Here is a 58,061-nt window from a genome sequence, read left to right on the forward strand (position 1 = left end):
TTCAAGATCTTCTACTTTCTTTTTATTTTTTATTTTGCGAAAAAAAAAATTGATTGTCCTCCTTTATTAGTTTCAGAAATATTCACTTTGAAAAATTATTAATAGTATCATTTTATGAATTACGTGCCTTCACATTTAGGGAACATCATAAAATTATAATGTAGGTTGATAAATAAAATAAAATTTATATAAATATGAAATGACATATATGTATTTAAACATGATTTTTTATTAATAGTTTCCATAATAATAATGAATCCAAAGTGGTTCATTTCTGTTTTTGACTAAAATGACCAGTACTGGTCAAACAATACAATGAATGCAGACAACATTATTAACATGGTACTGCTCCGCTTCGAAGTTTGAAGTCTTCAACGCATTCACAATCACATTTGGGTCAAGTGGTTAGTTTTGTGGTCCCTTAAAGCAGGATGAACTTGCTTTGAATTTATTAGGGGAATCTGTGCCCGCCTAAATTCGAAGGCTATATACATACATTTTTATGACTCAAAATATTATATAGAAATGCTATTTTAAGATTCTCGAGAATAATTAAATTATTTATTCAGTTCCCAATGCATATTTTAGAAATATATGTTAGAATTTTATTTTTTTTTGGTAAATATATGTTAGAATTTTTAAAATGCTCCTGTTATATAAGATATTATTTAAATAGTATTTTCAATCTAACTAATAAAAAAGAAATAAAAAAATTAAATTGATTAGAATACCTATACTATAAAATGATTATTTTTACAGAGAAATATTTCTGCAGTTACTACAGATAAGTTATCTGCATTTATTTCTAAAACAACGTCGTTTTGGATTTAAATATAAAAATTATAATTATAAAGACTATAATAATCCTGAAATAAATTAAAATTATAAAAACACCATAATTTTCGTCCCAAAACGACGTCGTATTGAACTTACTGCAGATAACTTATTTACAGCTGCAGTAACTACTGCAGAAAAAGCGAACCCTTATTTTTATAACCTTATTGATACAAATTATTACATTTTATAATAATTATCATATTCAAATCATATAACTACACATTAAATATTTGCTAAGACATTATCAAAACTCAACTTCATAAGCAATGTAATAAAGGATATATGACTTGGGACTTCTAATTAAAAGATGAAGTCTAAGTAAAAAGAAAAAATGACAACTAAGCTTTAGAACTTACGCAAAACATAAAGTCTAAAACCGGAGCGAGCAGTAATAACTTTGGAATGAGGGATTAAGAATTGATGAAGGAATATTTTTATACTTTTATACAATATATAATAAAATTGATGGTGCCATGCATGTCATGGAAAATATAAGATATCCACCCTCTCTCGTGAGAATGGAAGTGGAGCAAAACATTGGCATTTCACTTTCCTTTGGAAAAATTAGTTCTTAATTAATTTGGAATTAAATGTCTTCTGATTCTCAAGAATAACTAAACAACGCTTAAACAAATTTGCATATGACATATAAAGGTGCAAATAAGCCAGACGACTTATAAAGAGCCTATAACTTGGTCTACCTTAGGCTTGACCTGACCTGCTCTATTTTATAAATATAGCAAGTTTCGTCTTTTAAAAAAGTCCATTTAAAATTAGGCCATAGACTTACTTTAAAAAGACTGGCTTAAAAGTCTGCAAGCTAGCCTTTTGATTTTTGTAATAATATAATATATTTATGAAAGATATTGTTCACTCAAAGACATATTCTGAGATCATGATTTGTAACACTAATTTTCAAAATAATAAGATTAATGTTATTTTAACAAATCATAAATATTTATTTAAAATTTAAAATATAATATCAAATTAAATTAGTAAAGAAAGTGAAAATTTTATATATATATATATACGTGTGTGTGTGTGTGTGTGTCAAATTTTCATGTGATCTTTGTGATCATTGTTTTATGTGTTGTTAATGAAAATATTATTTCATGTGATCTTTGTGAATAACAAATTTTATATTTTATATTTAAGTTTAGTTTGGGCCTGTAAACTTTAGTTTGCAACTTGGTAGACCTTTAAGGTTATGATAGGCTAATAGGCCAGTATAAGCTCTAAATATTTTATATAGGCTAAGGCTATCAAAGCCAAAGCCTAACTTAATCTGGCCCATTTACCCCCCTAATAGCATATATTCACTCATAATTTCAATGGTAAGCTTTGCTCATGAATTTAACTAATATTTTTACGTGGAAATTAGACTAGGGATTTAAGATAAGATTACAACAAGGATTTAATTTTCATACATGGTAAAAAATTTCTTTACACGATATATCTAATTTTGTGTTGTTGAAATGAGATGGATTATAATAAGTTTTTTTAAGTGTTATTGGAATGAGACTTCTCTTACTCAATATAAATGAATACATATTATCTCAAGTGTGGTGGTTCAATTAGTAGCATGAGGACTGAGTGGTGAGAAAGGACCTCGGTTCGAATCCCACCAACACCATCTGGGGAGGGGCATAAGTACCGTAATTCTTGGACTCGCACCTGAACTCTGGATTAGTCTCATAGGCGGCTCAAAGAGTCGAACCCGTAAGAATACCGGGAGTTCTGATTCGCCTCAAAGAGGTAATTAGGATCAGTTTCTAAAAAAAAAAATTATAGAATTGAAAATTCAGTTAATGTGGAAATAATAGTCCACATGTTACACTGCATAAAGGTTCCACTCGTACATGTAAATACCTTAAGAGGTTGGAGGACGATGCAGCTTAAAGCATATGTTAGTGAGTGGACAATTGTATGGTTGGTTTCCATGTAGGATAGCTTGTTTGGTTACTATTCACGTGGACAATTTATTAGTTAGTTAGTATGTTAGAGCATGGGTAGAGGAATGTACATACTTAAAGACCTCTGTGTAACTGAGTTTCATCATCTGAATAATAAGAAAAACCCATATTTTTTTTTTGTCCGTCTTCTACTCCCACTTTTAGGGATCCATCCCTAACACCACATAACCTATATGTTATGCACATTCAATTCTTTTGATTTTTTTTTGGGAGAACTTGTTGCCCTTACAATTCTTGTTTGGGTTGAAGAATGGACGTAGGGTTAGGAGTATCAATGCAAATACAGCTCCACTTACTTTGATGATTACTTGGCTATTTTTTGTTTTTTCTGTTGTTTTTACTTTATTGTTAAAAAAATCAATTTTTTTGTTTTTCATTTTTTTTAAATTTCAAATTTCGAATTTTGCATGCCGTGTCGACCCGTGACATGCAGCGGGTCGTGTCAGGGTTCGAGTTTTTTGACCCGTTAACAATATATGTCGTGTACGGGTCTTGTCGTTTCGTGTACATGTCGAACGCATGTCGTGTCGTGTCGTGTCGGGTTGACTCGTATTGCTACCTCTACCTCTAGGTGCAGTTACATCTGAAGCTGCGTGATTAGTCTACAGGCATGCCTGATGTCATGATTGGAGATGACATATTGTTTCATAAAATGAGGTATTTGTTGAGTACAACTTCGCCTCTCATTCTTAACTTAATCACTAAGGCTCATTGTTCTTTGAGTGGTGGCCATGCTAGAGTTTTAAGGGCATACCTACACTTATTTTCCAAATTTTATTGGAGTTCTATGCGTAGGACTGTTCAAGACTTCGTCAGTAAATGTTTAACGTGCCAACAGGTTAAGTATGAGGCTTCGAAGTCAACTGGGTTATTGCAGCCATTGCCCACACCAGATGGTATCTTTGAAGACCTTTCCATGAACTTCATTGTTGGTCTACCGCTTTTAAAAGGATACATCACGATAGTTGTTATCATTGATAGGTTATCTAAGTATGCCTACTTTGGCCATTTATCATCTTCTTATACTACTGTTTCGGTGGCCAACTTGTTTTGTGAGTTGGTAATCAGGAACCATGGTTTTCCTCGCTCTATACTCACTAACAGGGATCTTATTTTTGTTAGCAAATTTTGGTCCCAACTTTTTAAGTTGAGTGTAACAACATTGAGGACATCTTCTGCTTATCATTCTCAATCATATGGGCTTACGGAGGTTACCAATAACTATTGAGCAGTACTTGCGTTGTTTCTGTTATGAGCAACCAGAGAGATGGTCTGAGTGTTTGTGATGGGCATAATACCATTATAACTCTTCTAATGATGAATAAATATATTACTGGGTGACAGTAAAAAATACTGTCACTGAATAATTTAAACTATTTTAATAAATACTTTAGTAAAATTTATTTATTTTATGATCCTTGTTGTATGTGTGATATAGTGAATATTTAGTTGCTATTGCAATACTCAACCGATAACTGTGAATTTTAGTTGTAGTTATTTTTTTATTTATTTTCGGGCAAAGCCCATCGCCGGATCTCTTTTTTTTTTGGTGTGGATCGCCGGATCTCTTTATTCGGGTATTAGCTGTCAGTCTTTAGGCCTAGCTTTTAATATTCCTTGCACATGTTGGGCTATGGATTTGGGTAAGGGTGGTAAACAGAACACATTGGGCCAAAGGACTACAATCAGTTCCAGTTATATATTCTCAAAATTCGATGTGTAATGTTTTTTCCTTTCAATTATTATCAATCAAGAAAATAAAGGATAAGTAACATAAGTGGCGGACCCGTGTATGTTTTAGTGTGTGCAAGAGCACACACTAATTTTTTGGAGAAAAATAAAATAAAATATATTTTGGGTCATCAACAAAAATTACAAGATCTAATTTAATCTCTTAAAAAAAAGTCCACTATATGGTATTATTAACAATTACACCCAACTCTTATCGATTTCCTATCTTAAGGCGTTGAGTGAAGGCTTTTTTAATGATTTATATTATTCTCTAACACACCCCCTCCCGCAAGAGCTCTTTGGGCTTGAAGCGTAGATATTGCACATGCCCAAATTTTGGTTTAATCCACTTGAAAGTGGGGGGCGGTGAGGATCGAACTCGTGACCTTGTGGTCACTAAAGCTATGATACCATGTAAAGAACCACTTCAACCCAAAACCTTAAGGCGTTGAGTGAAGGCCTTTCTAATGATTTATATTATTCTCTAACAAAAACTTCAAAAGTCTTGAATTTTTCATTTAAAACTAACTCTTATTATTTCAATAATAATATAATTGACTCTTTCAATAAAAAAAAACATATCACCCAAAAGTGAACCAAAACATAATTAAAATTCATTATTGTAATCTACATTTTAGACCGTGGATTTTTTTAATTTTTTTCTTGAATGTTATGACATTTTTCCTTATAAGTTCGTCTTAGCGAGTTGAAATCATTCCCATTGGGAGAACTCCAACCTCATTAGCACTATTCGCCAGATGGCTAATTCTATGATATCAATCAAGAAGTGTGATTCCCCTCGGAGCAACATATATCAGATGAGGAATGTTGTCTTGCGTGGTTCACAGGTCACGTGGGGATTTACAACAAAATTCCATGTAAAGCTCATAGCTATGCTCTAGATCTGCAGTTAGTGTCTAACTTGATGCCGGTTCAAGCCTTTGAAATTTGAGCACGAATATTAATAATATATTTTTCCTTATCAACGCAAACGCAAGTAGTTGCAACCATAAACACCAGTACATTAGGCTAGTAAATGACTTCAGTCAAAAAGTTAACCGAATCAACTCCTTGTTTAGCCAAAAATAGTTTGCAGAATATTTGGCTACACAATTATTATTTCCCTTGCGTACGTGATAGCACATATGTTTGAATTAAGAGACAATGATCAACGATATTATGGAACCCATCTTCTGATATTTTCAGTAATAGCTCCTTACGTGTAGAACGAATCTATCTCCATGCTTGATCAAATACATAGCATAGTATCCAGATCCAGAATCTAATCCGCAAATAATATTAATGGAACGGAGCTAATGTACATTTTATTTTCTATAGAATTAATAGTTTTCCAAAAATACATATAATCTATATATCTATGTATATATTCTATAAAAGTTATTTCACTACTACTATTCTTACATAGTAATATTTTCAATTTCAATTTTTTTTAGTATAAAACTATATTTATTTTTTATTTATATCTTTTTAATTTTTAATTTTTCAATTTTACATATAAAAAATATTTTTTATTAAATGAAAAACTCATAATTATATATATTGGATTTAATAATCAGTGATATAAACGAGTAGGATAACTAATTTTATGTCACGTATTTTTTTTTTTTTATCTTTGTCATTTATATCTTTGTCTAAATATTCAACATTCTATGGTGCACGACTAAGATAACTAGTTTTACATTAAAAAAACTTCATTTATTTTATCTTTACTAATTTTTATTTCTCTCATTTATATCATTTTTTGTATTTACATATTTCTAACCTTTCAAACTTATTTTTTTACAGTTATTTTTCCAAAGTTCAAAAATAAATATTAATCAAAATTATATTAATTTTTAATAAATTATATATAAAGATGCGTAGTTGATTATACATATTTATCTAAAAAAGAAGAAGTAAAAATACATTAATGTAATATTAACAATTCATTACTTTTTGACGTTATTCATAAATTCTATCGATATCTTATTTAATTAATTTTCAAATACATGAATAATTTTTCTTTTATTTTATTTTTATGTGTTATTGATAATTTAATTTTATTCATACTAATATTATTAGAATATGATATGTTAAAGTTTTTATAAATATGTCTATAAGAAAAAAAATTAAATAAAATTTCTATGTGATACATGAAGAGATAAAAAAATTTAATTTTAAATTTTCAATAGATTTTGAATTATTTTATTAGATAAAATAATTAATTTTCTTAATAAAACGATTAAAAAAATAGTGAAACCTGAGTGTTAGAAGTTAATTAAACTAATAACGGTCGTACATGCTTAAAGTTTGAAAGCGATTATAATTTCCATAATGCTGATAAATTGAAATCGATTAAAATATAATTTCTAAAAAAGTCAAAAGATTATTCCACAAAAAGAATCGACTGATACGAAATCTGTGCATCTTCTTAGGAGCTAGGTAAAAATAATCGACTGATAACGTTAATAAATGCAGATTTTAGGAGAATATTGTATTAATTTAATATTTTCAAGAATTTTTTGGAACATAAAAAGTTATGATGTATTAATTTAATATTGTATCAATTTTTTTCTTGATAAATTTGAAATTAAAAAAAAATAGAGGAAGAAAATATTGTTTCTGTTAACATAATTTTAGTTAAAAGTCTAAGAGAAAAGTTATCAAAATATAATTAAGATTGACTAGATAATTATATTAAAAAAATTAAAAATTATAAAAAAGTTACATTCTAAAAAAAATGATTAACATAAGGTGAATCAATTAATATAAGGAAATAAATAAACAAAACAACGTAATTTTGAGATAACCGGAGATAAATATATCTCAAGCAGCTTGAGAAATATTTTTCTCATATATATATGGGAAAAAAGTTTCCGATGTTACTTTAGATAACTTTATCTAATGTTCTTCAAAACGACGTCGTTTTAGGGTTGAAAAATTAAAAAATCAGAGTGATAAAGACTATTATAACCCTGAAATAAATTAAAATTACAAAAATACTATGATTTTCGTCCCAAAACGACGTTGTTTTGATGAACATTAGATAATGTTATCTAAAGTAACATCAGAAAAAAAAAACGCTATATATATATAGGGATAGGATCTTTTGACACTGGTGTCAAATTTTAAAATTTGACATCAAATCCTAACCTTTGATTTTCGCCAACAACCAGTAATCATTTACTGGGAATCAAAATTATTAATTCCCAATAAACTGCCATATATATATACGGGGTAGGATCAACTTATACCAGTGTAAGAATAATAAGTCTTACACTAAAACTAAACTGTTGATTTTTCGTATATCTAGTGGTTATAATTTATTGGATTGCACACATTAATTAATTATTAATAATTTCAACCGATAGATATTCGAAAATCAACGGTTAAAATTTGATTCAAAAGTTATTATTCTTACGATTCTGCCAATATATATATGAGATAGGATCCTCTAACACTGGTGTCAAATTTTAAAATTTGACACCAAATCCTAACCTTTGACTTCCGCCAATCAATGTTTGTCATTTATTACGAATAAAATTATTAATTACTATAAATTCCCAATAAATAATAACTGTTGAATGGCGGAAATTCCGTTTGCTAATTTAGAATTGATTCTTCTTATCAATAGATAGAATTTGATGTCAAATTTCAAAATTTGACACCGGTGTCAAATGATCCTGCCCTTATATATATAGGGTTCGTATTTTCTATAATTACTTTAGATAACTTTATCTAATGTTCACCGAAATGACGTCGTCTTGGGGCGGAAATCATATGGTGTATTTATAATTTTAATTTATTTTAGAATTATAATAGTCTTTATCATTCTAATTATTTAAATTTTCAACCCCAGAACGTCGTCGTTTCGGTAAATATTAGACAAAGTTATATAAAATAACATTATATATTTTTTTCTATTCATACATATATATATATATATATATATATATATATATATATATATATTAGAATTAAGCAACTTGTATCTATATAAGAATAATATGTCTTATATCAAATTCTAAATGTTATCTATTTATATCAAATGAGATTAATGACTAAGGAAAAGGGTATATGTTATGCGGATCTAAAATAATATAAGACATATTATTCTTTTTAATGTTTTCACCTGTTGTATGGTTATAATTTTCTACATTAATTGTTGTACATATAGCAGTAGTATAAATATATATATATATATATATATATATATATATATATATATATATATATATATATATATATATATATATATATAGGGCATGATCCTTTGGCACTGGTGTCAAACTTTTTAGTTTGACACCAAATCCTAACTGTTGATTTCCGTTAATCTGAAGGTTATAATTTATTGGGTCACGTTTATTAATTAATTAGTAATTTTCAATAAATTATAACCGTCAATTGAGAGAAATCAATGGTTAGAGTTTGGTGTCAAAAAATTTTGTTTGACGCTGATATCAAAAGATCATTTCGCCATGTAGACCCTATATATGTAGGGGGAAATGTCTCTCGTGCTATTGGATAGACATTTTTTCTCTTGCACATCCTTAGAAATTTGTGCCTTCTCTTTTTTTCTAAAATTGCGGTAAGGCCCACAATGACTTTGTATTTGCAATAGAAGACAAAATTTATCTCCAGTTGCAGGAGAAATTTGATATATATATATATATATATATATATATATATATATATATATATATATATATATGAGGTAGGATCCTTTAACACTTCATCTGAGAGCCGTTAGATAAAAAAATATCAATGGCGTCACATGCTTACAAATGAGAGTCGTTGATATTTTTTGATCTAATGGCTCTTAGATGAGATGTCAAATTTTCAATTTGACATCAGTGGTAAAGAATCCTACTTCTCTCCCTATATATATATATATATATATATATATATATATATATATATATATATATATATATAGGATGTCATCAACTTACATATGTGTAAGAAGCATAACTTTACACCAAATATTAACCGTTGATTTTTGTGCATCTCATGGTTGAAATTTATTGAGAATTGATAATTAATTAATGAGTGAGATCCAATACATCTTAACCGTTAGATGCACGAAAATTAATGTTTAAGATTTGATGTAAGATGATCTTGCTGCTATATATATATATATATATATATATATATATATATATATATATATATATATAAGTTTATCTAAATATTATTACAACCAAGTAATAAAAATTTAATCATACAATTATCACATTATAAATAAGAGTATTTAATTTATAAAATTATAAATTGTTTTTATATTAATTTATTCTGTACCAAATTTTTTACTTTCAATAATTTAATATAACTTTTTCTTGAAACTACTGATCATGATTACAGTATATACTAAATATTTATTTATTAATTAAACAGTCATTTTATAAATATTAAATTTAAAAAGCCCATGAGATCGATGCGCGGATAACCTAATTCGTAAAATTACTGTAATGCTAATACATTTTATGTAATAAATTTTAATTATTGGTTTAATAAAATGAAAAAGATATTTGAACCAAGATATCGTTGTATAATAATCAATCATAATTTATTATCTTATTTCTTCAATGTTTATACGTAAAAAATAACATTTTGATGTAAATACTAACTCTCATATTTATATTGACTATAAAATATTTAGGTTCAGAATAACAACCAACATTGATTCGTGTTGAAATATGAAACAATTAATTAAAGTGTAACCATGTGAGCGTTATGTGAGAAGAAGGTGACCGGTTCATGGTCCACCGAAATCAATGTTATTTATTAGATTAGATTAAAAGAGCTACGAGTGCGAATGCATGTGATGAGTTTGAAAGGACAAGACAAAACAAACACATGAATATAATGTATGGGAAAATATTATCTTATGTTGTAGGAGAGTATTTTTCTCTCCTATACATACATCGACTTCCGTGTTGCTTTTTTTTCTTTTTTTCTTTTTCTTTAAGTGAGTGAGTCTCACTCATAACTATCTCTATGACATAAGAAAGCTTCTCTTATGTCACATGAGATTAATAAAGCCCATAATGTATATAAGCAAATGGAAGCATCTTCATTTCAATATTAGACAATGACAAACTTCATTGGATACCTTGTTCGTTAGACTTGTTCCTCTTCTAAATTATTAGCATTTTAAAAATCACCAATTCCTCATCTATCTTGTTGATTAGAGGCTCACGTCTCTCTGATAATGAGTTAGTGAGACTATGATGTGTGGCCTACCACTAGGCACTAGAGGTGACCAAGCAGGTCCTATATATTCTTTCATACATAGGATGCTTATCCGTGACGCAAGAATATGGACGTCAAACCCGCCACATATATTCCACTTTGGGTTTCACTTGTTCGCATATGGAATTAACGTGTCCTACCAAAAGAGTTTTAGATTTACATTTTACCACTGGGTGGACTGTGGCGGTGGTAGCTTACCAAAGATTTTTAAAGGGGTTGTTTGTGGATGTCAACGAGAGTTTAAAATGAGTCAAAAACAAGAAGGCTTTCCTATGGAGCTTTCCATGATTTCAGAAGAAAAATGAAGAAGGCATCATTGCCTTATAATGATTATTCTACCCATGCATAATTAATCATCAATTATAAAGTTCGCTTTTTATATTTTTTTTCTTCATATTATATTTCAGTTTCCCTTTTGAGGATATTTTATTTTATTCAATTTGAAGATCTATGTAAAAAGCAGTGTCGGAAAGCTAACACCTATATATATACACGACCTAAACTTATTAAACTTTCTTTAAGGAGAACTATATAATCTTGAATCTAGATTTTTCAAGCTGGTCAATTTTATTTTATTTTTGTTGTGTGGAGATTATCAAAATAAATTTTATCGATGATTAAGTTCAATATTTAGGGAGAAAATTACTCTCGATTGAGATTAACCAGTAGTACTAGCTAAGAGTGTTTATCAACTGATTCAAATCGCGATTACTTAACTGAAAAATTGAAAACCGAAAAAAAAAATCGCATATTTTAAATGGATTGGATCATTTTTCAGTTTGGTCAGTGAAAACTGATCCAAACCGATCCAAACTTACTCTCTATCTACTTGGGACCTATTCCCAAATATGGGTCGAAAGAATTCAGTTTAATATTTTAAGTTTACTTTCGTTATGTTATGGAATTTCTTTCTAGGGTATTTATTCAATTTGTGATCAAGTATTTTTTTTAGTAGAACAATGATCAAGTATTTTTTTTTATTAGTGATTTTGGAAAACTTACTACTTCGGCATTGCCAAAATTTTCTGCTGGTATCGGTACAAAGGATCAATGACAAATAATGCTCATTTTGGTAAAAATAATTCCCATAAGTTCTATTTTTAAGTTTTTAAAAAAATTGAAAATCATTTCAATTCAAACCGAATAAAATTGAATTGGATTTGAAAAAAAATCTAAACCAAATGAATGATTAAATAATCAAACCGAAGAGATTGGATCAGATGATTTTTTATTTCAAAATAAATCCTGTCCAAACCGCAAAGATCCTTGTACCAGCGCTCCCCTCGTCACATATTTTTCAATCCTTTGACTACATTTTCCTTAAGCATTTGTAAGCCGAACCCTGTGTTGGCCCTTCCTAATTTCAATGAGCCTTTTGAGTTGACTACTGATGCTTCTGGCATTGGCATAGGGGCTGTCCTAAGTCAGAACAATAAGCCCATAGCTTATTTCAGCCGCAAGTTATCCCCTACGATGCAACAGACCTCCACTTATGTAAGAGAACTATTTGCCATCACTGAAGGAGTTGCCAAATTTCGGCAATACCTGTTAGGGGCCAAATTCACCATCAGGACTGATCAGAAGAGCATAAAAGAAATGATGGCACAAATCATTCAGACACCGGAACAACAACGATTCTTAGTTAAACTGTTGGGTTTTGACTATACCATTGAGTATTACCCCGGAGCAATGAATAAGGTTGCTGATGCTTTGTCCAGGAAGCAAGAGGTAGAGGCAAGTAGGGAGGTCGACCATGCTCTGTTGACTTTATCCAAAATCAGCAATCCCTTGTATGCAGCAATCAGAGAGGAGGTAAACACAAAAGCTGAGTTAATAGCTGTAGTCAAGAAGCTGGAAAATAATGAAGAGGGTATGGAAAATTACCAGCTGCGAGATGGTATCATCTACTTCAGGGGCCGCATACTACTAGCCAGCAATTCTGCCCTGAAGTCACAGGTTTTGCATGAGTTCCATTCTATGGTTGTGAGTGGCCATGGTGGTATAAAGAAGACCCTGCATCGTGTGTCTAGTCACTATTACTGGCCACTGCTAAAAAATGATGTCCAAGAGTTTGTCCGGACTTGCCCAATCTGCCAAGTCACCAAGTATCAACCCTTAAGTCTCGCAGGATTGCTTCAACCGCTTGCAACACCAAAGGCTGTGTGGGAGGATGTCTCAATGGATTTTATCATTGGTCTTCCTAATTCAGAAGGCAGGACATCGATTATGGTGGTGGTAGACCGCCTCTCAAAGTATGCTCATTTTTCTGCCCTGCCAAGCAATTTTACTGCAACAAAGGTTGCCTCTTTATTCATCTCCGATATTTGCCGTCATCATGGTGTCCCTCATTCCATTGTCTCGGACCGTGACCGAATTTTCATTAGTAAATTCTGGACTGAATTGTCACGCTTAAGTAACACTCGGCTTCATTTTAGTACGACAAATCATCCTGAAAGTGACGGGCAAACAGAGGTTACCAACAGAGGCTTGGAGCAATACCTCAGATGTTATACAATGGAAAATCCCAAGGAATGGGTTCGGTTTTTTCCTTGGGCGGAATTTTCATATAATTCCTCTTTTCATTCTGCAATTGGCTTGTCCCCTTTCCAGGTTTTGTATGGGCGTCAGCCACCTCCCCTGCAACCGTACCAGGGGGAGTCTTCTCCAATTGAAGCTGTCGATGCCCTATTGACCAAGAGGGATCAGATTTTAAGACACCTACGCGAAACATTGCACTGCACAAAGCAACAGATGAAGCATCAAGATGATAGGCGAGATGTTCAGTTCAAGGTTGGAGAGGAAGTTTTGGTGAAATTGCAACCTTACCGTCAGCAGTCGCTGCGTAATCAGAGCTTCTCCAAGTTGCGACGGCGCTACTATGGCCCCTTTCCGATTCTGGATCGTGTTGGCACGGTGGCTTACCGGTTGGAGTTGCCCGCTCATTCCTGCATACATCCAGTGTTTCATGTCTCGTTACTGAAGTCGTTTCATAAAAAGTCCAATTTTTCACCCAAGCCCTTTACCTACGATCGATTGGGGAAGCCACCCAATTGTTTCTCCGGTGGCTGTGCTCCGGTCTCGCACGGTGGCTACGGGAAAGGATTCAGACATGCAGGTCTTGGTCCAATGGGGTGGATTGCCTTTGGAAGATGCTTCGTGGGTTTCCCTTTCTGATTTCAAGCAAGCGTTCCCGGCCTTCGATCTTGAGGGCAAGATCGATATTCTAAGGGAAAGGGGAAATGATACGAACATAGGTCAGACTATGGAAGAAGAGATGGAGACAGAGATGAATGAGGATCAAGCTGATGGAGTGTAGTACTTTATACCCAGAGGAGGAAGTAGAATCAAGATCAAGTCAAGCAAGTTGAAGGATTACCTGGTACCCACACATGGCTAGGAGGCTCGAAGTGGTGGAGACATAAGCTGGGCTGAAGGAATAAACATGGCCCAGCATGGAAGTGGTCTTGGAACGTGGCCTTGACGTGGCCCATTGTGAATTGTTGCTTTCATTTATTTTCATTCGGTTATTTAGGGGCTGAGAATGCTCTAGAATTAGTCACGCATTTGTATAAGCAAAACTTCTCTTCTCTCTCCTTAACAAACTTCTGGAGTTGACGACAGCCTCGAATTGCCGCCGGTGTTGTCGCCGGAGATATTATCTTTCCTTTTCAGTGAATTTTAATACAGAATACTATAGATACTTGTAGTGTCTATCATATTCTCCCTTTTCTCTGTCATATGACATGTTACATGCAAATGCATGAAATGACAAAGTCTTAAATGGTAAATGAGGAATTGAAAAGGAGAGGATGTTGATTTTCAAGATTATAGCTCAATTATATGTATGGTGGCTTCCACGTTTAATGGAGACCTCTCGCGTCCTCACTGACACAACAGGCTTCAGTGTTTCAGTTTTGTAGAAGCTTGAAATGCTTAAAATATGTTTGTGGCTATCCTTGGTAGGTGTCTGTCTCGTTTTGTACTGACCAAGGAGTTGATTAAATTTAACGAAACAAAGAATATTCCACGCTTATCCTCTAATTGCATGCTTTAGCCTATAATTAAACGTTCCTTGTCAATCACAAGTATATAGTTTTTCTAGCCCCGTTTTCGGTCTTAAAATTATCTCCATGTACCGTGCTAAGTAATTGAGACTAAAAAGTTTACAAATTAACCCATCTACATTCAAGGAAGCACGGACACTTGTAAAAACAGGAAGAGTCGGGTCCGACATGCTCCGACACGGCGACACGCTCCGACACGGTGTCGGACACGCGGTTGACTTTTTCCGACACGTTGACCATTCCGACACGCGAATTTGACCGTGTCCGACACGGTCAAATGGCATTTTCGTAATTTTTTTTAATTTTTTTTTAATTTTTTTTTTTAAAAATTTATATTTTTTTTAAAAGTTAAAATATATTAATAAAGCTTCCACCTGATCATATCAATTTTATTTTTTTGTCTTTTTTCCCCTTAACTAGATAAGAGATCATCTCAGCATCATTGTTGTCAATTCCTATCACGCTCTTGTTGTATCTTCTTCTCTCTGATCTCTCTCTAATATGATTTGATCTCTCTATCTGATATTATATCCCTCTCTCATCCCAGTTCTTATTTTTTTTTATTAAAGCTTTCATCTTTATAACGTGTTGATGGGTATTATTAATTTAGTTTCATTTTTTTGTTAAATTATTAAATATTAAATGAAATATACACTATATAAATTAAAAATATTATTTAATATTAAAACGTGTCCCAACGTGTCGAAATCCATAATTTTTTAGGATTGACGTGTCGGAGTGTCGTGTCGTGTCATGTCACGTGTCGCGTGTCGTATCGGTGCTACATAGACTACATTACATTAAATATTCTACCACATAACATAATAAAGGTTATTTTGAGAATGAAGTCTTTAAGTAATGGTAAAAGCATATTAAAGAAATATAATTGAATTGGTTACTGTATAAAATTACTTTCCTTTTATATCATATATTTTACTTAAATGTTCTGTATTATTTTCTCAAAATTTTAAAGTGACGTAATTTTGGGATTGTATTTAGAGAAACGGTAATCATATTTCCAAAAAAAAAGAGAAACGGTAATCACTTAATTGATTAAATATTAATCGATATTATATGTAGTGCAAACTGAACACAATATTATGCAAAGAATAACCCAAACAAAAAATTGCAAGCACATTAACAGACAAAAACCAAGAAGATTGAAGGGCAACAACATGTAGTCTTTGAAATTAAAAAGAAGAAGAAAAGAAGGTGATTGGATGAAGGAGGAACAACGAAGCAAAGGCAAATGCCAAATGGGATGAGATGAGGGTGTGAGTGTGAGGCCAAAGAAAAGGAGGAGGAGGTTTGAAGGGAGTGCCGAGAGTGTTGTTTGTGGGGGCGACCGCATCAACAGTACCTAATTATATGCCTTTGTGTCAGATGTAGGCTGTGCTTCTTCTGCATGTCTTTTTAACTTTGTAACACTCACTTTCACGCACGTACAACAACATCTTTTCCTTTTGCTATTACTGTAGCTTTCTACTACTCTTTTTACTCTTAAATTCCTTACTCTTGTCCTTTATCGAAACTCTTTAGAGCAGTTTTTAGGGAAAATTGTTTGTTTCATTATCATCCATTTACATTTATTTATTTTTACGGAAAAATTGTTTGTGTTTCATTATCATCTATTTATTTATTTTTATGTGAACGTGACAAAAAAATATATATAGAAAAGTTAGAAATATTAAATCTTTGGTTTTAACCTTAAAACAATTGTTTATATTAATCAAATTTTTTTCAAAATAAAGGTTATACTTATTATCTTTTTTTCTTACTACCTCTTATTACCAAATTTCAACTGTTATTTTTTGCCAATCTAACGGTTATAATTTATTGAAAATTAATAATTAATTAATAAATATGACCCAATAAATTACAACCGTTAGATTGACAAAAATCAACGATTAAGATTTAGTAATAAGAGATACTAAAAAAAAGAGATAGTAGTTATAACCTCCCCAAATAATATTGCTTTAGTATCTAAAATTAAATAGTGGTATCAATTTACTTGTAAACAATTAACAAATTAACTTAGAGGAAGAATTTTTGGAGCGTTAAGTTGTTGCTTTGTGATCAAAAGATATTCAAATTTCAAATCAAGAAGTACGCTCTTTTAAATATATATATAAGGATAATTAATTCATATACCATTGAACCTCATGATCACGTCGCAAAGCCGAAAAATCTTGTACAATGAGATTGGTCATCTTGATTTTGATTTTGAAAGAATTTAGGAATAATTTAAGTTATTAATAAAAAGTAATATTCATTCAAACATCCTTACAAATAAAATATTAGTAAAAGATGGAAAACAAAATTATCTTATATAATTCCAAAATGATGTTATTTTAAGATTAAAAAAAAAAAATACAAGATATATTCAAAAATCTTAATAACATCCTATTTTTTCCCAGTCCCAACATGATGTTATAGGAGATAACTTTAATTTCAATTTAATCCATCATCATCTATTGACGAGAAATTAAATGAATAGCTCTTATCTTAATAACAGCAAATTAATGACAAGTCCACTTTTGAATAAAACAGAAGATTTATTATTATTATTATTTTTTCTTTACCGGTTTCCCTGTTTACCATTACTATTATTGTTGGTCATTATCATTCCCATCTGTACCCCACCTTCACTTTCTCTCTTCTCTCTCATATATCTGTCTCTCTTTCAGCACCTCCCATCATTACTCTCTCTATTTTTTTCTCTGCACGCCTTCCATCTCCTTCTCTCTCCCTCTCCCTCTCCCTCCCTCTAGTGGGAAATATTATTCCCACACACACAAAAAGCCATTTATACTATTATTATCATAGCCCTGTGGAACGAAACGAAGTGAATTAATTCACTCTAAATTTTTTGCAAGAGAATGGGTCTCGAAATCTCAGACGAATTTCGACCAATCATGCCTATACGAACTGTTCCAACCGTTAGAACCTTCAACCAACGGCCAGAGCTATCGGATCTAGAGACAACAAAGGAATTAAACGAGGAACAAGAAGAGTGCCACACACCCACATCACAAGCTCAAACATTGAAGACCCCATTGGTTTGTCCACCACCTCCTAAGAAACCACGAGTAGCAGCAACGAGGACCAATTTCACTTCACCACCTCCTCAAGGCTTCTTTCAAGTACCTCACGATCTGGCTTCTGTCTTTGTGCTTCGCTCCAAACCTTCCGCACTTTGCTAGACACATTCTATTCTTGAGCAAGAGGCAGTGGTATATAACTATATATTATACTATTTTAATTAATTAAGCTCTAGCTAGCTACATCAGATATAGATATAGATATAGATATAGATATTGTTTTTTTTTTTTTTTTTTTTTCTCTCTCTCTTGTTCGTAGCATTACTATTTTGAATATTTCAAGTGTAGAAATTAATTAAGTAGTTAATTATAGATGGTGCATGATCCATTATTTGTTTAATATATCATGAATGAATGTATGTACTTTAAGTCTCAATTGTAAGGGTGCGGTAGATGGATCTGGAGCAATATATAGGGAGAGGTGTTAGAATCATGTGTGTATAATAGAAGCTTTAATTAGTTATGAAATTTGAGAATATATGTACAATTAAGTTGAAGGTTTTGCCATTTAAGGAGCGGTGGATGGGTCCTGGTAGTGAGTAACAGATCCATGGTCTCTATTTTTGTCCATTTAAGAAACTTCATTATATATGGTGAATTAAGTGAACGGGACCTACACTAATCACTCCAAAAGGCTGTGCTTTGGTCGTTTGCTCTATATATCCTCTCTACCTTACCAGTTACCTTACAACCTTTATAACCGTTTTTAATTTCCCAGTTAGCCTTTCGTTGATCATTAGAAAAAACATGGTCGCAAAAGGAAGTTAATTTAATTTCCCAGTTGGCTTGTTCAGAAAACCAGAAAATTAATGGCATCCCTTTATAATAACATTTTCAATGTCTTGGAATATTTAAGGAATGCAAAGCTCACCAATGATGTGTGTTAGTGTGTGTGTGTGTCTCTCTCTCTCTCTCTCTGTATATATTGCCGTGGACAAGTAGTTGGTTAGGTAATATTAGTTAATGTGGTGGTTTTAAGTTTGCAGAAGGAACTGATCACACATTCACTCTTGAAAGATTTTCTTCTTCTTTTTAATAATAAAAAAAAGGAACTTAACTTTATTTGTCGTTAATTTTGAAGGAAAATGATAGTTGCTTAAAAATGTAAATGTATTGTGTAAACTCTGACTCATTCAGTTATTAGAATGAATGAATAGAGCACATTGAAAAAGGAGGATAAATAGATATAAAAAAAAATCCTACAAACCAAACAGCGATAGAGATACTGGGTGAGCAGAGAAGAGGGTCCAGGCACTTTGCACATTGTAGTGTAAACCTCCTACATTCCTTTTTTTCCTGCAAAAGGGTTATCAATTATTGGAGGATATCTATTAAAAAGGTCAAACCGGAGTAATGATAAAAGGGTTATCAACTATGCAAGGATAAATCTGCTTAGAAGGATTTCATCCACCCTACACTCGCTAGTCGAGTTTAACGTGGAGTGATTTTTATCTATTAAATATTTGCACAGAAACTCGAAATTTATATGTATACATATGCTGATCAATCTTAATTCTTAGCTATGTTTCTCTCTCTTAAAGGTGTGTTTATTGTGCCCTATTTGGGCCCATCTGGATAGAAAATACAGTCCAATGATCCAATTTTTGTCAGGCTGATTTGGCCCGAAATGAAAACATAGCTTCATGATTGATTATCCAAAATCCGCTCTCTTTGAAAGTTTTAATTTGGGATTGAGCTGTCTGTGTTTAACATGCACAAATATTTGTGGGCCAAAAAAGTGTTCCCCCTTTGAGACCGGATAGACCCATTTGACCTCTCGTGTCCTTTTGAAATTTGTGCTTTTACGTATGGGAAAATAAAATGTTTGATTTTATTGTAATCTTCAGTCTATGGATCACTTGAATACCAGAAGAGTCTTGTATGCTTGTTGCCTCTGAAAGTGGAAAAAGATCATTAAAAAATACTTCAAAATTATGCTAAAATTTCGGATCTTATATATACGTATATAAAACAAATATCATGACTAATAAATGAATTCGGTGAATAATTTGGAGACACATTAATTATTACATTACTGGTCGCTAATAGAAATTTCTAAATCAACTAGATAGGCAATAAAGGTAGCTAAAGAAAGCGAGATGGGAAGGTGAGTAGTTGAAAAATCGAGCCGTGAGACACTTTGATACATTATAGTCCAGATGGAACGAAACTTACATTAACAATTAACAAGGGACCTGCTTGCTTATGAATGCCAGCTGAGGGCCTAGTTTTAGGGTGCACATAAAGCCAAGTGTCACAGGCTCACCCTTAGGCAGATAACCTCAAGGCCTCCAATAAATCTTAGGTGCATATGTAGCACAATCCCACCAACTCGAGTATTACATGTCAGAGGAGAGAGAGAGAGAAATTGGCAGAGGAGAGAGAATTTTGACTACTATGTAATATTTTCATTGATAGGATGCACTTAATCTTTGATGCAACAGTAGCACCAAAGATTTATTTCAAGGCCTCATCCCAAATCCAAATATGTTCCCAGGTCTTTTTGGCATATATTTATGTACATTATAAAAGCTCAACCCCACAAGGCCACTAGGACAGGCACCTTTAGCTATAAAATGGATGGTGTTGATGGGGTTCAATTAACCACCATCTGGAGGGCCATGTTGTCGAATTAACCGGGAATTAGAGGCCCTCTTTCTGTTATCAGCTGGTTTCTCATTGGCTGCTTCAATCTGTTCCAATGTTTCAACAACTTCTTTCATTGATGGCCTCACTTTGGGGTCTACTTGGATGCATTTGAGAGTAAGTTGAGCTACTTGTAAAGCCAAGTTTTGTGGATACTTGCCTTCCAACCTTGCATCCATTGTGCTTCTCATTTTCCCTCTATTTAATAGATTCGATTTGAGCCAATCCAGCAAGGACTTTTGCTGACACAAGCGCATTATTTCACCTATCCTCTTGCCAGTCAGCATCTCCACCAAAACAATCCCAAATCCATACACATCACTTTTAACGTACAAATGACCTATTTGATTGACATGAGAAGGTTTAGTGTCTGTCTTTTCACAACAGGTTTAAGAGGAAATTTGTTGACATTACTACCTGTGGCGATGTACTCAGGAGCAGCATAGCCATGTGTTCCCACAACCTGGGTTGATACGTGAGACTGATCAGCAGAAGGAACAGATTTGGCCAACCCAAAGTCTGATAACTTGGCTGTATATGCCTGTGGCAAAACCAAAAATCACACTGACTATTTTTTTTCTTGTATTCCTATGAATTCTTTAATATAATAGCAAGCATGCTGTAAGTTTAGAAACGATTTTTTGTCTTTCACTTTTTCAAGATGAGAAAAATGTGACCATGGGATATTCAATGCCTCAATGAAAAAAAAATGAAACTTACCTTGTCAAGAAGTATATTCGAGGGCTTAAAATCTCTATATATAATTTTCTTCTCCAAGGAATGAAGGAAATTTAGTCCCCTAGCTGCTCCAATCATAACCTTTAGCCTTGTGTCCCATGAAAGTGGCCGAACACTTGCACCTCCTGCAGAAGCAAAATCATGTAGCACATATTTAACAATGTGAATATTTTATTTTGGATATCCTAGGACTCAACAAAGTGATCAACCCTTACTTCCAAATAGGTGATTATCCAAGCTGCCCCGATGCAAAAACTCATACACCAAGAATAGCTCACTTTCCTCTCGCCCGAATCCCAATAACTTTACAAGGTTGGGATGAGAAAGCCTTCCTAAGAAACTCACCTCTGACTGCACCAAAAAAAAAACATCAATATAAACAAAAGCCACAAACCAATAAAAGTGTGTGATACTAATTTTGAAGTACTACTATGTCAATATATACCTGCCATTCCGCAACTCCTTGCCTGCTTTCAGAATTCAATTTCTTGATGGCAATAGTCAATCCTTCACCTCTATTAGATGCTGCTCTTCCCTTAATCCAACCCTTGTATACTCTACCAAACCCCCCCTCTCCTAACACAGTGTCAGCTCCGAAATTTTTGGTGGCTGCCCTCAGTTCTGCCAAAGTAAATACTCTCAAGTTTGCAGAATCCAAGATCTGCCCATAAGGAAATTCCTCTTCATCTCTTACTCGAGAGGATTGGCTATTCTCAGAGCCCCAAAGGGATTTACTAGTATTATTTCCCGTTGAGTTATTATTACTACTACTTGGCCCAAAGAACCGAGTGATTCCTCCAGAGTGACCAAGAGAAGTAGAATTGCCATTCTGTATTAATCTCGTATTGCTGAGAACAGTAGAAAACTGAATGCTCCCTGAGAAGTTGCAACAGAAACACACACTTTTATCATGTTAAGCAACAAATGAAGCAAATATATTAAAAATTGTAAACTTGATCTTGCATCTGCAAACAATTCTGCTTGCTTCTCTGCTTGACTTGTTGAATTATATTAAAAATTGATGAAAATGAAACTTCCATAACATGAAGATGGTAGAAATCACAAAAACAATGACTACTTGTCTCTATAATACAAGGCAGATCAAGAAGTAAGAAGAAAGGGGGCAAAAAAAAAAAAAAAAAAAAAAAAAAACCATAAATTGGTTATCCACTTATGCATAGCAAACAAAGCAACAACCCACCCATGAAAACTAGAAAACCACCAAGGCCAAAAAACATGTTGTCTTTTCTTCCTAGAAAATATTTGATTTCAAATGGATGACACAACATTTCAGCATGAAGTGTTGTTAACATGTTGGTTTACCTGATTGATTGTTGGGGTCAGGGGCAGTATTGGAGTTGGGAGGACCACCTGGAGAACCTGATGCATGACTCCAACAATTCCCCATTGAGTTGTTTCAGCTCCTTCTGCCTTAGGCAACGGAGAAAGGTTGAGAGGCCTATCTGACTTTGTTTTATTATGACAGTGAAAAGAGTACCCAAAAAAAAAAAAATGATTTGTCACTTGTCCATTGAAGGGTGCTTATCTCATGCCACAATAAGAAAATTCAAAATAATGGTTGTATTGTACACTTGTACTTAGAAAGAAGCATATCTAAACATGTGTGTGTGGAGACAAAGGAAGCTTCCAAGAATTCTCCTAGTAAATGCAATGCAAATCTTTTTGTTGGGTTGGGAGATCTGGTCTGTTTACTTTCTGATGTCGGCCAATGACATCGGTAGCTTCTTGATTACAATTCTCAACAAGGGCCCCCCAAATATTGAATACCAGAACTTAACAATTAGGGAAATAATACTCTTATGCTACATAAGAGTACATCATTTTCCTACACTAATTCGTTTTTCGTGCCAATTAATTTTTCTTTTCTTTTTTAATATAAAATATGGGACCCACATTTAATTTCTCTCTACTTTTTTTATCTCCTACAATCCTACAACATAAGAAAACTTAAACCCTAACAATTATCTCAAAAGCTTTATAGCAGCATTGTTGCTACCGTTTAATTATTTTTGAGTAAATTTAACGCTTTGTTTTTTCTAAAGTTATAACTTTATCTAATGTTCATCGAAACGATGTTGTTTTGGGACGGAAATCATAGTGTTTTTGTAATTTTAATTTATTTTAGGGTTATAATAGTCTTTATCATTCTAATTTTTTAATTTTTCAACCTCAAAACGACGTCGTTTCGATGAACATTAGACAAAGTTGTCTAAAGTAACCTCAGAAACTTTTTCCCCTAAATTTAAATAGAAAACCTAATGATAAAAATGCAGAAACACCAAAAGAATTGGAATAATTAAAAAGCCTACTATTTTATATATAAGTTGTGATCCAAAAAGTGTGTAAAAAGAGACATGTCATGACATGCTGCTGACTGATGAGTTGATTATGATGCGGATCAATTCAGCAAGTTTCAGAGAAAATGAATGGAATTAATATTTGGCAAAAGAAAAAATGTAAAAGTATTTGAGTTGCATTACGTCAGACCTTACGGTAGCCGTAGGTTGGTCCAATTTGTCAAAACATATTTGCCGTAAGGAAAATATTACTCTCCTTTTGCATAAGATTACTTCTCTCCTACTCTCTCACTTCGATTTCCGCACCTCACATTTTTCTTTTTTTTCTTTTTTCCTGTAATGGTGGGACTCACTCATTTTATCTCTACAACATAAGATACCTATCTTATGTTGAAGGAGAATAATAAAACCCTTTTATTAATGCATCGTTCTTCTAGATAAACTAAATTCAACTCATCTGCCATCAGCAATCTATTGTCAATCCTAGCAACACAAGTCAGTAAAACATAAATAAAACAAAGCAAACAATCAGCTAAAAATTATAAAGTGATACGATATTGAGCATGATTTATTTTTATCAAATCAATAATAAAGTGAGTGAGCCAGCCAGCTAAGTATATTATATATAAGGATCTGAGACCTGTATGCCTTAATGTACTTTTATCTCATTTTACGTGTCTGATTTATTTTATGTACAATTTTTAAAAGACTCTGATTTTATTATGAAGTGAAACACATTTCTATAGCAAATTTTGCAGTTAATTAATCTCAAGGTATGTGTTACATTATAAAATAATCCATCAAAATTTAGAATTTGAAAGGGAAAGTTGTTAAAAAATTATATATCACGTTTTTAAAGCTGTAAAAAGAATTGGTTGAACCATTTTACGGAACTACAATAATTCTATACTAGTGAATGTCGAAAAAGGCTAAAGGCATAAACTCTACAAATTACTAACATTCTCCGGATCGATTAGAAAGCTACATAACTTTTCCTGTCTCTCTTTACTTTGTTTTACGTTCTGCTTTTAAAATCATAAAAATTTGGGAATTAATTTAGTTTATTAATAAAATTCTTTATTTCGTCGGATTTAAATGAATTCAATTTCTAAATTAAACTAAATTTATCTTTTAATTGTTCCAAATACTGTGATACGATGCGCAGTATAATATCACAGTTCTTTAATTGTGAAGGTATGTATAAAATGTAACTATCTGAATAGAAGGACAATTTACATTATGGGTAAAAGCTAAAATAGAGGTCATTTTTATACCTAGTGAAATGTGATCTACACTCTATGTGACACGGATTAGAAGAACAACCATGATAAATACACATGTCATCACAAATATCACGAGCCAGGTTAAGCAAGAAGTCTTGGAACTCTCGGAGTATACAGCCGTTGCTCGCACATTAGCTCGACCTGTACTTGCCAAGCTATGCTCAATGGCCTTCTCGGTAGAATCAAGTATCTGCAAGCCAGTCAATTCATTAGGTTAACATCTCATCACTCAAAGTCGCAAATGTGAGATAATGATCAAGAAAAATAATGTTATGATTAATGAATCACCACTACAACATGCATTCAGTGCTCCCATCCCACCTGCCTAAGCAAGATAGTAAGAAAGAGTGCAAGCAATTGCATTCACCGCAGATGTAAAAGTAATATGACAGCACCTCTAAAGCTATTGGCTTCACTGTGCAAATAAATTTGTAATATGAGAAACTTTCAAGAAGATAATCGCTAGATCAATGTAATACTATAACAACCGTAGGAAGAATTATCAATCCTAAAGAATAATTGGACTGCCTTACTTTTGTTGGTTTCGGCATACACCTCTCGTTTCCTTGTTATTTAACATAGTATCATAGCCATAATTTCGAGAGCCTAATGAAACATCCGGATTTAAGCATATACCTCTCATTTCTCGTTATTAAACAGGGGGATGAAAGGCCAAGAGCATATGGAACAGTGCATCTTTATCATAACTCACTCCCATCAAGATCACAATAGAGGGGATATTTCATGTGGATTATTTTTATTAAAATAAAAAAAATAAAGCTTTCATTTGAGATAACAGAGGAATTTATTGTAAGAAACTTTGCTCTGGATGAGATCTGAATTGACAACTAGACCCCTATCACAATGTATTAACACTCACCTTACCTCACACACATTCTAAAACGAGATACATTTAGCATTACCATCTCATACAACCGTTTAGCAGTTAGACAAGCAAGACTGAATGAAAATATGAAATCAGACCTTTTCAGTATTTTGCAGAGACTGATTCATCACGAGACTACTTTCTTTGAGTTGTTTAGCCAACACCACCATCTCATCAGTCAAATCGTCTTGAAGCTTTCTGTAGAGCAAATAATTGAGAGAACAAAGAAAAACAAGTGATATGCAATAAATTCAAAGTATTGAGAAAGCAAACATTACTGACAATAACAATTATTGATCTAATACATTTGCAAACATAATTAATAGTTGTGTGAATATTGGTATCATAAAAATAGTGAACCAGAAACACCCTGAAGACTAGTCAATGAAGACCAAATAAACTCCGAATTATAAGACCATAATAGTCCAGTCCACCATATTAAATTATTAAGTCAGTAACATATGGTATATCCCAATGATTGACTTAAAAGATGAGTGCTTTCCCTGAATAAATATATACTTTTTGTTCTGAACAAATTGACATAGGAACGTAAGATTTGTAGGTTATGGCCTGTTCCCTGCAGTAGTACTGACCCACCATTACATAAACTTCAAATAACAACTCAAGTAAACAGTACCTGTGCTTTTCAATGTGTGCATGTGCTGCAGCATCCAGTTTAACAGGTGATAAGTGATCAGTCTCAGCCGGCTCATGTGCTCTATCTTCAGTACTTGAGGCAGGTCTGTCCAATGGAACAGATGAGTAACAGTAAAACAGCCTAAAAAAAAAAATAGCAGTAAGAAAGGCTAACTATAGCTTACATAGGCCTTCTTCTCAATCCAGAAGAAAGGGGTATCTGCTTTTTTTCCTCGATTTCAGAAGGATTTTCTTTAACAAAATTCCTTTCAAAGTCCTTTTCAGATTCAGATACTTGTATGTCAGGCTGTATTAGAAAAATGAAGTGGTTAAATGACAAGCATAAAGTTTGCCTATTTGGTCAAAACTAAAATAGAATACATGAGTTTACCAAATAAAAAAATAGAATATATGAAAAGGGAAAACTGAAAATGAGTAAATTTACCGCCTCATGAGTCATGATGCATTCCAACAAAGTCAAAAAATTCAATCCATGAAATATTTATACTTTATATACACTTTTCACATATAGTAAATGTATTATGATATTCTCCATTGTGTAATAAATCCTTAAGGTTTGTTTGGTTGAGTAGGTGGCAAAAAGAGGATGGAGTCAAAAACTTCAAATGATTTTGAAACAAAGTTATGCTCCAAAGTGAAAATGAGTATATTTATATTTTCATCTCTTCATATTTTTGTTACACCAAGCAAGTGAAAAGTGATTTTCATCATAAAATTTCCACCTTACAACTATCCATCTACTTAACCAACTCCAAGCAGACCCTCAGTCTTAAGTTTATGCTACCAGGCACCAGCATACCTTTGCAAATCAAATTTAGTACAATGTTTTTAATATTATAAAGTATGTAATTTGAATTTCATATATTGAATTAACATAAAACAAATACTGTCAACCTTGACTTAAAGCAACTTTGGTGGCTTATGGGCACATGCTGGCAATAGAATTTGCTTCCTACTTCTTGTAAAGCAATTATCTACCCAGAGCAAGCTATAATAGGGGATGCAGCAGTCAGGCTGTGAACTAAATATTAGTTGAGTTGTTAAATGATGAAAATGGGGGCTTCTTTGTTTGGTTTCGGTTGGGTTCCATTTGCAAGGTATGGGACTTGGAGTCCCACATTGGTTGTTTGTAAGGCTTTGGGCACTCTCACCCTTTGAGCTAGCTTTTGGGGTGATGCATCCCAAGGTCTCATCAGTTTCCCATAAAAAAAATAACTCTTTTCCATTTTAGATCTCCCTTTCCCCTCTTTCTTTGCCCAATGCCCGCCAAACAATCTTAGTTCTATCCCACATGGTAACTGCACTGATGTGTTGTTCTTTAAGAAACAGATATAAACAAGTAAAGTATTTTCTATTTTACCAGTTCCTTTAGAAATCTCAAAGGTAAATTATACTCCCCTTTCCTGAGAGATGCTTAAATTACACTGCCCTCAACTGTGTTTTTTAAAGTTACACTCCTTGTGAGAGATAAAATGTACTACACTTTAGTCCATTTTAATGTAAATGAACTTTTTAGCGGTGGTGAAGAACTATGAACGAGCTTCTCGTGGACATTTTACCTCTCTAGGCAACTCTCAGTGTTAGAAGAACCTAATTCGAACACCTTACTATTGACTATAGGACTTTAGAGATGAAATCAAATTTTGAAAAACCCTACTATCAGATTTGGAACTTCACAAAAAAAATTATTTCATCTTCTAAAGTCCCGAAGTTGATAATTAGGATTCAAAACTAACTGCAAATGCAGCCGAGAGTCACAGAGAAAGGGAAAAACTACCCCTAAAAGGCTCATTCACATTAAAATAGATTGAAGTGTTGCACATATTAACCTTTCAGGTGAAGGGAGTGTAATTTTTCAAAATAGAGGGGAGGGCTGTATAATTTAAGCATCTAGTAATTTACCCAAATTTTAAACACAAATTGCATCCTTTTGTTAATGAAATTGTCTTTTATTTTAGATTGGTGCAGAAAAAGGAACTTTAAATGTTTAGTCATTTGGATCTTTTTGCATTTCAATACCTCAGATACAATAGTTGATAAATACATACCACAGAGTTAATCAATTTGGAAGCAATGGCTTCAATCTTCTCTGAATAATCATTCAACATAGCCTTTGAAATCCTGCATGACCAGAGCAAGTAAACACAACAAATGAATGCAAACATATTCAGTAGAGAAACACAACAAAAGTAGCAGGAATATAACAGTTTTAACTAATGAGTTATAAAGGAAAGAGAAGATCATAGATTACCAATGATGGAGGAAAGTAGAAGAAGAAACAAATTATCAAGTCTGTTTACTTCAAAGGAATATAGTCATTTCTACAAGCCCAAGATCTTATCAAAGAGCTTAAGGGGGTAAAGTACAGCTTATGTTAATTTTGAGTCATATTTTGAAGAGAACCCACTGTAAAACAAAAATAAGTCTATTCTTTTAACCCACGGTCTGCTGAACCTTTAAGTATTGTTTCAATATGAGGATTATTATTGTGGTATGAGTCTTATTATGTTAGGCATGTAATTTGGCTGGGCTTATACTAATTGCTCTATATTGGTTCTTGACATAGAATATTAGTATAAATAGAAGTATTAGATTAGTATTTTATAATACAACATCACAATTATTCAAAATCCTATATTCCTATTAGTGAAATCATTTCTCTTATCTCCTATCCATCTAATCCCTAAAATTTCAGCAAGTATTAATTTCTAATATTTATATTTTCAAACCCAAAAGAAGAACATTCAGAAAGATAACCTTACCCGACTTAACAGTGGCGAATGTTGAGGAAAAAATTGGACTGGCCATATGATGTTTTGATAATGTTTAGGGAAAGTATGTCTAACTTTTTTAAGTATTTATATTCTATGTAATTTTCAAAACTTTCAGGGAGGCCATGCCCGCCCCAACCCCATGAAGATCCGCCACTGCTACTTAAGGTATATTAAAATTGAGGGTAAGATTTGCAAACTCTAAAATTAGCAGATGATTGCGTTGTGATTTAAAAAAAAACAATGAAATTCTGTAATCTCTCTTATAATTCCTTGATATCTATGTATATGAGATTGTAGATAGAGAGACACACATACCTTGGTAAGCCTTCTGGTGTCCTCTCTTCAGCCAATTGTTCCAATTGTTCACGCAAAGTAGCAACATACTGCAAAGTCAACAAATGATTAAGCTTTTATTTTCCAGAGTTAACAAATGACTAAATAATGAAACATATATCTCAAGAAAACTAAAAATATTATAAGCTAACTGAGATTAATATAACCCTGATAACTCTAAAATAAATAGTCAAGACTTATCTTGAGACTTACATGAACAAGTTTTGCCTGGTTTTGCTGCTGAGTAGCAGATGCAAGCAACCTCCTCAAGTTTACTTCGGTTTTACTGATTCCCATTCCTGCAGTGTTTAGTAATTTTACAAATTATTTAACATCAAACATCATCAGCCAGTGAAACAAATACTTACCAAGCTGAAAATAAAAATCTAATACATTAGCAGTAAAACTTATTAGTATATCTACCAAGATTTAGAACACAATCAAACACCAAAAACATTGACGAAACAGCTTCAACATGCGTAAAATTGAAGAATTAATATTTGCTTCCAAGCATGGACATACTTGTACATTTTATTACAGCAGTAAACTATACATTTTCAAGGATGCAGATTACAGGAATTATATAAATTGATGAATAGTACCAATAAACCAATTTCTTAAGAGATATTTAAAGATATAAATTAAAATTAAAATTTTATTTAAAAACATAATCGACAAATCTGACAAACATACCATTACAGAACAATTCCACTTCACCATCTTCTTAAAGCAAATATTATTAGGCTACAAGATTGCTGACAAAGCTAAAATTAGAGATGTTAGTATTTGAAGGCTTGAATTGAAATAGCCAAAGGATCCTAGACCCATAAAACTAAAATGTCCGGAGCTTAACAAAGACCAACGTTTCGATGAAAAAAGGGAAAATCCCGGTTAATAAGCTCCTCACTTCCGAAAGTAGGGGCAAAGGTCGATTGTACAATGCCTTACCCTTACCCTTACAATTTTTTTGAAAGAGACAGTTTCTCCGATCACAAGGACTAGCCTTGTTGCTGATCCAAGACTAGCCCTCACCAAGTTTCCATGAGACTAGGGAAAATCAAAAAGGAAAAGTATAAAGGAAGATTAGTCACAGTCCCAAAAATTAAAAAGGCATGTGAGAAGTCCATTACCCGTAACACCCAAGAGAGCAACCTGATCAATTTCGATTTGATTTAATAGTTAACAAAATGAAATCCAAACCGCTCAACATTTCAGCCATAAATCTTAATACAACACTCGTGTCACGCATAAATGTTTAAATCAAGAAACTATAAATACAACAAGGCAAGATCAAATTCTAGGATCAAAATGAAATAATATGCCGTTGAATCCTTGAAGGAACACACACACACACACACACACATAGAGAGAGAGAGAGAGATTACTCGTCCTTTGCAGAGAGAGAAAGTGAAGTGAGGTGGATCGCAATCTACAGTGGATTCACCGTGATGTTCACATCAGAGTCCGGCGAAGTTTTTCGAAGCTTGAGGAGAGAGACAAAAAAATCATGCAAACCGGAATTAATTTCACACCAGAAAATAGGGCAATCAATCAAATGTTATTACCAAACAATTTCATAGATGATTATGTTAATCTAAATGGATATATTTATTTATTTCTTATATTTAATATTTTATATTTATTTTTATTTTTGTATTGTTATGATCTATGATGCACGGACACGGACACGGGACACGACACGACTACACGTTAATTCTAAAAAATGCTAAATTCCGACACACTCGGACACGTTTTGATATTAAATAAAATTTTTAATATATATAATATAGTTAACAATAAGATCTTACCCTAAAAATTATTTTAAAAAAAAGAAGGGGGTTAATCAAATCAATTCCATTCACAAAGAGAAAGAATGTAATACAAGCTAAGATGATGACATATTCTCCCTCCTAAATGATCATAACAGAACTATAGAAATACAAAAGACACAAGGTATCGAGATGCATGTCATAAGTTTGATCCATGGGCAAGGCCTCCTAGGTAACCAAATGAAAAAATCCATTCAGTAAGGGTCTCCAATGATGAAAGTCCAACACAAAACCTCCTTGAAAATGTTGGAGGTATCCATCAGCCTAATCCACAGCCACCAACCCAACCATATGCTCCAAACAATGCTAAGATGCTTTCAAAATGCCTTTCCCTTATTCAATAGGCCACTCACTATTCCTGGCAATGCAGCTCAAGGTAACAAAAATGTTAACACCAATTCCAGTGACAGTGTTAGCATAAGAGATTGTGCTAAGGAAGGCAACAAATTCCATACAAATGAAAACTGGAATGCACCTGCTGCTGTTCATTTGGACAACTTTTTGCTTAACAATGAAATTGGAGGAAGTTGCAATGAATTTGAAAGTTCTAATGTAAGAGGAACCAATCTAATGAACGAGACGAGAATGGCTATGAACATTTAACACTGATTTAGGTTGGATAGACATGGTTGAGCACTTTGCTGGAGCTTGGAGGGAGAACCATTTTGTGCAACTTTATTATTTGTTCTTTGGGTACACTAGTAACAGGTTCCTGTGCAAATAAAATGAACCCACCAAACCAATCTAATGCTCTATTGCATTGTGAACTATGGCAAAGAAAATAAGCAAGTGCAAATATATAAGATAGAGAGAGCAGTTTCAGTTACGCTCCAAAAAAGTTAGCAACTAGGCATAGCAAATGAAGAAAAGTTCATATTTTAGTTTTTCCTTTTTCCAACCAATATGTATAGACTTCAATTTGACAAGTGCTTTATAACCAAATTAGTTTAGAAGAACTTCTTAATCGCCAAAATTTTTACAAATACGTTAATAGGTATATTGCACATAATTAGATTAGGTGGGGCAAGACACTGATAATGACTCAGCAAGATGATGATGCATTTGATTAGTGATGCTGGCACACCAATTCTCTAACCAGAACAACTCAACTCATACACCATCCTCATTTCTCTATCATTCTTAGTTTATTTATGGTTTTCGGATTCAAATTAAAAATAAACAAATAGAGGGTACACATAGGTTGATTTTTGATAAACTACAACTAATTTGATTTATTTTACTAAACACTAAAGAGAAATAAATCCCAAATCAAAGACACAAATAACTAAAATTAATTAAACAAGGAAACCCCAAAATGCCTAAACAGAAATCAAAACTTGACAAGAATAGAAGAAACAAAAGCATTGTCAAAGCCACACTAACCGTGATGAAACCGTAACTGCGAAGCGAAACGGGAGCAGAACCACGAGCTGCAGCTCTGTTGAAAGCCCAAAATCAGTGTTAAATATTCAACCTATATGAAAGCCCTAAAGCTAAGGAAGTTTCTGATTCGAAAGAGACCGGAGATGTAGAGGACGACCGTAGGAAGAAGAGACGAGAAGCAGAGATCCGACGACGAAAAGAGGTGAGGGAGCGTCCAGTGAACGAGATAGGATTCTCTTTTGTTTACTTTTTAATTTTTATTAAATTTTTTAATTTTTTTTAATTGTAATTTTATTTTATTTTTACAAAAAAAAATGCCAACACGTGTCACATTGACTTGCGTGTTGAATTCGGTCAAAATCACGTGTCCCTTAAGTCAACGTGTCTTAAAAAGTTGACCGCGTGTCAGACGCGTGTCGAACACGTGTCCGGTGTTGAATTCGGTCAAAATCACGTGTCCCTTAAGTCAACGTGTCTTAAAAAGTTGACCGCGTGTCAGACGCGTGTCGAACACGTGTCCGACATGCATTTTTTCTCAACAATCCAGTGTCCGTGCTTTACAGGTTATAATTTCTCATATTTAATACTTGCACATTCAATATAAATAATTATAATCATATAAAAATGAAAATAAATATAACTATCGCGATAAAATTGGTAATAATATTAATAGTAACACTAATTGATTTGTTACAATATCCTACCATTTACAATAATTATAATTTGTGGTTAATTAATGGAAAAAGTGTGTGTCATTTTAAAGATGTAAAGTTATGTTATTTTAAGAGATAGATAAAGAAGAAGAGAAAGTTGATAAAAAAAATAAAAGTGTGAGTCTCATCTCTTTGTGAGAGAATGAAATATATAAATTGTATTATCTAAAAGAATAAATATTTTTTCTTTAATTAATTGGGTGATAAATATCTCCGAAAACTTGAAGAATATTGAGAAGGTGTGGTTTTGAAAGGTGGAACTTGAAAAGCAAGCAAAGCAGAAATCAATGAACAGAAGCAGCTCATGTTTATTTCATCAATCCCCGAAAACCACAGCTAAATCTGAATCTTGAAGAGAGAGAGAGAGAGAGAGAGAGAGAGTAATGGCGTACGTAGATCACGCGTTCTCGATTTCGGACGAGGACATAATGATGGAGACATCGTACACGGTGAGCAACAAGCCCCCCATTAAGGAGATTGGACTTGCCGTTTCTCTTCTCGTCTTCGGAACCCTAGGCATCATCATCGGATCCCTCATGGCCTATAACCATGTCGGCGGCGACATAGCTCACGGTAACCTTATTATTATCATTAATTTAACAACACCCGCCTTTTCTTTTCTTTTTTCTTCTTAATTTCAACATTTCTCTTCTCCTTCATCCCCCTTAAGATTTCCCCTTTGATTATTCTTAAAAAAAGAGCGTAAGTTTATTTTGAGAATTTCAGGAAAATTTTAAATCGTGGGTTGTTATTTATTGGAAATAAAACGGACCCTGAAGTCTGAAATTGTGTGTTTTTTGTTCTTCAAAGTTGTAATATGTAATAGGGTTTTATAAGAGTTACGTTGTAGGAGAAGTGATCGTGTAATGTTATAGAAATTCGTTTTGGCCGCTGTAATTTAGTTTTTTTTTTTTTTTTCAAAAAGTATAGGATCCTCAAGATGTTGTGTGTGGCCCACAAAATGTTGTGTTTAGGAAAATTTGTTCTGACAAATGCAAACGTGTATTTGGATATTGGTTTGCTTGGTGGCTGGAAATCCGAGAGTTCTAGTGTAATAAGCAGCCAAAATTGTTTGAGCTAATAAACAAGATGGAATTGAAATGATTCTGATTTCTCACGCAGAGAATGGTGTTATTATGTTTTCCAACTGACCTTTGGTCAACAAAATCATTCAATTACGAGGAAAATGTAAAAGATAATTGCCGCAGAAGAAAAGAGGGTAGAGAAAATTCAGAGAGGAAAAATACAGAGAGAGAATGAGATACCAAACTGCATCCTCAATACCCCCTCTCGTGTGATTTCCCTCACTAAAAGCCACTGTCTCTCCTCAGGTCTCAATATCCTTCATCATGCTGTCGGAACATTTCTTCCTCATGCCTTTTCTTGCCTCCCACGCTTTACTTTATATATTTGTTTCCATCTCAGCATTGGCTCTAATTATCTTGTTTGAGTCAACTATTTTCCCCTGGTCTTCCTTATCCATCCTCCTCATGTCACCGGATGACTTGGGAATTTTGTTTCATTACAACTAGTTGTCCAACTAAGAGGCAAGCCTCGAGCGGTGGTCGAATATGGGAAACAACATCTTTACAAATATGTAAGGATAAGGCTGTGTACAAAGATTGTTCTTATTCCACCATCTTTAGTAAGGATTTAACAGGGAGTGGTTTTGTACAACTAGTTTTACAACTGGACAAGTTCAAAACTTGGCTGGATATTTTAAAATCATCTTACATTCTGAAATTTAGCCACCACCAGACTAGAGTATATAACTAATTAATTAATTTGAGCTCTGTTTTTGTTTTTAATTTTTTTTGGATAGGTCTCTTCTTTGCTGTACTGGGAACAATCTTGTTCATACCGGGTTTCTACTATACGCGGATTGCATATTATGCTTACAAGGGATACCAAGGGTTCTCTTTTTCTAACATACCTCCCGTATAGCTAGCTGTCTCAAATAGCATCCTTTTGTATAGATATTCCTTGTTTATACTTTTTTTGCCCTTTGTTTTCTTTTTGTTTTGCCTGACAACTAATGTGTATTTATATTGTATGCAGTTGCTCTGAACGATTAATGTTACTAGTGCTAAGATTTTGTTTTGTTATACGGAATCAATCTTCCTGCTGTGATATCTTTTTACTGTTTCCATTATTGGATTGTGATAGTTTAATTTGAAATTGGGTCTAAAGCGTAGTGCATTTTCTCCCATTTGATAAAAGGGCATGATTGGGACCTGTATATACCACATGTCTAAATACATATGCATCTCTGTTATTTAACAATCCGTGGCTCATGCAATATATATATATATATATATATATATATATACAATGGCTCATGCAATATTTGATTTCGCTCTAATTGAATCAAAGGCTATGTGCATTCGGCCACTTATTGGGAAAGGATTTGATTACTTGCATTTAGATTGAAATGTTGAGACATGAAAACAATTACATTAGTTTCCAGTACTGAAAGTGGCCTTTTGCATCTTGGATTGGTATCGGTTCCAAAACACTTGCTCCAGTTTGATGATACCCGTTTCTATTTTGTTGAAAATGTTGAGGCAACAGAAAGAAATCTTCATAAGGTGAATGATGTCAAAGTACTTTTTATAGCTTGAAAGCAAATGGTGATGGAATATTTTCACGATTGTACTCTATTAATAATATGATACGTTTCCTATTATATTGAGGACAACACAAGTAAATCTGCGTAAGATGAATGATGTCAAAGAAGCTGTATAGGCTGATAGCTTGAAAAACAAGTGGTAAAGGGGTATGCTCGCTCTGTACTGTTTTAAAAGGAGTACACCGTACATCACATTCTTTAAACACAATTGTTCTTGTACTTTATTTGATGCATTATCTTTTATGTCAAAATTTTAAGGTTGAAACATAAATAACAATAATAAAAAAAATGAGGTTGAAACTTTAGGACAACTGGACAAGTACTAGGTTAATATGTAAAGGAATTGAACCCAATCCCGTACAAAGATTTAGATTATGTAAAATTAGGCCTAAAATGATGTGCAATATTAGAGAGCGTTTGATAGAAGAAAAAAAATTTAATTCGGAAATCATGATTGTCGAAAATATGTTGAGATCATTAGTTTTTTGATAATATTAAAAAAAAATTATTTGATAGGTTAAAATATTATTAGAAATACTGATTAAAGTTTATGAGTCTATGTTTCGGGTGACATTTTTCATTTTCTCAACAATCGATGGATAGTATTCTTCCATGGTATTTTCATCCAACAATTACACACCAAAAAGAATTCCGAGAAAATCATTTTTCCAGAAAAATTGTATCCAATATGCTACCAAACATGATATTCATAGAAATCTACCCTCACTTTCCAGTCATCTGAAAATATATCTCCTACCTACCACCCCGTCGATTCTTGGTAATCTTATATGCTTGTAAGGGCTATATCCGTTTCATACATAGCAACAGAGCATATGCTTTACTGTAGACGCATCACTATGCCAATAAATATGGGCAAAAAAATTAATTTATTGTTTTTTTAATAAAAAATTATGAATAAGTAATCGTTTTGAAATTAATTACGAAAATATAGCAGTTAAACACACCCCATAGGGGCGTGACCGGTTGGAGAGAGACACGCCCAATGTTGGGCGTGACCGAGGAGAGAGACACGCTGTGACCGGTTGGAGAGAGACACGCCCAATGTTGGGCGTGACCGAGGAGAGAGACACGCCCAATGTTGGGCGTGTTTCACCAGGTGCTGCCACGTGGCACAAAAGTCAACAGTTTGACCGTAAAACTTTGGAAGTCCATAACTTTTGACTCGGGTATCCGAATTAGGTAATTTTTTTTTGAATGCACATAACTTTTCGAGATCTACGTAATGACACCTCATTTGGCATATTTTGTCTCTCACAAAAAAAAATTGAATTTACAATAATGATACCATAAGAACGTTTAAACAAAAATGAACAGAAAACCACTCTTATGATTAGAAACATTCATAATAAAGATCCTTATGATTATGGTAAGTTATGATAAGGTTAATTATGTATGTTATTGAGATATATTTTAAAATTTTGAATGAAGAATTTTATGAAATTTATAATTAATAAAAGTTAACATCTGTCGGTGACAGAATATCGAATAATTTATATTAAAAAGTTAAGTGAGTGCTTTTCGTTTTATTTTGATTTTTAAGTTTTTGTTCATGATTATAAAAATGTTAGATTATTTTTAGTAATAATTATAAGGTAACAAAGTCATGTCATTTTTAATAATTATGGTATCATTGTTGTAAATTCAAATTTTTTTGTGAGAGACAAAATAGGTCAAATTAAGTGTCATTACGTAGATCTCGAAAGGTTATGTGGAATCAAAAAAAATTACCTAATTCGGATACCCGAGTCAAAAGTTATGGACTTCTAAAGTTTTACGGTCAAATTATTGACTTTTGTGACACGTGGCAGCACTTGGTGAAACACGCCCAACATTGGGCGTGTCTCTCTCCTCGGTCACGCCCAACGTTGGGCGTGTCTCTCTCCAACTTGGTCACGCCCCATGTGGGTGTGAGTCACGCTTAGGTCACGCCCAACATTGAGCGTGTCTCTCTCCAACCGGTCACGCCCCATAGAGGCGTGTTTGACTGCTATATTTTCGTAATTAATTTTAAAATGACTACTTATTCGTACTTTTTTATTAAAAAAGCAATAAATTAATTTTTTTGCCAATAAATATGATGTCCCAATCAATTAAGCCAAATTTACGTTAGTCCTTTTCTTGCTTGCGCGGGGGAAATCTTGATTTTGTCTTTTTAAATACGAGTTTGTTTGGGTTAGAATGCAAATGACAACGCGATTAAGTTGGTTGATTATGAATTACGGGCTTGGGCCTTCGAGGCCCGCTCCGTGGATCGTCGTCAACATATGAAAGCTGGTAAGGTGCCAAATAGAGAATAGAGAAAGAATGGAGAAGAAGAAGAAGAAGCATGGAGTTGCAGCTCGCGATAAGAGGAAAAGGAAATCGAAACCGAAACCCTCATCGTGTGAGCTTCATGTTCAAGTGTCGAATGCCAATGCCATCTTCTCTTTGATACTCGCATCCCTCTCCAATCTCCACCAACACCACTCTCTTCCCTTCATCACCAAATGCTTATTCAAAATTCGCCCTTCCCTTCTTCTCTCCCAAACCTCCCTGAGACCCATTCTCTCTTTGCTTCCAACTCTCCTCCGCTCCACGCATTCCAAAATCGCGTGCCGTGCGGCAGATATCATTGGCGCGGCTTCGCTCGTTTCGTTGGACATGAACGAGGAGATTGCTTCGGATTCTGAAACTGTGAAGGGATTAATCTCACTGTTGAATAATCCGAATCGAAAGGTTATGTTTTCTGCCTGCAACGCCGTATTGGACTTGTCCACTACCACCTTTGGTCAACAACAACTTCTCAAGTTTTCTGCCTTGGAGAAGCTAATGTAAGTAACCATTAACCCCTGAATTAGTGATGCTTTTATTTCTAACATGGCCTTTGCAATATGCGCATCTTAATTTTAAGTGTTTCTAACATCCTTTAGGTTTGTATTTCTTCATATTTTTAAGTGTTTAAAGTCCGTCTGTTTATGGACTGAGGGCGATGAAAGCTTTCACTCTCTTAAGATTGGGATCAAGGAAGATGAACTCTCATTGGCATTTCTCAGTGCAACCGTTATTCTTATCAATGCCTGTGAGGTTGAGCAACTGCAGAATATCCCAAGTAGTCTTTCTGAAGCATTCCTGAGCCTTTTAAAAGAGATAAGGGCACACGTAAGTGATCATGGGGTAGTCAAAGGTGCTATGAAATCTAACCAAGGAGGACATATTTGTAAAAGCAACATTGGAGTTTGTAATCTTGCAGAAAGCATCTTTAGGCTTTCCATTAATGCCTCTCGACTTAGGGTCTCTGCCCCTTTTGAAGTGGTCAAAAGAGGTCTTTTTGGTACAAGTGATTCTAGTTTTGAAGATTTTATATCAAATTACTGGGAAGTTTCACCTTTTCTTCTAACAAGGACATTAAAGGATCACGATATGCATGATATGTTTTGCCCATTTATACAATCTTTGAGCTGGAATGGGAGCGTTCCTTCCCTTCTTTCCTCAATTCTTCAAGGTTTAGTGTCTTGTTTTCCTATTGCCTCAGATGAGCAAGACATCCTCAATTTTCTGAATGAGGTGAAAGATAGATTGGGTTGTCCTATAACCTATCAGCAGGATATTCGAGTTGTAAAAACCGAGAGTCAATCAGGAAAAGAGATGCATTACTTTCGGGACCTTCATCCAGGCTTTATTAAGGAACCTCTGTATTTTACTATTGGTGATGTCTTAAATTGTGGTCAAGCATATAAAGAGGGTTATACTGTTGCCCTACGTGGTCTGGAGTTTCGCTATCAGAGCATTGCTGCTATTGCAGATACATTAGCACTTATGTTTGGCCAACCTTCAGTAGGTGCCAATTTGTACTTAACACCACCTAATTCTCAGGGGTTGGCTTGCCACTTTGATGATCACTGCGTATTTGTATGCCAGATTTTTGGTTCCAAGCATTGGACGGTATTTTCTCGACCCAGTCCACTGTTACCTCGATTATATGATAATCTACATGGTTCTGATATTGATTGTACAAAAGCTGGTAGAAGAGAGTTCTTTCTCAATGAGGGTGATGTATTATATATTCCCAGAGGTTTTCCTCATGAAGCTCATACAAACTCTGGTGTTGGTGATGGTTCTCCTGGGTTTTCATTGCACCTTACACTTAGTATTGAAGTTGAACCTCCTTTCGAGTAAGTTAAGGTTAACTTAAACTATTTTTTTATTGGTTCAAATGCAATAAGCTTTGGTTATGATGATTTGGGTTATAAAGGTTCCTTTATTATCTTATAGTTACAACTTCATTGATTTTATCATTACCCTTTTTCTTTTCTTTTCTTTTCTTTGCTCTATGATTTAAGATTGTGGTTGTAAACTCTATTAATTCTTCTTTTCGGCATGTAAAGAAAATGACAATGTTTGACTAGATGATGGCCAGATGATATGTGGTAAGGTCAAATCTGAACCTGCCTTTTCTCTCTTATTCTATTACAGGAATGCACTCATGGAAGGAAGAAACATAATTGAAAAAAAAGAAAAAGGAATATACATCATTTTATGTTTCATAAGGAAATTGTGCCATAATTGCATGGTGTTGTATGCTCTATTTGTAAGTAGAACAGAAATTTAAAGTGTATATTTACAATAACAAATGAGCTATGGGTGCACAAACAGTCAGTTATATTATATGTATGTATTATGCAAATCTCAGCCGCTCTTAGGATGTTGGGTGCAAGTATGCAAAATGAAGTTGTATAGAACTTTGGTTGGGTATTATGGGCCTTCCTCCCTTTTCATTGTTGGATAGCTATAATAATAGTTATCGAAATGTAAGGACTGTGTAAAGTTAAAAGAAAAAGGCAAATAATTTGTAATTGTGAAACGATTTAAGTAGAGTCTGAAATATACAAGAAGGAAGAATTCCTTCATAGAGAATAATGGAGAAAAACCCAAGAGAATAAATTTGTAAAAGCTCAGTTCACAATTTGGTGCCGAAGATATTTGGGGGTTATTTTGTATTATGTTAGAGCAAAATGCTTTTAATAGCAACTGTATTTCTGAATTTTGATTTGTGCACAAACTTTGTCATATTTGGTGTGCAAACAGGCTTGTACAGGTATTGAGAATAATAAATTAGGTGATGTCTGTCTAGGCAGTCAAGCACTTATGTGTAGATCCACCGGAGGAAGGAGGCCTGTGCCAGCAATTGGTGATTGGATTAGGTGACCGGTGACCAATGTGTGTCTTCCATTGGCAGTGAATGGCAAATAAACATGTGGTTATTGGCTGACTATAAAAACGAGGATAATGTTGCTAAGGATTATGAAGTTGGTGGAATGCTTGAATTTCTTCAAAAATACTGCTTTTCAAAATAGAAAATCATGAAAGAGAATCACACCAGACATAGGATGGGAAAAATATGGAGAAAATCTTTCAGAAGTATTTGCTGCGAAATAAATAAATTTTAGTCTTGGAGTTTCCTTTTATGCCTGTGGCAGTTACCCCTATTTAGTGTGATTTTCTTTCTCTCTGCCACTGCATTGTACTTTTTTCACTATAAGAGTGTTATTACTACATTGGAGCTTAGAGGCTAGTAGGTTTGATGCTAGGAAGAAAATGAGTCATATACATGTCCATGGACGAAGTTTGTCTCTATACTGTCAAATACAATGTATCTATCGTATGCGTATATGGATGCAGTTAATTGATATTGTTAATGCTTAGAGTGATCAATTTTATGAATCAGCGTAAGATCTCACATATACTTGATAGTATCTTCATCAATTTCTTTTGCTTCCCCTCAATGGAAAATTAAAAGCTCTGTTCTGAAAAAGAAAAGTATTATCTACAGTAAACTGTCAACATGCTTGTTTTCAAAATTCCAAATCAATAAACCGCCATACTAATGGTTAGGTCTTAATGTTCTTGTCCCTATCCAGGCAAAGTCGGTCCATCTTTGATTAATTGGGACTAGTAGGTCCTTCAGTCCATGACAAATGGCCATAAGCATGGATGGACCTACATTCATGGGGACGGGGGCAGCTGCACCCCCCTGAATGATTTTTTTTTTTTTTTTTTTTGTAGTTTTAGTTAATTAAATCTACAGTAAAAGATCATAAATATTATATCTTCATACTGTTTGTACTGTGTACCCTCAGATAAGTATTTCTGTTCCGTCCCTGACCGTTAGTTTGATTGGTTGGTTATCAAATAAACATCGGAGTACAGGACAGCCTATTGATTGAACCACTAATACTGCCAGAGTTTGGTTTGTTGTAGCATCATAAAATATTGCCTGCGGAAGCATCTTCTTACACCTCTTATTCCTTAGCATAATTCTAAGATTTTATTGATGCCATTAATTATGAATACATTCTTTTCATTTTCGTAATTTAGTCATTTTCTTTCCTTCAAGTTGAGCATGTATAATGCTCTATACTGACTGATAAAAAATTATTTGATAGATGTTGTTTTTGAAGCAGAAAACAGAAACAATGCATGTGGAGTGACCCACACTAAAATCAATTATTAAAATTGGACAAGTGTGTCTGCAGAACACAGGGGCTAGCTTTCAGACCTATGCCTTTGGAAAGCTGATTCATGGACCAGTTTTTTAGTATATGTAATAATGATGCCTACGTCTATTATTACCCCTATGATAAGGATGAGTATAAGTTATAAACCTTTCATCATCTGTTAGTTTGTCCCCAAGCCCATATGAAGAGTGTAAAGCTGGGATTTTACCATGTTTGGTTACTGAGTAGATAGGTTATAACTGGGTATCTTTTATTTGGGAAGATTATTTAATCATTAGGTGTTCTTATTAATTTATGAATTTTGTTTTTCTATTTTATTTAGAATTTCCTTTTCCTTTGATTGTATGTGACTGCTAGTTTGTAAGTTATATTTGGACCTCGTATTGATTGCGCCTGCAAATAAGTGATGTGATTGAAGAGACTTTGAGCACTATAGCGGCGTGCACTGTGTTAATAGAGCAAATGCATCACTGCAAATAAAAGATTGTACTTACTACTTAATAGTTCACACAATATTCTCGCCATGTTTAAAAAGACTCGTTATCTGTGATGATTTAATTGTCTTAGTTTCACTCATTATGTGTCTACCATTAAACATAGGTGGGAAGGAGTAGCTCATTTTGCACTTCACTGCTGGAGTGAAAACCGGAAAAGACCATGCTGTGATGGCTTGAACTCTTTGTCTCAAAAACTTGATCTTGTGTCTGTAAATCTGTTACATGTTGCCATTGGGATCATTGGCAATTTTGATCCTAGCTTTCGCAAAGCATGCTTGACTGCTGCAGTTTCCTTGCCACCAGGTGTTTATAATAGGCTTGTTCAGAGTCAGAGAAACACTTTTGTCCACTTACTTGATAAAATTCGTTCTGAATCTAGGTTCTTGGAAGTGCTGAGTTGCATAGAGGTTGCAATTCAGAAAAGTGAAGATCCATTCCAGCAAATCCGATGGCTTAGGGTTCTTCATATGGAAAAAGACACCAGCAGTGGATACAACACAAATAAATCATTCATGATTGAAGATATACTCTCCATGTGTACCCGACACAAGGACAAATTAGAAGCTGCTTTTTTGAATGTGAAGTCTAGGTTTTGTAGTGAGGTGGTATTTGAGGATGTAGTAACAAGTCACAGGATGCTACTTCAGAAGTATACAAAGACTAGAAAGCAATATGTTAATGGAATGGTTTCACTTCATGATAAATTGTAGTACCACTATTTTATTTTTATTTTTATTTTCACTGCTTGGCATCATTAGTGTCTTAGCCGCCGACTCATCAGGTTTTGTTTGTTTTTGTAAGCTATAGCTTACAAGTTATGTATGGAAGTATTGAGCAAACTACATAAGCAATGAAAATGTATCATGTAATCAGCTTAAGTATATAAACAAAACCTCTTTTCTCTCCACATAATGCCTTACATTTATATATTCATAATAAGTAGAATACATGTCTGCATAAATCTCTCGCCAAGCAAAATTAAAGCTGCAGCCTACGGTATGGGATGTTTAGGAATTGGATGAGTTGTTACTCCATGGTAATCTGTATGATAGACAAGATCATGAGGACTGTAACTGTTACTTGTATATTCTAGTCTCATGGAATCTTCCTTGGCAGGTATACTTTCCATTGCTTCATCTTCTACCTGCATTTTATATTGTCATGTTCCAAGAATCAATGGAAAAAAAAAAGGAAAGAGGTGCTTGGGCAAATTTAGGAATAGTGGCACAGGGAAAAGAGAAAGAGCTTGTAGATTATATTTGGTTTATGCTTTCTACGAATATGTTGCATCTTATTCTGATCTTACCTTTCTGGTATTAACTGTCTTAGATAATTAATTGGGGAAACATTAAACATACCTGGGTTTTGTGATACTCATGATCGTGGGTAGGGGCTGACATGCTCAACTTCCGTATTGGGGCAACATCTAGAGAATAGCTTGTTTGGAGAGAGAGGGAATATAAAGAGAATGTGATAAGGCAGTATAGAAGGGAGACCGAAGAACTCATCATGTAATCAATCTAAAAAATGAAAATAAGTTTTGCTGCTACCAATAGGGCAAGTTGTTAGATTACTTAAAAACATTATATAGAAGGAGATGGAAGTGCATGTCAGAAGGAAGTGATGGGGGGGCAGAGAGAAAGATAAAGTGTATGCAATTATTGATTAAGGAGCTGGGGAAACATGTTTCAACCTACGTGCCCACGGTTCCAGTGCTTATGTTGGACTAGCCTCACTACTGTTTCTTCGTACTTCTTCTCTCTCATGATATGGTAATAGTGAAAGAGGTCTATTCTCTTCGTGTTAGTACAAAGCAGGTGAACAAAGAAAAGAAAATAGTTCACGTGTATGTCTCATGCCAAATGAAACCGCACTGCTACATCATCGACTCATGTTTTGTCCTCAACAATAAAGACTGGTTGTGATATGTCATCCTTTGGCTGCTATATTTCTGTGATATCTTATCCTCTCACAATATCTTACAGATTTTGTTGGCATCCTAAGACACTTTGTTGATTGCTGTCATTTAGTCAAGGCGCACCCTCTAAACTCGGAATCTACCATCCTTTCATCTATTGCATTTCTCTTTGTACTTTCAATTCATTTTCAATAGGATCGAGTGTCCAGCAACCTACATATCCGTTCTACACTTGCTGACTAAAATCTGTTTTTGTGTAGAAAGTATAAACGAAAAGGATTGTGCAAGCTAATAAATGATTTATAAACTTTTAAGGTATTCAACTTTACCATTTCAAATATAGCATATTCTTAGATTGGATCATATTTTGTCATGAATGCTGTGTATTTGTACATGTGTTCCATTTAAACACCGAGAGGGACTGGGGATGATGGGATGGGAGTGACATCTTTGTTAGTTATTTGTTAACAACATGAACCAAGGACATGGGAACCCTTCCCCTAATTAATGACATTCAGTGACCCATTTGAGAGATATAACCCACAATCTAAGCAACATACATACTCCTTTCCACGCCAATTTCACGATTGGAAGTTGAAAATCCAGACATCATTTTTAAAGTTTGGGTCTACACCACATGGACCAAATTAAGAGTAGCTTACCTAACAAGGTCAATGAGTGGCAACGTATAACAATGCACGAACCCTCGTGGCCCAAAGTGTACTAATCAACAAGTAAAGTATCACACACTTTGAGATTGATATTTTTGAAGTGCTATGCATTAATAGCACCATTACTTTTGGCCTTTTGGGTGCGAATAATAATAATAACAATAATTGTTGAGTATTATAGACTTAACAGTAATTGCCATTGAACTTTTCATTCTCGCCGTTATCTTCAGAAACCCAAACAAACCCTTGGTTTTTTTTTTTATTTTTTCTTCTTCTTCTTCTTCACTATACTATTTATTTGCACAAATTTCATAATCTCCCATATTTATTGGATTGCTGAGAAATTCAGTAGTTAATGGCACTCGGTAAATGCAGAACTTTTCAATATATCTGACCTTAATCCATCATATACAACATGTGGGTGAGAGTTATTTCCACATATTTCGCAGTCACCTAGTTCTCCTTTATATGTCAACAAGACAACAATCTTTTTCCTTTGTGTTCCTCATCTCAACCCATTGGAAAATTACCGAGTGATATATGAATTTTAAGGGGGTGTATTAGATTAGGATTTTAAAAGACTTTTTTGAACTAAAAAATCTTATAGATTTTAAAAGATTATTTAGAATTGGAGAGACTTTAAAGACTTTTTCAAAAGACTTTTTTTACCATCAAGATTTCATAAGATTGGATTTTAAAGGATTTTAATAGAATTTGTAAGATTTGAAAGGACAATATGGATCTATAAGATTTTAAAAAATCATATGAAATTTTAACAAACATTCAAAATTACAAGAGCCAATAAAAAAAGGAAAGGTTATACTTACAACTTATTTTTGTTTAGAATATTTTACAACCATATCTTAACCGTTGATTTCCGTCAATCAACGGTTATCATTTATTGTAAATTAAATATTAATAAATGAGTTTGATTTGCGAAAATAATAACCATTGATTGACGGAAATCAACGGTTAAGATATGATTGTAAAAAGTTGTAAGTATAATCTTTCCCATAAAAAAAATAACAAAGAAATGCAATGAAATTAATAAAAAAAAGTAAAACCTAATATAATTTTCTCATTCAGTAAAACATAATATAATTTTTAACAAACATTCAAAATTACTAAACAACAACTTTTCACATATCTAATGGGTTGAAAATTATCTTCTTCATTTGGTATCAAAGCTATGCATATATGATTATAAGATCCAATTTTGTTAGTTATAAAAATAATTTTAAATTTGCATATAGAACCTAAAGTTCATGATAAAATTTCGTTTGGAATTTTTTGCAATTGATCTTGAATATTTAGAATTTTCTAATCATATATCATATGCATATTTTCATTGAATATTCTAAGAAAATTTCGAATCTGAAATTTTGGGTTTAATTACATGAAAATTTCTCAAATTTTTTTCAATCGATACATTGAAATCTTAAATTGCTTTAAGGCTTTTGAGAAACAAGCTTTTAGTTATCTATTGACACAAAAATTGTTCAAAATTGTTTCCTATAGTGAAGGAATTTCGTTCATGAATGTATTGTTACGAAATATAGGGTTCATATTATGAAAGTTTCAATCTTTCTTTAAATTGATATTGTTTCATTGATATAAAACGAAAATTGGTTTGAGCGTTTTAGTTTCCCTGTTATTTTTTCACTATTTTATGTTGTTTTTAATACAAAAATCACATATTCTTGTGCCAAGAAAAACCGCGACCCATAGCTTGAAAAATCACTTTTTAAACTTCCAAAATTTCTCAAAAATATGTTATTTTTGAGTTGTTTCTGGGTTGTTTTGTGATGAAAATCGCTCAAAATATTCTTTTTTTAGTTTTAACGAAGCTCCCATGGCGAAACCCAATTTCGAGTAGTCAACCTGCCAAAGGAAGAAGAAAACACTGCAATAGAAGAATCTCAAGAAATCTTAGGGGTTAAGGTGAGATTGTGAGAGGCATCCTATTTATATTTTTCACTAAAAAGTCTCACGAAATCCACATCAATATAAATTCCATTAAAATCGTCATATTTTTGAATACCACGAGAGTGTGATTCCAATGTTTAAAATTCGGATTGAATACCAACGGATTTGAACGGATTCTAAAATAATCCTTTAAAATCCTAATCGAATACCACGTGACTTTTTTTGTCCAAAAACAATCCATTAAAATCCTTTAAAATCTCAATCCAATACACCCCTAAAAGTGCTTGCAATGGAAATGACAATATTATGCACATTTTTTAAATAGACTAGTGATGAGAGGCTATGATGCACGGACACGGACACAGGCACGGGAAACGACACGACACGACACGCCGACACGTAAATTCTAAAAAATGTCATATTTGGACACGTTGGGACACGTTTTGATATTAAATAAAATTTTTAGTATATATAATATAATTTATATTTGATACATATAAGAGTCCATAATAAGTCATATAACCAATCAAATTTTTAAATTTCATAACATAAATATAAATTAAATAATTTTTCGTACTTTGTTAATTTTTCATGTCAAATTTCATAACAGAAATAAATTAATTTATAAATTATTTCTTTTATATTTAGTTAACAAAATAAAATTAAGATTTATTTAAAAAAAAAGTGTCCGAGCATTGACCGCGTGTCAAAAAAACGTGTCGGAACGTGTCAGAGAGTTGACCACGTGTCTCCAAATGTTGACCACATATTGGACGCGTGTCCGAACGTGTCGATGTCGGATACGTGTCCAATATGCAAATTTTTTTTCACGGAGCGTGTCCATGCTTTGTAGATGGTAGGGTACAGGGACTGAAAAGCTTGTTTTTTTTTTTAATATAATTATAGCACCGAGATTTGAATTTATCCAAATTATACAAATCCCATAATCTAATTTTTCATATCCTATAATATTTCCACAAAAATGGTATCATTCATTTCTAGATCTGCAGTATTTTAGCCGCCACCCTTTGCTGCCTACAAGAAAGGATTACAACTTTAGGTAGTAGTGCTGCCAGCTGCAATGAATAATGTTCTGCTAAAAGTCAGCTAAAAAATATATATTAAATATTAGGGTTGATATATATAAAAGAATTAAATATTATAATTTTAATAAATAATTACAGAATTAATTTCGTTAAGAAAATATATATGAAATTAATACAATTAGTTATACACAGAATTAAGCGAACTAGTTACGCACGAAATTAGATGTAACAGATAAGTAATTGGGCCTGTTCGTATGATTATACCAGTATTTGGACACATTGATTGCGTTTTCGAATTCTCATTTTTCCTTACTATCATTTTATATACTCTATTCATTAAAAGATATAAATCATTTAAGATTTTTTTATAAAAAAATAAAAAAAAAACTAACTCAATTTTAAGTAAATAAAAATTCATTTGATTATATTATCTTTTTATTTCATTAATGTTCACTCATTTTACTTGGTAGAAATAGTAAAAGATGAAAACAAAATTTAAAAAAATAACACTAATTGTTCAAAATAATAAATAAATAAAATTTCATAAATTCGTAATTATTTAGAAAACAAACTAGTAATTCCTATAGTGAAAGCAATGGTGCATCCCTTGGTCTGCTTTTGACGTAACACAAAGGAATACACAGTTTCGGATACTTGAGCTGAGCGTATATGAATGTTATGTTATGTTGTTGCAAGTTACAAGGGCCAAGCAGTATATGATTAATTAAGGCAGCAAAGAGAACAAATAAATATATAATTGCCTTTTAATGTTATCAGCAGCAGTTTGCACTTGCCTTGGGTAATGGGCTAACAACACCATTCATCACCCTTGCAGTTTCTTGAATGTTCAGCAATTGACTATGGAATTGGAAACGCTTTCAATCTCTTTGGTCCAACCTCAATAATTAACAGCGCCTAATTAATTAGCCCTCACAATTCACACACATGCTAAAACTGCATTATGTACTCGGGGAAGAAATTTTTGCATCTTTTTTATTACAATTAATTAATGCATGTTCTAGAAAAATATTTATTTATTTTTAATTAAAAATCTCAAATTTAAGTCCTAATAAGGAAAAAAAATTTGTTTTTGAAAGTGTCACCCCTATATAGATTCAACAAAACTCATAATATTTGTCATTTATTTTAATAAACTTGATTATATTTTAGAACAAGAACTTAAAATCAATGGTATTTTTCTTTTTCTGAAACATACATTAATTATGGTCTAAAAGCGTGTAATAAATATTTTTTTGCATGGGTCTATGTTAAACGGAGAAGATTATATTTATAAACTTTTTGTTTACAAACTCTTACAAATTATATTATGTATTTCTGAAAGTATACTAAGTTATACTAGGTAGTTCCCACGATAAATAATCAGTTGCCACACCATTAACTCAAAACTAATGCAAGTTTATTTTACTAAAATGCCCCTCATAGTGCCAACAAATTACACAAGTAACGATGCCTTCCAATATGGGGAATATTGTCAGCGTGGTCATTTTGCAGATGAACAGTTATACATGTTGTTCATTTACTTTGGTTGAATACTTTTGGTTACGATTATAACAGTATTAAGACATGATGAGCTGAATCTTGGAACCCACCTAACCTGACAACACATTATCATAGGAAAGTCATGGGAAAGATAGGTCTGCTGACTCGAACAGGCTTGAAATTTAAATAAAGAAAATGACAATGTCAAATATTGTATGTCATTAAAGATAAATTTTGGTTTCCTAAAGAGAGTCACAATTCTAACGCATGCTTTTACTTCTCCACCATTTTTCATTATTTCATTTAATATAGGAGTCGTCATTAATTAGTATTGTGATTACTCTTTTTTTTGTTTATGTTGAAAACAAGTAGCCCAATAATAACTGATTGAAATTGAAACTCTAAGACCAAGACCAAACCCAACAATAAAATCTGTATTAAATCCACCTCTTTCATAAAAACCCAACTTACCCATTTGACTATCTATATACATAAAACTTTGATCCCTTCTTTCTACCATTTTCTCTCTTTCTCTCTTTCTCTCTTTCTCTGCCATGGAACATGATGATGAATGCATAACGGGGCTATGTCTTGGACTGGGAATGGGAGGGCATGTGCCAAAAAAGGAGAAGCAGAAAGTGAATAAGCCTATGGCTCCCCTAGCGTTTGAGCTTTGTCCAAAAAGGGAAGCCATGAACGTGAATAATAACGAGGAAGACAGATTCAATTTGGAGAGAATCCATGAGGGACACCACTACCTCAATGCAAACAGCACTGATTCTGATAACACCAACAATATTAACGGTTGCAGAAAGAAACTGAGGCTTACAAAGGAACAATCAGCCATGCTTGAAAACAGCTTCAAGTTCCATAGCACTCTTAATCAAGTATTCATTCATGCGAAGCCTTCTATCCCTTTTCTCATTTTATATATTTTTCTATAACTTTTCTTTCTTTCTTTCTTTTTTTATTTTGATATTCTAGAACTATATTCTTAATAAATTAATTTTATATAGTTGCTTGCCTATATCATTCGTATTATGCTTATTTATCAATCACGATCTTTAGTTTTCTACCATATGGTAAAAGGAGTTTATGCGTTTGTTTTGGTTTCACGTGCAGACCCAGAAACAAACACTTGCTAACCAATTGAATTTAAAGACTCGACAAATTGAAGTTTGGTTTCAAAACAGAAGAGCAAGGTACGATGTGGGATTGTTGCAAAGTTTTTCATTTTATTAAGATCTTATTGCTACCTTTGTTTATTCTTCATCAATTTACATTATCTGAGTTCTTTTCCTAACTCAATCTAGAAGGGTGAGATAAGAAAGAAAACATAACTCTTACGGTTTTATTTATTTATTTATTTGTTGATTGTGTTGACTATATTGATCTGGGGTATGTAATTGAGTTCAGAAATGTTAAATATATTTTATTTTCAGGACCAAGCTGAAGCAAACAGAGGTGGATTGCGAGTTGTTGAAAAAACACTGTAAAAATCTAAGCGATGAGAACAGAGGGTTGAAGAAGGAATTGCAGGAACTACGTGCACTTAAAGTTGGAACATCGCCCTTATACATTCAACTTTCCAAAACGGCAACTATGACTATATGTTCTTCATGCGAGAAACTAAAGAAGCTCAATTAAGGAAAGAACAATGTTGGCATCTCAGATGTTATCCGAAACAACAGCCACAAATTACAGAGCAGCATAGAGTTAATTAGAGGGTCGGAATTGATAATAAGGATATTAGATTTCAGTATAAAACACCAATTGCTACGTATCTCTGTAACACAAAACTAGCTTATTAATTAGAAGAAAAGAAAGCACATATCCCACAGTCCTCACATCAAAATACGTAGTTAATTACGTGCCTCTGTTATTGATTCAATTTACTAATTAATCAAAATTAACTCACCATTTTATTTAAAGTTTTTGTGCTTTTGCCCTGCAAATGAAGCTAATTAGCAATTCAGTACAGATAAGGAATATTAAGTGTTTGAATGGTTGAAACTCAAAGAGAAAACAATTCCCTAAGTCAGTCCACTAAGTAAGGTTGGAAACTTGGAATATTGAATCTGAGCTATATAAGATTTTGTTCCATATTTGTCATCCATGATGTGAGTGATGGGTATGCTTCAAATCCATAATTTTTAAGAGTTTTTTTTGTTTTCCTCTCTCTTCATTAGAATTGAGGAATGAGGGATAAGATCATTCTTTATGAAAACATTTAAGTTCTTAATATGGTTCGCTATAATATTCTTGTTGACGATTTAGTTTGTACTTCTATATAATGGGGTAGGATCATTTGACACCGGTGTCAAATTTTAAGTTTGACACCTCATCTGAGAGCAGTTAGATCAAAAAATATCAACGTTGATATTTTTTGATCTAACGGCTCTCAGATGAGGTGTCAAACTTAAAATTTGACACCGGTGTCAAATGATCCTACCCCTATATAATATCTTGTGGTATATTTGTCTTCAAGGTTTTTAAAAATATAACTATTTTTAATCAAGCAATAAGCAAAATTCCCATGCGTTTAAAAAAACGGTTCAATAAAAAAAAGAAAGAAAGATGATCGTTATTAACAATTACAGGCGCAACACCAATTCTCTCTCTGAGTCAGTGTATTTCTTGGTGTGCTTTAATTTGGTCATTGAACCAACCCACAAAATAAGGTTGCAAGTCACAATAGTAGCACCGCCCATTAATAAGAGAAAATGCATGGGATTTGAATAGTCATTCATAAGAGTATGACAAAATCTTAACAGCATCCAAGCAAGTGCAAATATTTCTAGTCTAAAAAAATGGTTACTAAGAGAAAGTGTATGGAGACATCATACCCAATACGTGGTTCAAAATGGTAAATAGAGAAACTTTACAGCGTGTTTTAAGGGGGGAGGGGGCTACCCAATGTGGATATGGAAAGGTCCTGCTGCCCCAAACACACTATCAATCCATTGCATGAATCACGTTCTAAAGGGGCGACAGATTAATAGAAAAAAAAAAAAAAAAAAAAACACCCTGAATTCTATGGATACTATATGCTTATTGTTTATTACTCCCTATATTTTAAAATAATTTTCACTTTGGGTGCGTTTAATGCATAACGTGGGATAATATAAATAAAGTAGTACAGTACATGTAGCTTATTCACGATATAGGTTTTTTTTTTTGTTGTTGCTATAGCTTCGTTATTTAATACATATAAGTACTATATAAAATAACAAAATATTTATTGTAATATCTTTTGTGTCATACATTATTTATTACATTACACAATAGAGCTGGAAAAAATAAAATGGTAGGAATTATTGCTATTTGTCTCTTTCCAGACTATAAACACAATTTTGTAATCTAGAGAAACATTCAGAGTTTTGTACTTACACTATTTTAAAAATCAAATAAGATATGGTTTTTTTTTGTGTGAGTGTGTTATGCTGTCATTATTTTTTGCAAATCAAATAGACTCTTAAAATTTTCATAAGAATTAAGAAAATCATTAAATACTTTTTATTTTAGAAAAATATAAGAATATTTGACTAAATTATCCTTTTCATTCCATTAACGCTCTCTCAATTCATCTAGCGAAGATACCAAGGGATAAGAATAAAATAATTAATATAAGTTTCGTAAAATGAACCATTTAAAACAAACTAAAACTGAAGTGATTATTATTTTGAAACAAAGAGAGTATGCAAAGGCATACTAAGTTTCAACGGCCAACAAGTAAATATTATGCCACCTTTATCCCAAAAGATGTGCAAGCGTTAGGAAGTCGTGATCCCATTAATTAATGTAGTTAGTACAATAAATGGATAACATTATGATTTCAGTTTGACTTGAAAATGATATTTTTATTATTTGTTATGTTATTGCTCATTTGATATTAATTATTGTTACAACAAGAGAATTAAATTATAGAGTAACTGAATAATTATTATTTATGAATGAGAACTTAACTGCCTTTTTTACTTAGCTACAGTTTAATTAGATATTTGACTATCAGCGAGCTAGTCAGCATCTTTGTAAATCTAAAAAGACTAATCTTAAAAAGTAATTATGCATGGTTGATATATATATATATATATAAAACAAAACAAAAATATCAACGTGTGTGATCCATCCCATTTTCTCTTGGACTGATCAGTACGTAAATTTTCAATTAATTAAATTTTATATATTATGATTAAGTGATATAGATATTAATGATATAAAGTACGAAAGAAACTTATTTTATAAACTCTTAAGAATTTTTTATTGACCAATATGCTAATGAATTTTCGGGAGATAGCTTGACCAAAACGTTGAACAAGAATTATATTACAAAGCATGCCCGTAAAATAAGATAGATAGCCATACATATGGAACTAATCCCTACAGCACAGAAAAATGTAAAATATATATATATATATATATATATATATATATATCTGTGTGTGTGTGTGTGTGTGTGTGATCCTTTACAGCCTCACATTAGAAAGTGCTTAATAGAACTTAACTAAAATAAGAAGAGTACAAAAGAGAATTAATGTAACACAAGAGAATATAAGTGTCCCACATACTATTTCCACCACCTTAAGAATAATTGGAAGACTAATTACATATCTTAGATGAGCTTTATACGTAGTTAATTTGGACAATGATAGTTCAATAACAGAACTAATTCACATGTTCGATTTGGTTCCGCATACATCTTTCCTACACTTCTATACCTAAAATTGGAGGGCCGTCATGTATCTTTGTGTCATGAGGATGACTTTTTGGCTGTTGAATTGCGAATTACCCACACACACACAAAAAAAAAAAAAATCTGACTGAGCGTGCTTGAAAATAAATTACTCATTTGATATAGTGTTTAATATGTGATGGAATTAAGCCAAACTCTTTATTTTGTGTTTAACAACTTATTAAAAAATGATTGTTATTATCTGTGTTTTAAATTAAGGTGTTAAGGAAGACATTAGAATTGCTCTAATGGTTAGGGTTTTGGATAGTTTATATGAAATTATAGGTTCAAATATTAGTGTCATCATTGTATATATAAAAAAAAGTGTTAAAGGGTAAAAAATTCTCAATGCATTTTACATGTAAGCTCATATGTGATTGCTCATAAATGTTCACCTTAATTTCTTCTTCCCTAATTCCTTTATCTTTTATTCTTATTTAAAAAAATACAATCTAAACTTTTCCGATCCTGAAAATTCTTTGTAACTGTTATCTGAAGAAAAAAAACACATTAGTTAGACAAATTTTAATTTATGTTTTTTTCCCACAATATCATAAGAATTGATTAGTAAATATTTTTTCCAAAACATGTACGAATTATTTTATATAAATATCTTAAAAAATTAAATATCAATTAAAATTAGTATACTTTTAATATATATATATATATTAATGTAATTTTAATAATCTTTTTACAAATAATAATTTTTTTGAGGGGATTTACAAATAATAATTAATTATTATTATCCAGTAATTTTAATTAAGAATTTATTTTGATAATTAATATTTAAAAATAGGATATTATGCATACATTTTTTTTATGTCTAATCTACCTATTCTTTTTCAATATTGTTAGATCAAAATCTTAAGAGAAGAGAGAAATGTCGAATGTTAATTGAGATTTTGATATAATAAAAATTAATAGGTAGAATAAGTAAGAAAAAAAAGGCACAACATTCTATCCCTAATATATATTTTATGGTATAAAATACCAAGGAAATTTTGGTCAAAATAAGCGCATTTTTCATGCTTCTGTTGTATGTGCTCTTGGACTCACAATCAAATACCTGTGTTTATAACACAATATTTTTCTCTTTTAATCAACATTGGTGTTTGATTTTTATTGGAGAAATGTATAAAAAAGTGGGTAAGACAACAGTGTTATAGAAATTTCGGATGAGAATCCTATAGTCAGTTCTGTCTGTGAGTCTGTCCATGTCCGTGTCTACATGAAACGTCTTCTACACCGAAAATTGGAGGGTCGAGGCTTCTCTTTGCATCATAAGAATTCTTTCCAATATGATTATGTGTGGGACCCCGTTTAATTTCCCATTGTGCAAGATTTTGAGATTCATATATCTTGGGATTTAAGCAATGTCCTCCCCCGCTATTTAATTCTTCTTTTCATTACACAAAAGTTTGACTTTGGTTCACGATTCTAATTTTCTTAAGAAAATCATTATATCAATCAACAATTTTCATTTCCAAGTCTACACAAATAAATGTTATAATACACCTTTTTCTTCTTTTTACTTTTCATGCATAATACTTTTGTTATACGCTATGAAAGGACAGCCCACACAAATAAAGAGATCAGGTGACAGGAGTCTTTGGTCACCAATCATTTGGTGTCACCAACTCCATTGAATTGCAATTGAATAATACCAACAACAACATCAAGCTTTTGCTTGTGCTACCATGCATTACAATTTACACAGTGGTGTGAATTGTGAAACACCCCCATACATTAATTTCTTCGCTGAAAATGTGAACATTAATACTCGTACAATCGCGTGGAAGATTTTCTTGTCTTGAATAGTTCCGCTGGTCAAAACTTAATTTAACTCTTTGAATTTGACTCGGTATTGTTTTGTATATATTATATAATTAATAACACCATACAGAGAAGGGGCTACCCCCCAAATTCTGCGTTCATTCCAATTCCACAGACGCAGGCTGAGAGTGACCACTGCACTGAGAATGTTGGTCAACTATGCGAAAACAATGAATCAAACTATCTAACACTCAATAGAATCCTAATTGAGATTTCAGCATGGCCCCACTCAAAATTGGCTCCCTTGTCTTGTCCCCGTTGCAATGCCAATTACGCAGTTCTGAAGTCTCATTCTACGCCAGTTTTCAAAATTACGTGTTATATATATAATGATATTTTATTGGGGGAGGGATATTTTGACTCCAGAGTAAGACTTACAAGTTTTACTCCTCATCTCAACCGTTGATTTCCGTCCATCTAACGGTTATCTATACCAATTAATTAATTATTAATTTTTAATAAATAATACCCGTTAGATGAACGGAAATCAATGATTGAGATGAGGAGTAAGACTTGTAAGTCTTACTCTAGAGTCAAATGATCCCTCCCCTATTTTATTGGATAGATTACATTTTATTATCTTCATACTAGGAATATATATTTATCATATTATATGAATAAAATTGTTTCATACATATTCAAAAAAGTGAACGAAACCTACTAAGTAATTTTTATACATTTATCTCCTATTCTTAGTGATTTCCATTCACTTTTTTAGAGGGGGGATACCTTCATATTTGTTAAATTAACACTAAACGTCAAATTTGATCATAAAGTGGGCATCATTTTTTTTTTCTTTCTATCTTTGATTAACTATTAATTTAATATCATTAAGTGATTTAAAATAAAAAATATTTTATATAGGTTTTTTTATTAATTATATTTTTAATAAAGGAGAAGGATATTGTGACGACCAAGTTGTGTTGCTACCAAGTGACTACCAATCAATCTTACCATTAGATCGATTATATTGATCCAACGGTTATATTTATTTTCATCTTTGTATGGTCATGATTCCCCAAATTTAATACTTTATATTTATTTTCACCTTTGTATGGTTATGATTTCTCATATTTAATGTTTTCACTTTAAATATGGGGAATCATGATCATACAAAGATGAAAATAAATATAACCGTTGGATCAACATAATCGATCTAACGGTGAGATTAATTGATAGTCACTTGGTAGTAACACAACTTGGTTGTCACAATATCCTTCCCCTTTAATAAAATATATAAAAAATTATAATTTTTATATAAAATTTAAAGTGTTTT

At 32.8% G+C, this 58,061-nt stretch overlaps 5 protein-coding genes across 8 annotated transcripts; 3 read left to right on the forward strand and 2 right to left on the reverse strand.

Annotated features, from left to right (window-relative positions):
- Window positions 1–20,004: 20,004 nt before the first annotated feature.
- On the reverse strand, window positions 20,005–22,801 carry LOC133305371 (probable serine/threonine-protein kinase PIX13). Its single transcript, XM_061505572.1, has 6 exons — window positions 22,666–22,801; window positions 21,788–22,218; window positions 21,558–21,693; window positions 21,325–21,467; window positions 21,022–21,145; window positions 20,005–20,944 (listed from the first exon to the last, which is right to left on the reverse strand). The coding sequence occupies exons 1-6, from the start codon at window positions 22,748–22,750 to the stop codon at window positions 20,559–20,561; spliced, it is 1,305 nt and encodes a 434-aa protein (XP_061361556.1). The 5' UTR covers window positions 22,751–22,801; the 3' UTR covers window positions 20,005–20,558.
- Window positions 22,802–24,806: 2,005 nt separating this feature from the next.
- On the reverse strand, window positions 24,807–33,045 carry LOC133305442 (uncharacterized). Of its 4 annotated transcripts, none has more exons than XM_061505667.1 (10): window positions 32,963–33,045; window positions 32,806–32,860; window positions 30,979–31,076; window positions 29,807–29,892; window positions 29,576–29,643; window positions 28,535–28,607; window positions 26,651–26,772; window positions 26,467–26,571; window positions 25,928–26,027; window positions 24,809–25,133 (listed from the first exon to the last, which is right to left on the reverse strand). In XM_061505667.1, exons 4-10 carry the CDS (start codon window positions 29,888–29,890, stop codon window positions 24,957–24,959), a joined length of 729 nt encoding a protein of 242 aa, XP_061361651.1. In that variant the 5' UTR covers window positions 29,891–29,892; window positions 30,979–31,076; window positions 32,806–32,860; window positions 32,963–33,045; the 3' UTR covers window positions 24,809–24,956. The 4 variants fall into 4 exon arrangements, with proteins under 4 accessions (XP_061361652.1, XP_061361651.1, XP_061361650.1 ...); XM_061505666.1 differs by having other exon boundaries at window positions 32,944–33,017; XM_061505668.1 differs by having other exon boundaries at window positions 24,807–25,133; window positions 28,538–28,607; window positions 32,806–33,002.
- A 704-nt stretch (window positions 33,046–33,749) lies between these two features.
- LOC133305490 (uncharacterized) lies at window positions 33,750–35,643 on the forward strand. Its single transcript, XM_061505726.1, has 2 exons — window positions 33,750–34,091; window positions 35,341–35,643. The coding sequence occupies exons 1-2, from the start codon at window positions 33,902–33,904 to the stop codon at window positions 35,460–35,462; spliced, it is 312 nt and encodes a 103-aa protein (XP_061361710.1). The 5' UTR covers window positions 33,750–33,901; the 3' UTR covers window positions 35,463–35,643.
- A 2,827-nt stretch (window positions 35,644–38,470) lies between these two features.
- On the forward strand, window positions 38,471–43,989 carry LOC133305516 (uncharacterized). The gene is made up of 3 exons (XM_061505759.1): window positions 38,471–38,978; window positions 39,078–40,319; window positions 43,263–43,989. The coding sequence occupies exons 1-3, from the start codon at window positions 38,473–38,475 to the stop codon at window positions 43,867–43,869; spliced, it is 2,355 nt and encodes a 784-aa protein (XP_061361743.1). The 5' UTR covers window positions 38,471–38,472; the 3' UTR covers window positions 43,870–43,989.
- A 6,785-nt stretch (window positions 43,990–50,774) lies between these two features.
- Window positions 50,775–51,943, forward strand: LOC133305567 (homeobox-leucine zipper protein HOX17-like). The gene is made up of 3 exons (XM_061505830.1): window positions 50,775–51,107; window positions 51,343–51,422; window positions 51,663–51,943. The coding sequence occupies exons 1-3, from the start codon at window positions 50,775–50,777 to the stop codon at window positions 51,865–51,867; spliced, it is 618 nt and encodes a 205-aa protein (XP_061361814.1). The 3' UTR covers window positions 51,868–51,943.
- The last annotated feature ends 6,118 nt before the right edge of the window (window positions 51,944–58,061 follow it).

The sequence above is a fragment of the Gastrolobium bilobum genome, unplaced genomic scaffold (genome assembly GCF_033153095.1).
Source record: "Gastrolobium bilobum isolate Gb01-03AN ecotype WA unplaced genomic scaffold, APGP_CSIRO_Gbil_v1 utg1221, whole genome shotgun sequence".
NCBI lineage: Eukaryota > Viridiplantae > Streptophyta > Magnoliopsida > Fabales > Fabaceae > Gastrolobium > Gastrolobium bilobum.

Excerpts from the sequence above, each read along its gene's own strand:
- LOC133305371 (XM_061505572.1), bottom strand. The coding sequence starts at position 22,750 with ATGGGGAATTGTTGGAGTCATGCATCAGGTTCTCCAGGTGGTCCTCCC. Across the intron at positions 21,468-21,557 it reads GGATAATCACCTATTTGGAA|GAGGTGCAAGTGTTCGGCCA; the intron begins GTAAGGGTTGAT and ends TTGCTTCTGCAG. Across the intron at positions 21,146-21,324 it reads CGAATATACTTCTTGACAAG|GCATATACAGCCAAGTTATC; the intron begins GTAAGTTTCATT and ends GTTTTGCCACAG.
- LOC133305442 (XM_061505667.1), bottom strand. The coding sequence starts at position 29,890 with ATGGGAATCAGTAAAACCGAAGTAAACTTGAGGAGGTTGCTTGCATCT. Across the intron at positions 29,644-29,806 it reads ACCAGGCAAAACTTGTTCAT|TATGTTGCTACTTTGCGTGA; the intron begins GTAAGTCTCAAG and ends TTGACTTTGCAG. Across the intron at positions 26,028-26,466 it reads GCACACATTGAAAAGCACAG|AAAGCTTCAAGACGATTTGA; the intron begins GTACTGTTTACT and ends TTTGCTCTACAG.
- LOC133305490 (XM_061505726.1), top strand. The coding sequence starts at position 33,902 with ATGGCGTACGTAGATCACGCGTTCTCGATTTCGGACGAGGACATAATG. Across the intron at positions 34,092-35,340 it reads CGGCGGCGACATAGCTCACG|GTCTCTTCTTTGCTGTACTG; the intron begins GTAACCTTATTA and ends TTTTTTGGATAG.
- LOC133305516 (XM_061505759.1), top strand. The coding sequence starts at position 38,473 with ATGGAGAAGAAGAAGAAGAAGCATGGAGTTGCAGCTCGCGATAAGAGG. Across the intron at positions 38,979-39,077 it reads TCTGCCTTGGAGAAGCTAAT|GTTTGTATTTCTTCATATTT; the intron begins GTAAGTAACCAT and ends AACATCCTTTAG. Across the intron at positions 40,320-43,262 it reads GAAGTTGAACCTCCTTTCGA|GTGGGAAGGAGTAGCTCATT; the intron begins GTAAGTTAAGGT and ends CATTAAACATAG.
- LOC133305567 (XM_061505830.1), top strand. The coding sequence starts at position 50,775 with ATGGAACATGATGATGAATGCATAACGGGGCTATGTCTTGGACTGGGA. Across the intron at positions 51,108-51,342 it reads TCCATAGCACTCTTAATCAA|ACCCAGAAACAAACACTTGC; the intron begins GTATTCATTCAT and ends TTTCACGTGCAG. Across the intron at positions 51,423-51,662 it reads TTTCAAAACAGAAGAGCAAG|GACCAAGCTGAAGCAAACAG; the intron begins GTACGATGTGGG and ends TTTTATTTTCAG.